The following is a 72,089-nucleotide window of genomic DNA, read 5'->3' as shown; positions in this document are numbered from 1 at the left end:
AGTAATAGGTGACTCTAGGTATAGTTAACCTTTAGTAATGTCAAACTTTAGGGTTTTATATATTATGGTTAGGGAATTTATTTTTGTAAGATTTTAAGCACTTCCTAAGAGGTACTAAATGGTTTTGGATTTAATTAATTGATTTAAGTTAAAAAAATATTCATAAAAAAATACAAGCATGTGATAGAATATTATTTAGAATTAGTTATTTTTTCTTTACTTGATATTTTTTTAAATAAAAACTAAGGTTTATTTAGTTTATCATGTTCAAATCATAATGATAACTTTTTATTAGATTATTAAGGTTGAAATAATATTTCAAGCATTTAGAGATTCTATTTGAGATTTGTAGGTATTACTAATTATTTTTCTAGGACTTTAAAGTAATCTTATATCTTTACATCATATTCAAACAATTATATAAGGTTAGTGAATAATTTTATTTAATGAGTATATATTAAACAGATGCAACTGTGTATATGTATTAAAACTAAACACAAGCATTCAATAGTGTTACACGCATGTACACATATTAGTAGGCTAGTTATAATTTGGCTCGAGCTAATGGGTTAGTTGATCGATAGATTTAATTGGGGGATTAGTACACAGGTGATTTACCAGTAGTACTAGTCTAACGGACTTGGGTCAAACCCAAACGCACTCACGAAGCCAACACACGCAACCAGCACCGCACGCACGCGCACGGCCTCGCGCGATCCCCTTCCTCGCGACGTGCGTGTGCCGTCGTCTGTCGTCGCCCCGGCCGCTGCCGGCCGTCACCGAACCCGTCCTCCGCCGCTGACCGTCGGCTCTGCTCCGCCACGGTATCTCTCCTCCTTCCTCTTCGGAGTAGCCTCCTTTCTCACTCGTGCCCGCGGCCAACCCTAGTCCGCGGGTTGGCATGGTCGCCGTTGTGTCGCTACTCGCCCCGGCCGCCTCCGACGCCGGCGAGGCGTTTTTCGGCTCCCCTCGACGTGATCTACCACCTCCCCTCTTCGATTTGATTCCCCAACTCCACTTGTGCGCTCCGCGCCTGCGCGTAGCCGACGCACGCGCTGCTGTACGGCTCGCCGGTCACATCCACTGCCGCCGTCGGACGGCCCAGTACTTCCATGAACTCCTCCGCCGCCACCCGCCGCCACGACGTCGTCCTGCGCTCACACACGGCCCTGTGGCTAACCCTAGCTTGCTTCGGCTAGGTCGCCGACACGGCGCTCGCGCTCCCGCGCCTCCGGCTATCTCTCCTTGGCGAGCCGGACCTCCTCTTTGAGCGCCCCGATCGAGCCCCAGCTCGGCTCGCCATGCCCGACCGCTGTGGTTCCTCAAGTGGTGGTGTCCTGGTGGTGTGTCGTTGGGGATGGTGTTGTGGTGAAGGTGGTTGGTGGCGTTTTGGTGATGGGGTGCTTGTGGTGGTGCTGTGAAATGTTGTGCTCGACACCGATGGACGGCGCTGCAAATGCAACCTCGGCGTCGACTACCACTTCTCTGCTACAGCACTGTGAGCTACTCCACTCTCTCTCTCTCTCTCTAGACCATAAATTTGGTGGTCATGAATCTGCGGGTGTTTGAACTGGTTCTATAATTCTAATGGTCATAGGCTGCTGATCTTACACTAATTAATTTATAGTGAAGTGGTTCTTGGTTCCTACGAGTGAGCATAAGCAAATGCTCAAAATTGACTTTCTGATGCTAGTGTTTTTTAATTCATCTAGTAGATAAAGATTGATCTACATGTTTTGGTAACTTCTGGGATGAAGAAATAAATAGGACAAATGTTGTTGCGGGTAAAATGACTATATGCATCTTATAATGCATATAATCCACATATATTTATATAGGTTAAACAAGTTGTAATTGTTGTGTTGTTTGTGCTGGTAAAGCCTTGATCAAATTGGTCAATGCCTTGTGCTTAAGTTGGTGCCTCAATTTGGATGAGTGGATCATCCCAGCATGTGTAGTGCTATCTTGTAATTGTTGAAATTGAGTCTAAACTAAATATTTTTATAGTGTAGTTAATTGGAGAAATTCAGTTATATTTTGGTGTACCTTATTGGTGAGTTCCAATATACAGGATGCAACCACGATTGCCTGCAGATTGGTGAATTGCTGGAGGGCTTACTTTTAAGCTTATATTCATGCTTATGGTGCTTTTGCTACTGGGTTCAGATGTCTTTATTAGGTGTTGGGCAAAGTGAATATGTTGTCAAATTGCTGGCTTTCTCTCATGGATCTTGCTACCCTCACTGGTGGTTCTGGTCTTTCTAGCTATAAACTGATGAGAATAGATCTTATGCTTGACTTCTTGGCCCTGCCTGTGATGCAAAGGCTGAGGCTCAATATTGGATAAGAACAGATACTAAGAGATGGCTTCCAAATTCTCTATGATGATTCAACATAGCACTTCTATGCAATTTGAGAGAAATAATTCCTCCTGATCCTCCTAGACCAGATCTAGTAGCAGGGTAGTTGGAATTATTTACTTTGCTTCTTACCCTTCTATTTCTCCCTCGTGTGATCATGTGAAAGCTAAGAACAGATACTATATGATCTATTTATCCTATCATTGGGTTTCTACCTGATGCACTTTGTAGCTTGATAGCTAGTTCTTCTTGCTGCTGGGGTGCTCATCTTCTTGTGGCATCCCTTCTCCTCCCCGCTGCTTCTGCTGGTTTCCTGACTATATGGGTGGTGTTCTTGTTGTACCTAATGGATGGAGGATATGCTAGATGATCTGGTGGTTTAGCTAGTGCAAATGATTGTGGATGAAGATTTCGTGCACATGGGCTTCAGTGCTCCCGCCATATGTAGCTCTGTGATTGGTTGTTTTTTGTGTTGATACTGTGCCAGCACCAGTTTCCACTGAATACGAAATGCTAGAATACAATAATACTCCAGCAACATACGTTCGAACTGTGCATACAGCATACTGCAGCAGGTAGCTGGGCAGTGTGGACCTAAAAATTCAGCCGTGCGATAAGGTAGACCTGCTTCTCATTAATTTTTACTGCTGCTCATCGGGTTTCGAGCCTCGAAGCACCCACAACTGGTTTTGCCTAGCCTATTTTCACATGCACTCACCATTGCTCCACGCGCTGAAGCTTCTCCACCTCATCTTTGTTGGTGCAGCCTCGGGCTGCACCTTCCTCTTCCTCTCTCGCACGGACGAGAACGGAGGGAGACGATGGAGTGGAGACATAGAGTTTCCCGGCCGGCGCACGAACGCCGCCGTGGGCGCACATACACCCTACTCTTATTTCTCTTCAGCTCACATTACACACGAACATTACATCAGGTTTTATAGCTAGGCTAACGTTAGAAGCACGAACTCCACGTTGCCCCTCACTGGTGGAAAAAGGGCCTTTGGTCGCGGTTCGCAACTGCCATTAGTCGCGGTTGCGCAACCGCGACCAAATAGGCGCGACTAAAGCCCCCACCCTTTAGTCGCGGTTGCTTACGAACCGCGACTAAAGGCCCGTCCACGTGGGCGCCGGGCGACCGTCGGGGCGGAGGCCCTTTAGTCGCGGTTCTTCCGGCCGACCGCGACTAAAGGCCGCCGCTGGTTTAGGGTTTTAGGCCCCCCTAAACCTGCCCCCCCCTAAACATGTTTTCTGTTTAATTTGTATTGTTTTATTTCTTTTGTGCTTTATTGTAATTTTGAAGGAGTTTCACATATTCTACGGTACTACATACATGCATATGAATATACAATTTCAAACAAATTTGAAATTATAACCAAAAAGAATTCAAGAGGAATATACAATATATATTCAATATCATCGGATGACCATATACAAGTTTGAACAAGTTTCCATACATAATTTAATGCATGTATAGTTCTACGTCCTCGTAATGGTGTTCTCCTTTAGGATCGAGGACTTCCTCCTGAACCATCCGACTAGTTCCTCTTGAAGTGGTCGGAAGCGAGCTTCGGACTAAGCATCATCCGGAGGTTATTCCTCTGAGCATTGGTATCACTCGGAACGCGCTCAGAGGTGTATCTCCGGATCATCTCACAGACATAGTATCCACATAGATTGATCCCCGGTGGCTGAATATCGCCACCATTCTTAGCCTTTGACCGCGTGAAATGTAGCTCTTTTTTGAATTCACCGACCTTTGTATCCGAGAACCGTCTCCAAACCCTACGAGGCAAAGAAAATTAAATGAACAAGAGAGTTATTAGTTAATTACTTGAAGCTAATTAATTAGGAAATGAACGAAATAGGCCGATCGATATAGAGCGCAAATGAATGAAAACAATTACTTTTGAATCATTTTTCTCATGTCGGCCCAACGCGCCGGATCCATATTCAGAGAGTCGTGGATGAGACATTCTGATTTGTCAACTTTAATTACTAGCAGAATCCGGTGGAACCTCGCGGACACGATACATGCACGATACGTCATGCATAACTCATCGATTAGCCGGCCACATACCATGCATGGAGTAAATAAAAGAGAATGTGCTCAAGACATAAACACTCACCCAAAATGGTAAGGAAATAGAATATCACTTTTGAGTTCCTGCTTTGTAAGAAACTGCCACGAGTCTTCCTCCACATCGGTGGGGTGATGCTGTAACGTATATCCATTAACGATGTGTGGGTCAATGAACCCAACATCATGGATGTTCCTTACTCGCATTCCTTAATCTTCAATCTGCATGTATAATAGCGGACACAACAATATAGTTAGGACATATATATTGTGCAGGCAATATGAACGAGATGGGGTAGAAATAAATCACTTACGAACGTAGCAACCGATGATAGATTTGTCGAGCTCGCGCAGATTGAAAAGCTGGAACAATTCACTCGGATGAATTTGTACGAGTACTCGTTTGAAGTGATGCTCATATCCAACTTCCGCATAAATATATTCTTTGGCGTTTTTATTTTTTATGTAACCCTTGTACCATTTCAGCGAGACCTTTCATTTGTGGAGGTAGATCCTCTTCCTGCGCGAGCTCGACGAGAGGCCCATTCTTCACATATGTAAGTACTACCTCCTTCACCGGCGCCTCATCAAGGCCTAACCTGTTCACGAAGAGTAATACCTAAGTTGGTCGCTTGTTCTCTGGCACTTGTTACGGTCAATCCCTATGCTGCCGCAGCTTCTATGATATCGGGGGCATCCGAACCAGCGGCTGTCACTATAAGCGGGGCAATCGATTGTTTACTTTGTTCCCCGAGCTGGGCAACTCGTTTCCCGCTTTTTTTACTTTCTAATTCCGCTTTCTCGGCCTCCTCTTTCTTCTCCTTCAACATGCGTGCCTGATTACGAAGTTCACGTGCATAGTCGTCAGGTAGATTCTTCGCGGCTTGGGACGGTGTGCTCAAAAATGACTTAGCCCACTTCTTTTGCTCATCAGAAAATACTGGCTTGGGCTCTCTTTTCTTCTTGCATTCCGCCTTCCATTTCTCATAATCGCGAGTCAAGGCCGCGTCGACTTCCTCGGCAGTACGTTCCCAAGGCCTCGTGGGGAGAGGCTTCAGTGATGGCTCCGGTACCTTTGCGGTCTTAGGTACATAAGGGTCCGGGTTGATAGTTCAGGACTTCTTCTTCTTCTTCGGCGGAGGTGGATTGGGGGGCGGCGTCTGCTTACCCGCCCGGGGCGGACTGGGGGGCGGCGGCTGCTTACCCGCCGGAGGTGAATTGGGGGGCGGCGTCGGCCCTCGTGAAGGAGGTGTAGGTGAAGCACCACCACCACCACCACCACCGCCACCGCCACCACCACCGTAGGGGGGTGGACTTGTTGGCGCCTTGCCTGGAAACTTGATAAACTTCTTTTGCCATAGAATGAACGGGCGCCTGACATCTCCAAGTCTTCTCGCCCCTTCAGGTGTAGCAATGTCAATGTCCAGGTCCTCAAACCCTTGGACTATGTCCTCCACCGTGACACGAGCATAGCCATCTTGAATGGGGTTGTTGTGGTGGAGTGCTCCGGGTAAACATGGTAAAGCACTGCCGATGGCTACCTTCATGAACATGTTCCCGATAGGATAATACGAGATGACATTCTTTCATCTCCTTTATATCGTCCACGGGGTAGCGAGGAGGCTCCGGTGCGGTAATTTCGACCACCGGAGGCTGCGGTGCAGTAATTTCGATCGTCGGTGCACCAGCCGGTGGGGCCTCCGTGGAAGCCACGCTGCTTCTGCGCTACGGCTTCCGAGATCCAATGGATGATCTTCATGCTGCGCCCGAGCTGCATCTCTTTCGGCTACTAGTGCACTCACGGTTTTCTTCATCACATCCATTTCCGATGCCAACCGCGCCACAACATCTGCTTCCCGATCCATCTTTCTCTTACGGCTTCTGTAACCGTACGGGTCATCGTTCGGGGAACCCTATTTTCCACGGAATGTGCCCCATGCCTCGTACACGTCCTCCGTGTTCAGGATTCCCGAGGGCTTTTGTCAGCGCGTCGTTCTCTCTGTTGAACTTGATCTTCCCCTCTTGAGCATCCCTCATTGCCTCAATAAGCTTTTGGGTGGGTTTAATTATTTTGCCCCGGTAAACACACTCCCCTGTCTCCGGGTTCAGCCGATCCCCCATGCCCGTACCACCAGCTTTTGGCCCTTGGGTCCCATCCCTCCGTAATTGGACGGATTCCTCGCGCCCTCAGCTCGTTCTCCATCTTCTCCCACCTAGGCTCCCAAAGGCGATACCCTCCTGGCCCCATAATATGATTGTACTCCTTCTTAGCCGCATTTTCCTTATTTTTTTTCGATATTTCAAGGAACTGCTCCGATTTCTTTTGCTTCACAAATTCTGGCCAATCATGTTTCAGTTTCTCATATTGTCCTTTGAAATCCGGAGTCTTGTTCTCCTTGACAAAGTCATGGGGCTAGATTTTGCTTGTATTTCCGGAATGCGTTGGCCATCTTATGAAGAGCGAACTCTTTGACTAGCCTCCTCCTCTCCTTGTTTTCCTCAATCTTGTTACCCTCCTCATCGAATTTGTTGTATTCGGAGGTAGAACGAAATGTTCCATAAGCTTGTTGAAGCAATCTTTTTTGTTCTCTTATCGACAAAAGTGAAACCAACTCGTGCCTTCTTTGGCTCATTCCACTCTCGGACGGTGATCGAGACGTTGTCTCTAACAATGGCTCTGCATTGGCTGACAAACTTGGTGGCGTTCTTGCGGGGCTCCAGCGGCCTGCCGGTTGCTTCCTCGACAACCTCGATGGTGCATGTTTCTCCTTGTTTCATCGTCTTGGTTGCGCCACGCTTTGACGACGACGTACTCGATTGTTTCGACGATCCGGCCGAGGGCTAAAATAAGAAAGAGAGTCACGCGCGTTAGTACACACATATTTATTCAAATCAGTTAGTTTGTATCACCAGAGGCTCAATGTATATATATATACCTCGGCGCTGGAGGTGGTTGCTACTTCCAATTGAAGATCGTCGTTTATCGACGTTTCTTCGGCATCATCTTGCTGACGGCGCCCTTCATCTTCACCGTCAAGGTTCAGATAAGAATCGATATCATCTTCTTCTTGTCCGGTCGGCACATATAGAACATCGCCTTTTATGATGCCGAAGATATGTTCTTCAGCGTCCGGATCATAGTTGTCCATAATCGGGCCAGCTCTATCGTCCGCCATATGTCAGTCCTGAAAACATGTAGTAAAAACAAATTAATTGTGTATATGCCTTATCACATCTCTTCTACATATAAAGAGAGAGGACGACGAGGGAGGCGAGAGGGGGGACGCAGTGACCGCGTGACCGAGAGACCGGTGGCGGTGGCGAAAGGGGGACGCGGTGACCGCGTGACCGAGAGACCGGTGGCGGTGGCGAAAGGGGGACGCGGTGACCGCGTGACCGAGAGACCGGTGGCGGTGGCGAATTGAAAGGGGGACGCGGTGACCGCGTGACCGAGAGACCGGTGTGGCGGTGACCGAGAGGGCGGTGGCGGTGCCGAGGACACATAACCCTCGCCGCCCCCTCTCGATCCCAAAATAAAGTAATTCTTGTTAATTAAGTTAAAAAAATTGTTAAGTTAAAATTTTGATCATTAAGTCTAAATTTTGTTAAGTAAAATTTTTGTTAAGTTAAAATTTTGATCATTAAGTCTAAATTTTGTTAAGTAAAATTTTGATCATTAAGTCTAAATTTTTTTAAGTAAAATTTTAGTTACATTAAGTCTAAATTTTGTTAAGTAAAATTTTAGTTACATTATACTATTACATGTGTAAATTTTTGTTAACCTAACACATTTTGTTAAGTAAATTTTTGTTATGTCAAAATTTCGAGGGAGTATAAAATTATATACATTATACTATATATTACATATTTGTTAAATTTTGTTAAGTCAAAATTTTGTTAGTATACAAAATTTTAGTTAAGTTAAAAAAACAAAAAAAAAACAAAAAAACGAGAGAGAGCGGGGCGCCGGCCGTGTATCGGCACTCCCCGCGCCCTCTCTCTCTCTCCCGCAGCGCGGTACGGTGGGCGGCGGCGGCGGTCGTCTTCGGCGGGCAAGCGGCGGCGCTGCGAGTGGGGGCGCGCGGTGGCGCCGGCAAGCACAGCGCGCGGCACTGCGCGGGGAACGGCGGCGAGCGGCGCGGGATCGGGCGGCGTCGTTGGCGTCGGGGAACGGCGAGACGTACGGCGGCGGTCGAAGAACGGGCGGCGCGCGGTCGGCGGCTCGGGCGCGGCGACGGCGGCGTGAGGAGCGACGGCGACGGCGGCGTGAGGAACGGGGCGACGACGGCGCGGTCGATCGGCGGGGCGGGCAGGACTTCGCTGCAGAGCTCGTTCGCGCGGAGAAGAAGAGGAACTGGCCGCTCAGGCGCCGCGCGCGTATTTATAGCCCCCCCTTTAGTCGCGGTTGGGGAGGCGACCCGCGACTAAAGAGTACCCTTTAGTCGCGGTTGGCCACACCAACCGCGACTAAAGGTGTTTTCGCCGAATTCCAGCGGTTCGCGCCGAAACACCCATTAGTCGCGGTTGGCCAGGCCAACCGCGACTAAAGGTATTTTTTAAAATTCTTTTAATTTCTTAATCTTCGAAATACAAATAATATATGGAAAAATTCAAAAAAATAAAACTTATTCAATTCAAATTCTTAAAAATACAAATAATATATCAAAAAATTCAGAAAAATAAAACTAATTCAATTCAAATTCTTCAAAATACAAATAATATATGAAAAAATTCAGAAAAATAAAAATAATTCAATTCAAATTCTTAAAAATACAAATAATATATCAAAAAATTCAGAAAAATAAAACTAATTCAATTCAAATTATTCAAAATACAAATAATATATGAAAAAATTCGGAAAAATAAAACTAATTCAATTCAAATTCTTAAAAATACAAATAATATATCAAAAAATTCAGAAAAATAAAACTAATTCAATTCAAAATGTTAAAAATACTAATAATATATCAAAAAATTCAGAAAAATAAAACTAATTCAATTCAAAATGTTAAAAATACAAATAGTATATCAAAAAATTAAAAAAAGTAAAACTAATTCAATTCAAAATGTTAAAAATACTAATAATATATCAAAAAATTCAGAAAAATAAAACTAATTCAATTCAAAATGTTAAAAATACAAATAGTATATCAAAAAAATTAGAAAAGTAAAACTAATTCAATTCAAAATGTTAAAAATACTAATAATATATCATAAAATTCAGCAAAACCCGCTTCCCACCAGTTCTTCCCGGCCACCTCTGTCTTCCCATAAGTTCTCCCCGGCATGTCTTCCCGCCAGTTCTTTCCTCGCTCTTCCCACCAGTTCTTCCCGGCTGATGCGTGTAGTTGACACGTCCGTTGGGAACCCCAAGAGGAAGGTGTGATGCGCACAGCGGCAAGTTTCCCTCAGTAAGAAACCAAGGTTTAATCGAACCAGTAGGAGTCAAGAAGCACGTTGAAGGTTGATGGCGGCGGGATGTAGTGCGGCGCAACACCGGAGATTCGGCGCCAACGTGGAACCTGCACAACACAACCAAAGTACTTTGCCCCAACGAAACAGTGAGGTTGTCAATCTCACCGGCTTGCTGTAACAAAGGGTTAACCGTATTGTGTGGAAGATGATTGTTTGCAGAGAAAACAGTAAAACATTGCAGCAGATTTGTATTTCAGTATTAATAGAATGGACCGGGGTCACAGTTCACTAGAGGTGTCTCTCCCATAAGATAAAAGCATGTTGGGTGAACAAATTACAGTCGGGCAATTGACAAATAGAGAGGGCATAACAATGCACATACATGGCATGATAAGTATAGTGAGATTTAATTGGGCATTACGACAAAATACATAGACCGCCATCCAAGCTGCATCTATGCCTAAAAGTCCACCTTCGGGTTATCGTCGAACCCCTTCCGAGTATTAAGTTGCAAAGCAACAGACAATTGCATTAAGTATTGTGCGTAATGTAATCAACAACTACATCCTCGGACATAGCGCCAATGTTTTATCCCTAGTGGCAACAGCACAACACAACCTTAGAACTTTCGTCACTTGTCCCAGTGTCAATGCGGGCATGAACCCACTATCGAGCATAAATACTCCCTCTTGGAGTTAAAAGCAAAAACTTGGCCGAGCCTCTACTAGTAACGGAGAGCATGCAAGATCATAAACAACACATATGTAATAACTTGATAATTAACATAACATGGTATTCTCTATCCATCGGATCCCGACAAACACAACATAGAGTATTACGGATAGATGATCTTGATCATGTTAGGCAGCTCACAAGATCCAACAATGAAGCACAATGAGGAGAAGACAACCATCTAGCTACCGCTATGGACCCATAGTCCGGGGGTGAACTACTCACTCATCACTCCGGAGCGACCATGGCGGTGTAGAGTCCTCCGGGAGATGAATCCCCTCTCCGGCGAGGGTGCCGGAGGAGATCTCCAGAATCCCCGAGATGGGATCGGCGGCGGCGGCGTCTCGGTAGGTTTTCCGTATCGTGGTTTTTCGCATCGGGGGTTTCGCGACGGAGGCTTTAAGTAGGCGGAAGGGCGAGTCGGGGGCCGACGAGGGGCCCACACCATAGGGCGGCGCGGCCCCCTTGGCCGCGCCGCCATGTGGTGTCGCCACCTCGTGGCCCCACTTCGTATGCTCTTCGGTCTTCGGAAGGTTCGTGGCAAAATAGGCCCACGGGTCTTCGTTTCGTCCAATTCCGAGAATATTTCGTTACTAGGATTTCCGAAACCAAAAACAGCAGAAAACAGGAGCCGGCACTTCGGCATCTTGTTAATAGGTTAGTTCCGAGAAAATGCACGAATATGACATAAAGTGTGCATAAAACATGTAGGTATCATCAATAATATGGCATAGAACATAAGAAATTATCGATACGTCGGAGACGTATCAAGCATCCCCAAGCTTAGTTCTGCTCGTCCCGGCGAGTAAAACGATAACAAAGATAATTTCGAAGTGATATGCCATCATAACCTTGATCATACTATTTGTAAACATATGTAGTGAATGCAGCGATCAAAACAATGGTAATGACATGAGTAAACAAGTGAATCATAAAGCAAAGACTTTTCATGAATAGTACTTCAAGACAAGTATTAATAAGTCTTGCATAAGAGTTAACTCATAAAGCAATAAATCAAAGTAAAGGTATTGAAACAACACAAAGGAAGATTAAGTTTCAGCGGTTGCTTTCAACTTGTAACATGTATATCTCATGGATAATTTTCAACATAGAGTAATATAACAAGTACAATATGCAAGTATGTAGGAATCAATGCACGAGTTCACACAAGTGTTTGCTTCTTGAGGTGGAGAGAGATAGGTGAACTGACTCAACATAAAAGTAAAGAGAATGGTCCTTCAAAGAGGAAAGCATCGATTGCTATATTTGTGCTAGAGCTTTTATTTTGAAAACATGAAACAATTTTGTCAACGGTAGTAATAAAGCATATGAGTTATGTAAGTTATATCTTACAAGTTGCAAGTCTCATGCATAGTATACTAATAGTGCCCGCACCTTGTCCTAATTAACTTGGACTACCGGATCTTTGCAATGCACATGTTTTAACCAAGTGTCACAATGGGGTACCTCCATGCCACCTGTACAAAGGTCTAAGGAGAAAGCTCGCATTTTGGATTTCTCTCTTTTGATTATTCTCAACTTAGACATCCATACCGGGACAACATGGACAACGAGATAATGGACTCCTCTTTAATGCATAAGCATATGGCAACAATTATTATTCTCATATGAGATTGAGGATATATGTCCAAGATCGAAACTTCCACCATGAATCATGGCTTTAGTTAGCGGCCCAATGCTCTTCTCTAACAATATGCATGCTCCAACCATAAAGGTGGTAGATCTCTCTTACTTCAGACAAGACGGACATGCATAGCAACTCACATGATATTCAACAAAGAATAGTTGATGGCGTCCCCAGAAGCATGGTTATCACACAACAAGCAACTTAATAAGAGAAAAAGTGCATAAGTACATATTCAATACCACAATAGTTTTTAAGCTATTTGTCCCATGAGCTATATATTGCAAAGGTGAATGATGGAATTTTAAAGGTAGCACTCAAGCAATTTACTTTGGAATGGCGGATAAATACCATGTAGTAGGTAGGTATGGTGGACACAAATGGCATAGTGGTTGGCTCAAGGATTTTGGATGCATGAGAAGTATTCCCTCTCGATACAAGGTTTAGGCTAGCAAGGTTATTTGAAACAAACACAAGGATGAACGGTACAGCAAAACTCACATAAAAGACATATTGTAAACATTATAAGACTCCATACCGTCTTCCTTGTTGTTCAAAACTCAATACTAGATGTTATCTAGACTCTAGAGAAACCAAATATGCAAACCAAATTAGCAAGCTCTAAGTATTTCTTCATTAATGGGTGCAAAGTATATGATGCAAGAGCTTAAACATGAGCACAACAATTGCCAAGTATCAAATTATCCAAGACATTTTAGAGTTACTACATGTAGCATTTTCCAATTCCAACCATATAACAATTTAACGAAGAAGAAACTTCGCCATGAATACTATGAGTAGAGCCTAAGGACATACTTGTCCATATGCTACAACGGAGCGTGTCTCTCTCCCATAAAGTGAATGCTAGGATCCATTTTATTCAAACAAAACAAAAACAAAAACAAACTGACGCTCCAAGCAAAGTACATAAGATGTGACGGAATAAAAATATAGTTTCGGGGAGGAACTCGATAATGTTGTCGATGAAGAAGGGGATGCCTTGGGCATCCCCAAGCTTAGACGCTTGAGTCTTCTTAGAATATGAAGGGGTGAACCACCGGGGCATCCCCAAGCTTAGAGCTTTCACTCTCCTTGATCATATTGCATCATACTCCTCTCTTGATCCTTGAAAACTTCCTCCACACCAAACTCGAAACAACTCATTAGAGGGTTAGTGCATAATAAAAATTCACATGTTCAGAGGTGACACAATCATTCTTAACACTTCTGGACATTGCATAAAGCTACTGGACATTAATGGATCAAAGAAATTCATCCAACATAGCAAAAGAGGCAATGCAAAATAAAAGGCAGAATCTGTCAAAACAGAACAGTCCGTAAAGATGGATTTTATTAGGCCACCAGACTTGCTCAAATGAAAATGCTCAAATTGAATGAAAGTTGTGTACATATCTGAGGATCATGCACGTAAATTGGCTTAATTTTCTGAGCTACCTACAGGGAGGTAGACCCAGATTCGTGACAACAAAGAAATCTGGAACTGCGCAGTAATCCAAATCTAGTACTTACTTTACTATCAAAGACTTTACTTGGCACAACAAAACTCAAAACTAAGACAAGGAGAGGTTGCTACAGTAGTAAACAACTTCCAAGACACAAATATAAAACAAAAATACTGGAGTAAAAACATGGGTTGTCTCCCATAAGCGCTTTTCTTTAACGCCTTTCAGCTAGGCGCATAAAGTGTATCTCAAGTAACATCGAAGGGTGGTGCACCTACAGCGGGGTTTGGAGTTTTCTCAACCATGCATAGTATATTAGATACATAAGTTTCAGCGTCTCCCTTTTCATTAGTCTTAGGCTTGCTATTCTCATCAAACAAATTTTCAGGAACAAGCCAAGCATAATTATTTTCTAGAGCTTCATGTATTGCTAGGAGCTTACATGGTATTGGTGCTTTAATCTCCCCATCATCATTAGCATTATTAGTGTACCTTATCCTATCCATGTCCATTTTTTCAAGGAGACCAACAAAATTAGTATGAGAACCAAGCATATTAAATTTAGCAAAGACCTTTCTAGCCTCTCTTGCTAGACCACCAAATTCTCTAAGAAGGGTTTCTAACACAAAATCTTTCTTTTCCCCTCTTCCATATCACCAAGTGTAAGAAACATGTGTTGGATTATAGGATTGAGATTAACAAATTTAGTTTCCAACAGAGCGAACTAAAGCAACTTGCAGCAATTTCATAAGTAGGAGCAAGTTCTACCAAGTGCCTATCTTCAAAATCTTCAACAGTACTAACATGGGTGAAAAATTCTTCTATATTGTTCCTCCCAATTATAGACCCTTGTCCTACCGGTATGTCTTTTGTGGTAAAATTAAAAGGAAACATGATGAGTAAAGTAAATGCAAGTAAACTAATTTTTTTGTGTTTTTGATATAGCAAACAAAACAATAAATAAAGTAAAACTAGCAACTAATTTTTTTGTGTTTTAATATAATGCAGCAAACAAAGTAGTAAATAAAATAAAGCAAGACAAAAACAAAGTAAAGAGATTGAGAAGTGGAGACTCCCCTTGCAGCGTGTCTTGATCTCCCGGCAACGGCGCCAGAAATTTGCTTGATGCGTGTAGTTGACACGTCCGTTGGGAACCCCAAGAGGAATGTGCGGCAAGTTTCCCTCAGTAAGAAACCAAGGTTTAATCGAACCAGTAGGAGTCAAGAAGCACGTTGAAGGTTGATGGCGGCGGGATGTAGTGCGGCGCAACACCGGAGATTCCGGCGCCAACGTGGAACCCGCACAACACAACCAAAGTACTTTGCCCCAACGAAACAGTGAGGTTGTCAATCTCACCGGCTTGCTGTAACAAAGGGTTAACCGTATTGTGTGGAAGATGATTGTTTGCAGAGAAAACAGTAAAACAAGTATTGCAGCAGATTTGTATTTCAGTATTAAAAGAATGAACCGGGGTCCACAGTTCACTAGAGGTGTCTCTCCCATAAGATAAAAGCATGTTGGGTGAACAAATTACAGTCGGGCAATTGACAAATAGAGAGGGCATAACAATGCACATACATGGCATGATAAGTATAGTGAGATTTAATTGGGCATTACGACAAAGTACATAGACCGCCATCCAACCGCATCTATGCCTAAAAAGTCCACCTTCGGAGTTATCGTCCGAACCCCTTCCGGTATTAAGTTGCAAAGCAACGGACAATTGCATTAAGTATGGTGCGTAATGTAATCAACAACTACATCCTCGGACATAGCGCCAATGTTTTATCCCTAGTGGCAACGACACAACACAACCTTAGAACTTTCTCATCATCGTCCCGTGTGTCAATGCGGGCATGAACCCACTATCGAGCATAAATACTCCCTCTTGGAGTTAAAAGCAAAAACTTGGCCAGAGCCTCTACTAGTAACGGAGAGCATGCAAGATCATAAACAACACATATGTAATAACTTGATAATTAACATAACATGGTATTCTCTATCCATCGGATCCCGACAAACACAACATATAGTATTACAGATAGATGATCTTGATCATGTTAGGCAGCTCACAAGATTCAACAATGAAGCACAATGAGGCGAAGACAACCATCTAGCTACTGCTATGGACCCATAGTCCGGGGGTGAACTACTCACTCATCACTCCGGAGGCGACCATGGCGGTGTAGAGTCCTCCGGGAGATGAATCCCCTCTCCAGCGAGGTGCCGGAGGAGATCACCGGAATCCCCCGAGATGGGATCGGCGGCGGCGGCGTCTCAGTAAGGTTTTCCGTATCGTGGTTTTTCGCATCGGGGGTTTCGCGACGGAGGCTTTAAGTAGGCGGAAGGGCGAGTCGGGGGCCCGACGAGGGGCCCACACCATAGGGCGGCGCGGGCCCCCTTGGCCGCGCCGCCATGTGGTGTCGCCACCTCGTGGCCCCACTTCGTATGCTCTTCGGTCTTCTGGAAGGTTCGTGGCAAAATAGGCCCCCGGGTCTTCGTTTCGTCCAATTCCGAGAATATTTCGTTACTAGAATTTCGAAACCAAAAACAGCAGAAAACGAGAACCGGCACTTCGGCATCTTGTTAATAGGTTAGTTCCGGAAAATGCACGAATATGACATAAAGTGTGCATAAAACATGTAGGTATCATCAATAATATGGCATAGAACATAAGAAATTATCGATACGTCGGAGACGTATCACCGGCCGCCTCTGTCTTCCGAAGATGTCGCGTAGGGCGTGTGCACCGACGACATCTTCGAGAAGTTGCGCCACGGGAGAATTTCCAACCCTTTACCCAACACTGTTAGAGAAGATGAAGTCTTTCACGGGCTTGCAGGAAAAATTTTCCGAGGAGCAACTTCCGAAGATGTCGTAGGGCGTGTGCACCGACGACATCTTCGAGAAGTTGCGCCACGGGAGATTTTCCAACCCTTTACCCAACACTGTTAGAGGAGATGAAGTCTTTCACGGGCTTGCAGGAAAATTTTCCAGAGGAGAAACTTCCGAAGATGTCGTACGACGTGTGCACCGACGACATCTTCGAGAAGCTGCGCCACGGGAGATTTTCCAACCCTCTACTTCATCCATGGGGATGAAACTCTCCCTACCTGCTAGGTTGGCTTGTTGGTCTGCTTGCCAAGGCGTATCGATGCTCCTTTTATAGGCACTGCGCCGCTGATGCTTTGTCTTGTTCCTCCGACAGGGCGTCGTGCACTACATGCTTTACCTCATCGAGCAGTGCGTCCACCCACGCGTTCTTATCCTGCCGACAGCTTTAGTCGCGGTTGCACCCTCCAGCCGGGACTAAAGCTTACCCAAACATCCTTATCCCACCGACAGTTTTCATAGATGACACAAAAACCACCTTTAGTCCCGGTTGCACCCTCCAGCCGGGACTAAAGCTTACCCAGACGTCCTTATCCCACCGACAGTTTTATTAGATGATAGAAAACCACCTTTAGTCCCGGTTGCACCCACCAGCCGGGACTAAAGATTAGGTGACCAGCTCTGGATTCCTCTTCTTCCCGCCATTTATTCCCTGTCTTCCCGCCTCTTTCTTCCCGCCTCTTTCTTCCCGCCACTTTATTCCCGCCTCCTGTCTTCCCGCTCCCATTTTTCCCGCCATTTCTCACTACATATATGTAGCCCGGCTTGGCCAGCATTATTACATCTCTACAATCTCTCATCACTCTCTTATGGCTTCCACCGCACCCACTCTAACCTACCAGCAGGTGGAGGAGCTTTGCGCCTCGAACTACCCTTGCCCACCGGGCTACCGCGTCCCCGCCGGCTGGAGCCTAAGCGCCGGCGGCGTGCCGGTCCCTCCCGTCCCTCGTAGTGCGCGCGGCGGGCGGCCATCACGAACCACTACTACCTCGACCTCACGCCGGAGCAGCGGATGAATCCCCGCTGTCATCCCGATAACCAGCATACTTGGGACGCCTTCTTCATCAACCGGCGTGAGAGGGCGCTCGCCAGGTATGATTCTTACAGTTAACACATGGACAGATAACAAAACCCCCCTGCTTGTTCGCATTAGCCACTACGAGGAAATCTTTCAAACCCGTAGTGAACTCGCCGGAGAGTCGGTTACCGTACGTCCATTGCCGATTCATCTGCATTATTATAATAAAATATATAATTAACCATCATGCATTTGTTAAACTAACTAGCTACAAACAATATAAATTAAACAATGAACTACACACATGCATATTTTATCAATGACACATGAAAAGGTTCAAGTTGCTAACCGCGATCGAGGAGGAAAAAATAAATAAGGAAGCTCAAGTGTGGCTCCAACACTTCATATCATGTTTGTTTCATGCTCTTGGGGCATTTTTATCAAACACCTTGTGTGCATAAGAGGAACCAAAAGCAAACCTACACCCCCTGTGTGAAGCTTGTGAAGAGAAGTGGCACCAAATGGCTAAGTGTTGTGGGCTGAACGGTATATATAGGGGTGGGGCTTTAGTCGCGGTTGGCCTGGCCAACCGCGACTGAAGGCATTCGGGCACCTTTAGTCGCGTTTGGCCTGGCCAACCGCGACTAAAGCCCCTCCCGTCCACCAGCTGGCCAGCGAGCGCGCTGGGCCCAGCTCTTTAGTCGCGGTTCGCCACCCGAACCGCGACTAAATACCCCATTAGTCACGGTTCCTATATTTTAGCGACTAATGGGGCTTCCCGGAAGGCCATTTTTCTACCAGTGCCTCCACTATGCCGCTCCATCCGCATGCTCCGGCCGGCGCGCACGACGCGGCTGCCTCCAACGGATCGCAACGGCCCCAGCACCTGCACGCTACATACGCGGTGAGATGTAGACTGACTCAAACCTGAACTCGAACACGGCCAAACCTGTGTTCTGACGCGACCTAAGCACCCAAACAACAACGCAGCACTAACATGTCCAGCAACAGACGCAGCACAGACATGATGCTAAGGTGGTTTATTCTAACAATCTTTACTAGCTCACCAAGATAGCCATTAGGGTGAAGGATCTCGTTTCGTGCCATGTGAATGTTGCATGCTCCTGCATCGAAGCTGCTCATCTAAGGAAGAACTTCCGGGTCAAATCTAGTACTGCCTGCTCATTTTGTTGCCCCTTTCTTCTTAATCGTTAGCTTGATCTAGAAAAATAAGGTTTATAATTTAGTTAAAAATTAACTGTATAACCAATCTTAAAAAAATGAAAGATTAGAATACCTAATAAATGTCGATAAATTCAACATAAAATTCATAGTCATAATGCATTTATTTTAATCGTGATGCTGATATTTTTCTACACCTCCATCCTAAAAAGGATGTTAAAGATTTGTCTAAATTTGTATGTATTCATATTATTATATGTGAAAGTTGAAGCATTTTCTTGCTACCTTGTTCATTTGGTCACTGTTCACGCGTGCGTGGATCAATGCATCATTTTTCTTTATATATATTTTAAAAAAATTGGATAGCAATTTTTAAAAAGATTTTGATGGCAATTTTTAGGAGTAGATCGTCGGTAGAAATACTTAGATTCCTCAATAATTTGTGGCGTTAGCTATTTAACGTGAACAATGCACCATGTTCTTTATATCCTGTTTGGATTTTTTTTTTCCGCACCAGATCGTGAAGCTTTTGTGCTCCCTTGTTGATTTGATCACTGTTCATGAGTGAGCATGGACAGCGTGATGTTTTTATTTTTATTTTTCTGGTATTTTCTAAAACAAACCTGGTAGTAACTTTTACAAAGATTTTGATGGTAATTTTTCGCTGTAGGTCATCGACAGAAATATTTAACTTCCTCAATAATTTGTTAACTTAACTATTTGGCATGAATAGTGCATTGTTTTCTTTATATCCTTTTTGGATATTTTTTCCACGTGAGAGTGTATTTGTACTTACACGCATGTGTGTTGATGTTTCCATCACCATCGGTTGTGCATTGAGATTCAGATAAAAGGAATCAGAGAATGGAATCTTTCTCTCTACTATGGTGAGCACGAATCTCGAGAAATAAATGAATGGTGATGGAAACACCCACATCCATGCGTGTAAGTATAAAAACATTTCCCTTTTTCACGGTAGATGGTCGGCACAGAAATATTTAGCTTCTGCAATAATTTGTAGCGTTAAATTTGTAAAGTCAAGAGTGCATAGTTTCTTTTATCTTTTCTACATTTAAGAAAAATTCCTAATAGTAATTTTTTTAAAGATTATGATGATACTTTTTCGTAGTAGATCGTCCGTAGAAATATTCAACTTCCCCAATAATTTGTCACGTCAACTATTTAGTAGTAATTTTCCACGAGGCGCTAAAATCGCATATATTTTCCAAAAAACTATTTCTAGACGGTACTCTCTCAACAGCGTATATGTGTGGTAATTTCAACGTCAACCGTAGTTCCGACATGAGGAGTTGTTTGTACCAGGGTCAGTCTGAACTGATTTTTTCATTCGAACCAACTGTTTGTACACATGAATAGTACTTTATGCTGCACCCCTGTCATCTTACATATATTGGACAACGCTGAAACATATTACAGGTAATTAAATTTTCTTTTGCCAGCTTGCCCAATTTTAGTTTTGAACTTGCAATTCTGATTTTTTTTTGGAGGGGGTAGCTGTATGACCACACCTCCAAAATCTAATCACCATGGAACATGTGCATATACGTTCAAGAGGAGATGCTCTAGGAAGGGTGTGCCCCTCGAGCTGGAGATGGAGACACCCGATGCGGTCATACTACATCACACGGGTGTGCACTGTGTAACGGCACACGTATGAGCTGTGCTGCTACAGGTCTAGGATTGACAGCAGCACGACAGCATAACTGCAGCCTACGTTGTACCTCATTAAATGCACCTCTGAGGAAAAATATAAGAGGCTAGTTATATACATGAAAATATATATACAGTAGTGAAACTGTCTCTATACTGTAAGAATACAGATAGATGGATGGCAAGATTTGGAAAACTAACGGCTCACACGGACTCCAGCTGGCAGGAGCACTGGTGCTCATGTGCCAAAAGCACTTTTCGCAACTTGTTGCTGGTTGGTTTGGCCAATGTGAGAAAGATGTGTGTGCTAGGAATGCTGATTAGTGAGGCAAAAGAATGTTGGTACGGCTGGCTCCTTCTTTTATATGCTTGGCTGTTGCTTGTGCTGCTGACAGCACATAGTTGCATGCAGTGACTATGCTGCATGTGTGTCCCTGGTACAATGCATGTGGTCAAGTAGATATTTGGCTTACCTCATGTGCAAGGCACGGCTGGTGCTTGTAGTTATCTTGTATTGACCTTTATTTTTTTGTACTACCAAGTGGTTAATCTTGATTGGTTGAGAGTCTTATGTGAGCTAGATAAGATCAAGTCTGACTATTATGTTAATTAAGCTTCTGCTTAATTAACATATGCTTTTAAATGTTACGATCATTTTGACTTTTCAATGTCAATCGTGATCTAGATAAATACTTTTGTGGGTTTTATGGTTTCTAGCTAGATTAGAGGGAGATTAAGATAATATAGCATGATTGCCTAGAATTGAATGGAATCAATCAATTGTTGTCTACTTGTCCCTTGTTGCCTGAGAGATGATTAGTGATTGTCAATGAATATGCCTCGTTGTTGTCTCTAATGGAATAGTGATCAGCCTTCTCGGATTGTCTCTTGTTGCCTATTAAAGATTTACTCCCTCTAATCACCGTTTGGGTATTAAGACAAGTTCTTAATTCCTAATAGCTAGTTTCCAATATTAAAATGTCTCCCAAAATGCGGAGACAAACATTTTAACCTTAACACAACATTTCTTTGTCTTTATTGTTTATTTTGCGTGATAAAGGATAAGAAAATTGGGAAGATTTGGAATATGAATATTAGTTAGAAATTTCTTGTATTCTTTTATAATTTTCTATTTCTTTTCTACTTGTAATTTATTGAATAATGTTATTTGTAATAAAGTTTGAATTATTTATTCATTTGGAATTATCAAATGTGTTTACTATTACATATTATGTTTATATACTTGTTTAATTTCAAATTCCAATTCAATTTATGATTTGAATTATGTCTTTCATAATTGAATTTGAATTCAAACTATTTCCCTCGAAAACATAATAAATCAATAAAGGTCATGTCGAAATTTATCGCACTTGTGTCGATGACACACATCAATTCCATCGACACAAGAGAAACCTCGATCACTTTGTGTTTTAGATGAATGCGCGAAAATTCCCTGGATTTTCTATGCATGAATGCAATGCACACATTTGTTTCCTCTATTTTGTAACCCCAATACCTGGGATATTACACGAGCTCAGCCACGCGACCCCGCAGTGAAGATCCCTCGGTGGCGCGCGATCCCCTTTCACTCTGATGCGAATGAAACGCGGCGCCGTCACCCTCAGACCTCTTCCCAAGCTGCTGCCCGCCGGCATGACACAACACCGTGTCGGCCTCCTCCGCCCCGATGTCGCCTTGGTCGCCGGCGCGCCGTCCTCAGCCTCCTCGCGTGGCTCTCTGATGCCATGGTGGTGGGCTGCTGAAGAGAAGCGTTGTGGCGAGGAGGGCCACGAGAAGCTGGAGATAGTCGCCCATGGTGGCTTCGGCGACCGAACTCTGGTGGTTGGAAGAAGCAAGAAAAAACACGATTTTGGGAGATTTTCCGGATAGTCAAATAGAATTGGAACGGTCAAAGCGGTGGGTATTTGATAGACTAACACGTGTGAGGATCTGGTAGAAACAACAAGAACAAGTGGTAGACGACACCACCGCTCGACAACCCATTCAGTTCCCCATCTCAGATGTCCCACAACCATTTCAACCAAATCTAGCTACGATCACACATTCAATACACCAAATTAGCCTACACTTAATAAAGAATAAGGAAGAAACAAACAGAGGTGTAAACATGGCAACACCAGAATGCTGGTAAAATGTTGCGCAGCCCGCATGCAAACACAGAGAAACATTCAGCAAAAGCAAACCGGCTAAAACACACAAGTTACCACGAGAATCACCTCAAAAAGAAGTAAAAAAACTGAGAAAAATCGAAACTGTTAAGGTTTAATATAGTAGTTATTCGAGTAATTGATCAGCCAAAAGAAACCAACGCGAATGATTGCAAAGTTGCCAGTCTAGTAGATCTGGTAGCCCCAGCTTGGACCTTAAATAGTACAAGGACAGACCGGCCCACCTTGCTCTAGAAAAAAAGTAAAGAAAGAAGAAAGTCCACTTTTGGTCCTTGAATTCTAGTGAAAGTTCAAGTTTAGTCCTAGAACTTCTGTCTGGTTTAAAATGAACCTTGAACTCTCAGAATCATTCATTTTTAGTCCTTACCCCGATTGAGCTAGGCAAATGTCCGCCATAGGTGCCCAAAAACTCAAGGTAACGGTGCAAGGGTAGAGAGATGGAACGATGTTGATAAGCAAACAAGGAGACCTTTGTGGCGCAACTCTTCACGTGAATTAGAGGGAGAGAAATCAAGCGAGAGGGACCCAAAGGTTTCGTTGTTTTTTTGCATTGTGACGTTTGGTTTAACATCTCAGCTAGTTTTGGTTTGATCTGGTTCTAAACCAATTTGGTTGGTTCCCTTTTTTTTCCAAAGGGATGAAAAATGAACTATTATGAGAGTTTAAGGTTCATTGTAGACTAAAAATAAATTGTGGGACTGAAAGTGAACTTTCCCAAGAGTTCAAGGATGAGAATTGGACTTTCTTCACACAGAAATTAGTCGAGGGGTTTCGTGATTACAATGCTGGCTGAGTCGGTCGACTGAGATTTTTTAAATCTCTCGGTCACCTGATCTCTACGCGTCCCCATTTTTAATAGATAATTTATATTATGTTGTTGCCTTGTGGAATGTTGATGTTTGCCTTCTAAAAAATCGGAGTACTTTTTTGTATGTGGTTATGTATGTATGGTTTAGTCACTTTTAACTATATGTCCATCATTTTTTCTGAAATCTTTTGTTTTTAGGCTATATCTCAGGTTGTTTTTTAAAATGCTATTTGAAATATAGCATGTTATTAGCACGGTATAACGTCCATAACGTTTGAAAGAGGCCGCCGCTATTTCATTTAGCACGCTATTTTAAACCTTGAGTTCAACTCATCGCTGCCGACGATAAACATGTCCGAGGGGCTGTTGTCTAATCTACGTCTGATTTAGTGAGCATTTGAGCTGGTGGGAATAGTGCCTATTGCCTTACTGTGAACTTTTGCGAAGCAAGTTTTGTCCATATTGCATTTACTGTAAAGTTGTAAACATTTCTGGAAGTTCGAACTAGAGAAGAAGAGCCTCCAGCTGGTACATCACAGCGAGTTTTGTGGGTGTGAAATTTTAGCTGGCCAACTGAAGATGAGGACTCGGCGATATGTCTGTCTTCAATCCAAGAAGCCATGCTGCATGTAATCCATCTGGCTTAAATCCTTCCAGTGCAACATCATTTCGACCAGATTATAAAAGGCAGCAAAAGCCTTGAAAAACGACTACATAGCAAGAGAACAAACTAAACATGTAAAGCTGTATGATATTTGAACAAATTCAGCCGTTAACGAGACCACTCCAGTCATAACTGTTATAATCAAGATGCACAATAAATGAAGAACGAAAAATAAAACACTGCAGGGGACACGAGATTTTAACGTGGAAAACCCTTGCAACACACAAGAGAAAAACCACGGGCGCCAGCCAGCAAAACTTCACTATTTCGGTGGTGTTTACAAACGCCGTGGGTGTACAATGATGCGACAAAACCCTAGCGGCGGCTTACAGGGAATATATATAGACGGTGGCAACGATCCCCCAAAGCCTACCGGCGACGGGCCTCGCTCCGCTCGTCAGAAGTTAGCCTCACCAACAAGACCACTCCACTATTTCGCGAATACATCTCGAGTAGCCTTTGTATATAAATGGAGCTCATGTAAATGTACAGACAGGGGATGCGCAAGGTACTGAAATCAACACTCAAATACTATATAGATAAGCTGCTTCTGAAGAGTACAGATAACGATCGACGTTGGTCGCTAAACTCAGCCATACTTTTGAGATCTAAAGTGATGACCATGTCTACAAGTTATACCATATTACAAAGTTTAGGCATATGAAAACCATTACTTCCCTACCTATAAGTACTTGTGCATAAGGAAGTCACTGTGCTTTCCGCTTTCAGTTACAGGAGGCTCTTGGGTCACTCCACGCTTCAAAGAATGTGCTGCCTACTGGCTGACGATGAAAGTAGTTCTAGACTTCTGATGGTGGATGGTTTCAGCGAGGTGTCCGGACCTCCAACGGTAGCATTGGAGATGTCGCGCTGGTGCTGGTCCCGCTTCTCAGTAGCTCAGACGCCGCTGACTTCAGCTCGAGCTGCTGTAGCTGATGGACGACATGAGACATCCTTGGACGCACCGAGGGGACATGCTGGGTGCAGGCGTAGACAAGGTCCACAACCTTCTGGATCACCCCTATCTCTGGCAAGTCGTTGATGAGCGGATCTAGTAGCTCTAGATGCCGGTGTGATTGGACTAGAGGCGTCGCCCATTCGAATATGGTTTGCCATCCAACAGATTCAACAGACTGTGCTGGCCGGCGGCCACTGATGATTTCTAGGAGCAGCACGCCAAAGCTGTAGACATCACTTTTTGTTGTCAGCTCATTCCTGTAAATGAACTCGGGAGCAAGGTATCCATATGTTGCAGCCTTGACAGTCCTCTCGTGCATTACTTCCCATGGCACAAACTTGGACAGGCCAACACCCATCAGATGGGAACCAAATTCCTCATCAAGAAGAACATTGCTTGCACGGATATCTCGGTGGACTACCTGGGGCTTCACCTTGTCATGCAAAAATCTGGATTGGAAATAGCACCAGTAAATATATGATCATTAATAATGGCACTATGGTAGTGATTAAAAATATAAGGCTCGGAAGGCAATGGCAACACAATCAAACCTCTCGAATTGGAAATAATGCAGCAATCTTATCTCAGAGTGCTTCAGTACAACATGAATAACATGTGATAATCAATATTGCTTGCAAGTTATTAAAGGCCGCAGGAAGCATTCTACTAGTCTGGAATTAATAAATACTTATGTCAGAAAAGCTGCAAGAACAAAACAGTGAAACCAGCCCTGACTTCTGCAATTATCGTAATTTATGACCTAACAAAAGCATAAGCTTGCCCAGTAGTTTCCATGCATAATAGCTCTTAAACATTTGTAGACGACTAGTGCCACTTAACGAGCAACCACAATTAGATTGGCACACCAAACAGACAATAGTATTATGAAAGAAGGAACTGGATTTTTAAAAATAGTTGCAGCTTAGACCATATGAGCTTGATACTTTTATCAATTATTACTTAAAAAATAATTGAGTCAAAATAACGTTTCCCGGAGAGGAGCAGATTATAAACTAAATATGTGTACATAAGCTAAGACAACTTACGCAATTCCCTGTGCAAGAGTTGTGGCAACTCTCATCCTCGTTACCCAATCAAGGCTCCGTCCTCCTCTCGGAATATGATGTAGCCACACATCCAATGGCCCATTCGCGACAAACTCATAGACAATAAAGCGATCGCCATGGTCATAGCAGCATCCTTTTACAGCCACTAGATTAGGGTGATAAAGCTTTGCGACTCTACTAATCTCAGAGTAGAAATCCTTTTTCCTTTGTAGGCTGGACCTCTTCAATCTCTTGATTGCCACTTTGGATCCATCAGGTAGGATCCCGCTGTAGGTTCCACCAGTCTTTGCATTTCCAGGAAGCCGGTTACCCTCACTGAAGTTCTTTGTGATCGATCGAAGCTCTTCACTTGTGAACACTTTCCAAAGCGGTGGCACCAATGCGGTACCTGAAGTAGCGGAAGCTTCACGCGATCTTTTCCTTTTCTTGCTCCGTCTAAAGACAAGTAGCCAGACCACAACAGCTAGAGTGGTCGAGAGAATCAAGCCACTGACAACGATGAGGACTATGAAATACTCCTTGTGGCAGTGATCGTGGTAGCACCTATCCTCTGATACAAAATAGCAGGTGTCAGACAGTTAGCGCAACCATATTAATTGAAAAACAAAGCACTCCAATACAGCCAAAAGAAGACTTGCCGTGATTGATCATGCAGATCAGCCCATGGGACTCGCCACACTTCTTCCCAGTAAGCGCCGCGTGCTTACTGGTCACCAAGGTGCACATATCGTCACCGGTGGCCAGACCGCACCGAGCACCGCTGCAGTTGGCATGGGACGGTACACCAGGAAATACGGTGTCGTTCCAAGAAGACGAGCCGTCGGACCATTTCCAGTCCGCGCCACCGCTGGTGTTGTGGTGACGCCCTCCAACCCAGCATCCCGAGGAGGAAGCTCCGCAGAGTGACTTCGCGAAATTCAGGTCCTGAGGTGACGACAGTGCGGCCAGGTGGGCACTGAAGTTGCGGCAGAGGGCTTCGGACCCGTCCCAGGAGAGGGAGGTTGAGATGTGCGTGAAGCATTTGGTATGGTCCGGAGCAATTCGCCAGCCGTCGGGGCATGGCGCTGCAGGAAATGGAAACAATCGATGTTAGTAACCTACCGGGCAACATGATTGGATAACATTTACATGTTAGTGTAACCTACTGGGAAACATGTTAGTAACCCAGCGTTGATGCGACTCAGCCCAATAGAGCACAGATGGCACCTTTGGCCACGCATTGGATCCGTGTGTGCAACCGTTTGGAAACGGTTAGTATTGCGGCTAGTAGCTTAAGACTAGGATATCATGTTGATGCAAAGGTGCTTAATGTTAGTATCTTTTTTTTAGATGGTTGATTCATGTATCGACCTTATGTGACCCGTGGGTTGTACTATTTTGTAATCAAATTTTAATAAAGAAATAAAATGGCCGTATGCATCAATCGATGCCGCAGATGCCGGGGCTTTCCCCATTTCGGTCTGATATCCTAATAACAAATATCTCTCTTTTTCTTATCAAGGTGTTTATTTACCTACTCATCTGCTCCAAAATGTGAGTGCATACAGGTTGTGGCTGGTTTGACACGCCTAGAATCTTGAGTGCAGGTTTTGTGCCAGATGCAGCACTAACATAAAAACATTAGGAAATTATACTAGTACTATCTCTGGGTGTTGCAGGCAGAAAGAGAGCACAGCGACACTAGATAGTTGGTCGACCGCTAGCTACGGCAAGACGAGCATAGCAAAGAGGGCCGGGAACAGAGCGTCACAGTTTTGTTGTATTCGTGCCGGTCGTGGCGAATCAAGCAAAACCGGAGCACCATGGCCGGTCGTGGTGAATCAAGCAAAGCAAAGCAGGACCACTGGCTACACCACGGCCAGAGCGCATCCATATCTATCTATCTAGAGCGAGCGCGGAGAGGGGAGAGAAGGCAGGCAGTAGGGATTGATACTCACAGGTTCGGGCCAGCGCCGGTGCGGAGAGTAGCAAGGAGGCGAGGGGGAAGATGACGAGAGCGAGGGCGAGGGCCATGGCCGCCGCCGTCCCTTGCTTTGCTCGGGTCCGGTCTGGAGGTCGTTTCTCACTACTGGCGTTTCTTTCTGTTCTCACTGGGATGGGATAGATGGGGAAAGAGTTGGGAAGAAGAAGGTCGGGCCCACCTCATTGACTACTCGCCATTACTTTTCTGCCTACCGCCCTCTGCCTCCTTCCAGTTTCTCGTGCTCTAGAATTTCCAAATATTTTTACTATGTGCAGTCATTCCTGTCTTTGCAAGCGCCAGCTATAATTTCGAATGACAAGGGTAATTGGCCTTGTCATTTAATTACATTAAAAAAATGATATAGTGCTATAAAAAAAACATGGCCCCTCTTCTTGTTGTACACCCCTAATTGCATAACCTGTTCTTGGATGAAATTTTGGACTTCTTGTTTAGGTAGAATTAGTCTAACTAATGTTCTACAGCTATTGGCCCGTCCATGGCAAATGCACATCATTTCGGCGAGATCGTTGAACAAAACTCAAGCCGAGAAAAGTTTTTGAAAAATACTACTCGAGCCAAGAAAAGTTTTTGAGAAATACTACTCCCTCTGTTTTACTACAGTGATGTGCAACCTGAAAAAATTACAGTGCTGTGCTTTACAATTCCCAAATATTTACTATGCAGCAATTCGTGTCTTCGCAAGAGCCAGCTATAATCAAATGACAAGGCCAATTCACGAAAGAAAGAAAAAAAACAAGTTAATCTTTTCACCTTAACTCATTTCGGCACAAGCCAGCTGCAGCCACGAACTAACAGTGTGTTCATGAGCTCATGACCGGAAGGGAAATCCGGTCCTGGGAAAGTAGGATCAGTCTATCATTTCCATGTTTGGGATCACATTGTCGAAAGCGCAAACGATGCAAAAAAAAAAAAAAAAAAAAAAAACCATGTGAAAAAGCAGTATGCACGCAAACGATGCAAAACACCAGGTGACTTCGGTGTGATAACCAAAGTACTGTAACAAAGAAATCCGTCACATGGCAGCAATTACCCTAAAAAGAGGTAGTGCTGAAGAACAACATGGCCCTTGTTCTTGCTGTACACCCCTAGTTGCATAACCTGTTCTTGGATGAAATTTTAGACTTCTTGTATAGGTAGAATTAGTGTAATGTTCTACAACTATTGGCCTGTCCATGGCAAATGAACATCATTTCGGCCTCCGTTCCATAATATAGGACGTTTTGGCAAACTAATTTAGTTTTCCAAAACGTTTAATACGAAGGAACAGAGGTAATACTACATGGCAAGAGGACTACGAAATGAATTAAAGCTGTATAATGTTGGAACAAAATCAATGATGAACAAAACCACTACAGTCATACTTGTGGGTAATTTTTAACAACTGTGTCCCGGGTGGAAACCAGTAAACGGTGCAAATTTGCCTCGATCAGTTCCATCTGTATACCTGACCACAAATATGGCGGTTACCTTCTGATTATGGGTGTTGTTTTGCAGCCACCATGTTGTTTGTACACTGTAAATGGTCAGACACGATGACCAGGAGTAATAGCCTACACATGGCTAGTGAAACAATCTAGCCATAATTCTTGTTTCTGAAAGAGGAGTGCTCCGTTCCCACACACCCTCCTCGCGGAGCGCAAGAAAATGAAGATCTATGGCGAAGTTCTAAGGCTTCAGAGGATACTGCGAAAAAGCTGATATGGTTCAGGTGCGCAGTCATGCTACAGGCTGATTTCCTTCGGTAGGCTGATTTCCAGGAAATACAAGCTGCCAATGCGGAACCACAAGTTAGGTATGTAGAGTAATGAATAGCCTGTGCTGCTTTCGAAATTAGTATGTGCTGTGAAGGCATATGACAGGTTCTGCATTTGAGTTATGGGACTATTGAATATGGCACTGGTGAATTCGATACTTGAAAATTTATGGTCACACTGATGTATTTTGCTGCTGATCAAATTTACTCAGGTCAATAATTTTGCAAGGGCGAAGGGGTCAATATGTTTAAGCGTATTGTCGTCATACAATATTCCAACTTTCATGCCATAATTTGCCCTATAAATGATAAAACTAACTTACAAATATTCCCTACATGATCTTAACTGACAACAACATATAACATTAATTTGGTATATGATATTATCCTAAATCATATCAACTAGATTATGAGATCTGAATTGCCAAACTGTGTACATTGAAATTAGTTATTTTTTCTAAATTTGTGGCATAAAGGTGCTTCAAAACTATACAGGCAAGTTTTCTACTGGCAAAACAAATCCAAATTAGTCACTATGGAAGCATCAACAAACCTTGCAGACATGACAGCCATGCCAACGAACACTGCTTTGACAGCTTGCTTCTGGCCAGCATAGTCAAATGCTAGAGGTAACAATTCATGCAAAGTGAGGAATGCCATAACACCACCAACTGCGTAAAAGAGAAGCAGAAAGTCAACAAAGTACTAGATATGAATATCTACTTTTAGCTCTACTAACAGACTAACCTGATGCCAGCAGGCCTTCAAGAATTTCAGGGTTTAAGTTGCTCGGAAAAAAGGCAGCTGCAGTAACCACGTTTACATGAGTACTCAATAGATATATATTAAAGAATAAACTTGCAGAAAAATGCTCACGAAGAATAGCATACCTACAAAAAACACTCCAAGTGGCTCAGCCAGACCAGAGAGTGTTGCATATTTAAATGCTTGCCATTTGCTTTGATATGAAAAAAAAAGAAAGGGAGGGGAAAAAAACAGATAGTATTATTGTTCACTGCCAGAAAAACAGTTCCAACAATTACAATAGGAAATGCTGAACTGTAAAGGAAATGTTAATTTGCCATTTTTTTAAGGTACAATCATTTCAAGCATGTTCGTGCTTTGCAATAATCTGGAATCCTAATCATTGTTCTTACACTTTTAAGACCGGACAAACAGGTGGAGGTCACATAGACAAGATAAGAGTGGTTCACCGTCTATTAGAAGTTCTCAAATTGTATGCCAAAATAATATATCTTAACAAGCATGGCTTCTATTTGTTTAACCTAATTATAAATTTTGGCTAGAGAAAATCAGAAAATCCATAGAATTTACATTTTGGACTAATTTTTCTGAAGGCTGACGTGAACAAAACAAACTCCATTCTATATTCATGTACCTTTTGGTAGCAAAGTAGAGTGGCAGAGCTACAGCAACCCCCTGAGACGGTAACAAAGCGGCAACTAGTTAGGATAGTGGATAAAAGAACAAGATAGGATAGTAAACTGCACAGAATCATCAATATTTAAGTCAGATTTTCAGTACTCTCAGATATATGTTTGTAGAACCATAGCTTCCCTAAATCTTTTCTCCTCAAAATGAAATTACTCCCTCCGGTTCATATTAATTGACTCTAATATGGATGTATCTAGACACATTTTAGTTCTAAATACATCTATATTGGAGTCAATTAATATGAATCGGAGGGAGTATTTAATTTTCCAGCAGTAAATGTTATTCAAAATAATAGATCTCACAAGCACAATTTGAAAATTTCTCCCTTGTATGTACTAATATTTTAGATGTCACCTAATTCTATTACACTCATTCAGCATCGAACTGAAATAGATGGATCAAAGGAATATGTTTAACAGAATTATAACGGAGCGGCCCATGAGCGCTCGCAGCGATGTAACTTGGGTGTTGTGGAGAACTAGCAAATATCAAAATTCTTGAAATTTAATGGCATATTAGCACTGGACCGAAGTTAAGAGTCATTGTGGCCGTTTTATCTTGTCATGAAATAGGGGTTTCCGTATTAAACTTGTACTTGGGAGTCCCTGGTGCATTATAACAGCAATAAATTAATGGCAGATGGATCTTATTGCAAAAAAACATGCAAGGGCTATCCAAAGTGGCAAGGATGCAACATACAACTTCAGATAAGAATTTTCAGGTTACTTAACCAGAAAGTTCGATAGGTTGATTTCTGTACCTCAGGTATGTTATGTAAAGCAATAGCAAAAGCCAAGTTAACTCCCACTCGAAGGCCCTGCATATTTTTCATAATATCAATATAATTAGCGCAAGCTAAATAATCAGACATGGTAAACTAGCTCTTGGAAAACTTAACAATCTAGACCCCAGTAATTTATCTATTACAACAAACACAAGGTGCAGTTCTAACCCCTCTTTAGCAAATCAATTATGCCACTATATTAACATGAATACACAAAGGGCATTACCTTCACAGATCCAAGAAATACAGCCATTCCCTCAGGGAAATTGTGCAAGCTGATTCCTGCAACTCACAAGTATAAAGTCAAATAATTGAAGCAGCACTTCACAGGATTATATTAAAAACCTCGAGTGGCATGAAATAGTTTAAATAACCATGTCTCCCAAAAGAAAGTTTAGCGAGTGCAGTCCTGATAAAACAAGGGAGCTTAATGATTCGGACACATTCTTAGTTTCTTACCAACAGCTGTGATGATACCACTGAATAAGACTTGTCGACGATGCTTTTTCATCATATCTTTGCCCGACCCATCATCATCAGTCTGTTTTCCACAAAAATGAACTAAATTATACTCAGCCGTCCTATTTTAGTAAGAACAAATGACGGATATAATTTTGTAACTATCCCTGAAGATTGTTCATTCCAACCTTTTTCTTGCTTGCATCAGTTGTTGGCACAAAGGTTGGCTCTGGAATAAACTTGACGATCAAACCGAAGAATAAAACTCCTGCAAAAAACTACAAAAAAAGAAGGTTGCAATTTGTTATCTGAGAGACATGGAAATTCCATGAGATGGATTCTAGAATTTCAAGCAAAATCTGACTCACCCAAAGGTTGGCCTTCAAGAAGCCTATAGAATTGAGAGCATTGTGTGCCAAGTCTAGAAACGAAATGCTCAACATAAGTCCAGCAGCAAATCCCTGTATACATTATAAGCAGTATATAGAGCACTAACCATTAGCAACTATCACTTACCATAAGACAGCGAAGTTACCCAATATCATAAAAGAAAAAAAAGTTGATTACCTGGAGGAGGCCGAGCCTCTTAAGGTCAGGGCTAGGATTCAAGATCACGAACAGCGCTCCTGAAAATCCAAATTTGGAGATTAGATTAAGTGAGCAGGAATGCACACAGAGGCCTTGCAGTATAGCAAGTATAAACATCAGAGCATTCAGGATCCAGCTTACAAGAAAAAAGAATTTAAACAACATCTTGAATTGTTTCGCAGTTGTGATTTGTTAACCATAACCAATCAAGTACAACGTGGAAGCGCATTAGCTAATTATATTAGGCTGACAAGCAAGACCAATCGTTACCACTTGAGCATCGTAAGAAGGAGAGGAAACCACACACACACAGTCTCCAAACTTGTGGGACCAACTCTGCCGCTCAGGTCAACCTTGAAAATTAGTCTTATAGGTCAATAGACTTGCTTCTCTAGGCATTCTGATAAGATCAATTGTCCTGCTTAGGGACCTCGCGGCACAATTTCCACTACTTAACAAATAGTCGCTAAATCTGTGGAATTAACTTTGCCACTCACGTCAACCTTGAAAAACTAGCCTGCTAGGTGATATGTCACTTAACAAATAGAATTATCCCCAAAAAAACAGCTACAGAAGAGTAAAATTAATTCAGGCGGGCTAAGGACTAAAAATGGAAGCAGTGGACACGCAAGACGGATCCCTAGGCTAGGCTACACACGGCAGGCACGGTGGCAGGCGAAGCCAAGCCAGCGAGCAACCGAGGAAGTGGAGGGCAGAATCTGTGGCGGGAGGGGAGGGCGCGTACCGAGGGAGGTGCTGAGGCCGCCGACGAAGGAGAGGGCGAGCGCCACCAGCACGTGCGACTCCATTTCCGCCGCGGCTCAGCGCTCCTCCTGCTAGGGTTTGCGGGGGAGCGAGGAGGAGAGCAGAGGCGAGGGAGATATGACGAATCGAATCAGGAACGAAAAGGGGAACGGTCAATCGAATTATCGAAAATTCCTCTTGATTTTTGTTTGTTTTTCCTTTAATTATTAATTTAATTCGAACTGGCAGCGTGCTGATGGACAGGCCACGTCCCACAGCACGACTGGCCCTGTGCGGCATGAATCATGATGCACAATGTGCCTTTCGTGATCATATTTTTTTGATTAAAAAAATATATTAATATTGTAAATAGTATATTAATATTGTAAATAGTATATCTAACGTTTGCAACAACCCAATAGCCTAACAAAAGTACGAATACACACAGCTAAAAATAAAAATTATAATTCTTCTATTTGACTACATGGAATTTTAACCCTTCCTAAATGTGTTGCTTTGTTACTTGGTGATCTGGAGGCAATTTACACAAAATAACCCTTTTTAAGAAGAATTTCACGAAATAACTCTCCGGCCAAACTATTTCACGCTTCTAACTCTTTCGCAAGAGCGTCACACCCTTCTGTGTGGCACCCTTCGCAAGGACGACACACATTCTGAGGGTTACATGCACGAAATAGTTTGGACAGCGGGTCATTTTGTACTTTTTTCTCTCAAAGGGTTATTTTGTGTAAATCGCCGACCTGGAGTGCTTGTAGCGTGGTGGGACAACTTCGGAAGGTGTCATAATTGAGGGGCGCCTCTCTTGGCAGTCGCAAGTGCCGGCCGTTTTACATCTCTGCTGGCGTAGGCCTCTATCTGTTGGTCGCCTTCTTAGTTATGTAGGTCGTTTTCCTTTTTATTATTTCTCCTGTTCTCTTTCTGGCTTGATGTCAGATATTGCTTTTCTTGGCTTCTTTCTTGTTATATATTTAACATGCAGTTCTCCTGCATGCTTCTCAAAAAAAAAATTGAGGGGCATCATTGTTTTGTCGGTATGTCGTTGGTCTCCTTTGTATCGTTTCCTTTCTTTTTTCTCGATTCGAACTGTTGTATGATGTGGTTGCTTTATTCATAAAACGGGATGAAAATCTATTTCGAGGAGAATTTTTACTAACTAAAGTCAAGAAATAGAAAGAATTCAAACATCTCAAAAAAAGGGAATTCGAACTGTAAACTTCTTCACAAATATAGAGCGAGAAACAATCCCAAATTCACGAATCAGCACGAACCGGAGAAATTGCAGGCTTGGAGCCAATGCTAGTTTCAAATCAAATAACAATTTATAGTGCCATTACACGGTTACAACTTACAAATGTGAAACGAATATACCAGACGAATCTCATCAGAACGAAAGAAGAAGAAAATGAAAGTTACATTACATATTTACCCATATAGTCATAGAACAATTAATTATTAATAACAATCGATAAATTAACCGACGCATTTCGTATCGCGTCGCGCCCGCGTCGGATATTCATGTCATCATGTGCAACTGCGCCTCCGCGCGGGAACGTGCGTGCTCCGCCCCGTCTCAGTGGAAGTAGTAGGCGACGAGGGAGAGGACGAGCGCGCCGGCGGCGGGCGCGCCGGCGAAGGCGCCGCTGGTGGCCGGGCCGGGCGCGCCGGCGGGGCCCTCGGAGGCCGCGACCAGGGATGCGGAGGCCGCCACGGCGACGAGCGCGGCGCAGGCGATCTTCTTCATCTCCATCTCTTCTTTCTTCTTCTTAGCTTCTTTCTCCTCCGACCGCTCTTCTTCTTCGACGACGACGACGAGCCTGCACACTGCACAGCTAATCGACGGTGATGATGATCGCTCGCGGAGGAGGGGGGGCGGGGAGGAGGAGACCGGCGATGCGCGGTTTATTCTGGTGGATCGGAGCAGGGAGGGGGGCTGGGAGGTCTCTCGATCGCTTGTGGTGAGGGCTCAGGGAGGGTGGCCAGATTTGTAGTGCGTGCGAACGGCCATGAGAGGAGCTCGGGTGGCCGTCGGTTGGGCTGGCGCTTGCCGAGATTAGCTGGTTTGGCCGGTTGGTCAGCAGCGCAGGGCCATGATTGGGCTTCGCTGGAACTGATGGCCGGCCATCATTGTGGCTGCCTGCTCATGATTCTTCAGCTCGGGCCAAGTTGAACACGAACCACTCCCTCCAATTCATATAGTGATTTTAGTTTAAGTTAGTTCAAATTTGAACTAAAACCATGACAGTGCTCCGTTTTATGGTTCTGAGGGGACTTATAATATTAATGAGTTGGCTAGATCAGATTGAGTGATAAATTGGGTTGTCCAAGGATTGTCTTGCATTTTCATTGCATAAAAAATACAATGAACTTCATCTTTTTCGTTTTGAAGAACTATTTTGCTGTCAGATTTCATAATCTCTAGAAAATAACTTTCATGAAAATTATGTTCAGATGCATTTGGTTATAGAGAACCTGATGGTACAGGCTCGGGCCTCATCACCTCACCACCTCCTTCATTTCTTGCCTCGCCCGTCAGACCCTTCCACGGTAATAACCGTAGCATGGAATGGGACATGAGTCATGGGCTCATGGCAACCCAAGCACTGATGCACTCCACCCAGACTCTGCCGAGGAAACTGCATCAATAGCAATTCATACACATCAAGTCTACAGGCTTCGTCCAAACAACCCAACACATGATCTTCAATGGCTCATATGCCAACAACCACAGGATAAACAACTACCAGGCCATACCCAGCCTGCCGGTAGACAGAGGGCTTCATTGATAGCAACAAGACACTGATATAGATCACATTCGAAAACACCAACACCCATTCAGTACTTATACACAAGACCAGTTTCTTCAAACAAAGCTACCAGAGTTGCAACACAAGCCCCTCGAATACACTCCCAGTTTTCCTCACAGTGTGGAATCCCAAAAGTAACCACCACATCAACCAGATGGCATCAACGGCTTGAAAGCATGTCAAGAGCAGCATCATTTGCGCCCTTTCGAGCGTTTCTTCTCCAGCCTCTGCCTAGCACGTTCAAACTCTTCCTCCGTGGGCTCTGAGCTGCTCGCCTTGGACGCCTTGGATCCCTTGGAATCGCACTTAGACATTATGGATGAGAGCAACGAGTCAAACCCCGCCTTCCTCTGCTCCCTGCGCTGTGTGATCGCCAGCATGAGATCGCTCTCCTGGCTTTTCTTTTTCCTGTGAAAGTTCAGGAGATAAATCATTAGTGACTACTAGTATGCATGTGATGGTGAATAATATCTTCAGATGATCGAACTGGAGTTCAGTGTTTTAGGAAGCCAAGGTGGGAGCTTACTTCACTCTCCTCTCTAATGGGTTTGTGGGTGGCTCAATCTCAGAGATCTTTTTAGCCCATTTCTCATACGCTTTGGTGGACTTGAGCTCACCTGCAAAAAGGAAGGAGATGGTAAGGTTATTATTGCGCACATAGAAGTTTCGAGGAGCAGGTTGACTCAAACAAGCATAAACTAAGCACTTTGCCAGCACCTCATTGTAGGAGGAAAATGGAAAAGGCAATCAATTATGGTAAGATTGTGGTGGCAACAGCATATGGTTATTTACCTTCAGCAATGGCCTGGTCAATTATATCTTTAAAGCGGTGGGAATCAAGCTTGGGCTCTGAGCAAATCATTGAACAGAAAAGTCTGCACAAAAGGAAAGCAGGTTAAAATAGAAAATCCTTTGAACAGAAAACCCAGTTGTTCAAGTACAATCTATCAAGTTTTGGAAGCATAAAAGCAAGATAAATTTACAACAATCACCTGTTCATTTTGCCCTTAAATTTCGTATAGAGGTCTTTCAAATCTTTTTTCTCGGAATCTGACCCTCTGTACTTTGCTTCAAAATCTTCAATATCAGCCTCCGTAACCTGTGAATAATTTAGGCAAAGCAAAACCAACATCACACATTGTACAACCAAATGGACAACCATACTTTCTCATTGACATGTAGTGAACACATACTTTTTTGAACACGGTTCTGAAGTACGCTTGGAGATTGTCTGCAGCTTCTCCAACCAGTGCCTAAGAGGAAAGATAAGATTTCAGAATCTTTCATAGAAACTGGAGGAAAGCAAAAGACAAAGATTAGGTGCTCACATCATCATCAGTAATGCCAGTCTCATCATACAATGCCCTTTTTTCCTCATCTCCAAGAATGGATATCACCTTCTGCAGCTGCTGAAATTTTTCGTTGGCTTCCTGACACCACGGAACACTCCAATTGTGAGTACTGGCACTTATTTACTCAACAACAAAGGTTTAAGAAGTTGAGGTCATTACCTCATCTCCAGGATTCTTATCAGGGTGAAGCCGCAAAGCCAACTTGTGGTATGCCTTCTTTATTTCCTGCTGCGTAGCTGTCCTCTCAACCCCTAAGATCTGCACAATGAAGAAAAAAAAGACATATCCAATGAAAAGAGGGAAGAGGAAAATGGAGCATAACAATTGTTTCTGCATGTCCTCTATAAAAATTCAGACTTAAGTCCCATTTTGATGTTGTTGCCATGGGCTGGCTTGAACACTTTCAGCTCATGTGCACATAGCACAATCAACTGACTACAGCTTTGCAGCAACAATGACGACATAAGAAAGCCTAGCATAGGTGGTTTAAGAGCTACAAAGAAATATAAAAACAACGGATGCAAGCATGTCGCAGCTATTTATCTTGTAACAGAGAGATTCAGAGATAGATGTTGATCTAACTAGACATGAACCACCAATCACAAACTTAGTGTACCTTAGAGGACAAAGGGCGCCTTAAATTGATCTATCGTATGCTCCTGAATCAACTACATATAGCCCAGCAGATCCTAACTAAGTACTCCCAAGCAAACATCTTCTCTTTGACAATCTGCCACAAAATTATTTGACTGTTCGACTCTAGAAACAGGGCAAAACAAAAGGCAGGCATCAAATGAATTTGCATATCTGACATGATAGTGCTGCTGAGAATGCCCAAACAGGATACAAATCAAATCAAGGGATGGCACCGAAGAGAGCCTGATAGCAGGAAACAAAAGATAACTCATTTGGCACTAGCATCATAAGTTCATAACGCGACGTGACCCTTAAATCACCTTATATGTATATTTCGGAGCTCAGATGTGCAATTATCTGTTTTGATGTTCAGGTAATTTGGGTCCACTAACTGTATAGTCTTGCAATTCTACTGTTTCACATGCAAAATTGTATAACAACGCAGCAGAGTGTGTGCAGGTTATACACACAAGCAACCAGATCAACAGATTCTATGATTTAGGGGGCTAGTCTTACTAATTCACTTGAGCTAAATCCCAGTTCGCGCAAGTTTAATCACAATCCCCAGATACTACACCTAGGTGATTGGCATGGAGATCCGGAAATAAAATCCTAACAAGAGAGCGCCTGACGAAACAACGGACAGCCTAAGAGGAAACTGCCACATCAAACACGGACGGCGCCCTTGCTCCTCATCCCCGAATCCGAGACCTTCGTACGCGATTCGATCAGACGCTACCAGCCGGATCCGTAGCACTAGGGTTTGGAGTGATGCTTTACCTCGTAGAGACTCTTGCTCTCCTCGGCGGCGGGACTGGCGGCGGCATCTTCCCCGCTCTCATCGTCGGAAACCCTAGACCTCCTCTTGCGGCCCATTTGGTGGAAGACGGTGGAAGTGGGGAAGTGGGGGAAGGAGCCTGACGATGGGATTCTTATAGAGGGCGTGGCGCGAGTGCGGGAAATTTTCCCGCGCGCCGGAAATTGGCGGACCAGCAGCAAGGTATCCTCCCTTTTCGAACAAAATTAAGCCAGCCCCATGGTGGAAAGAAACGGCCCAAATGTTGGGTTGTGGGGTTGAGCAAAGGGATGGAATCTGTCGCCAGGAATGAAAACAGTGCGGAATCTTTCCGTCAGTTACGCGGAAAAATAGAAATGGAAACATATAAACTGAAATGAAATCTTATCGTGAAAACTAAGAAGGGATGAAACATCCATTTTCACGTTTAATGTTTTAATTTAATTGATATATGCATAGAGCGATCCTACTTTTGTGCATTTTGCCTTTGAATTAAAGATCCTAAATAATATTCTCAAAAAAAATAAAGATCCTAAATAATGCACAAATATTGTGGGAGCTCTCCTATACGGAGTATAATCTAGAACACTGTTTTTTAGGGATCATCTTACCGTAACATCTTTTGATGCACACGCAGAAAAACCATGATCTTTTCCCCTCCTCCAAGGCGCTTGCGCGGGCATCTCCGGAGGCCCTAAAACCCTAGGAAAAGCTCCCCTTGATCTCCTCCCCTCGCCTATTGTCGGTGTCGGCAGTGGCGGTCCCGTCCGACCATCGAAGGCACCGGGTTGGGTGGCTGCGTCTAGATGGGCCATCCTCGCGCGAGGGAGGGACGTCACCCGGCCGGTGTGTGGTGGTCTCGGAGTGACACTGCACGAAGGGGCGGAGCGGCACAGCGAAGTGGCGAAGATCGGTAAGGACTGCAGCGGAGGTGTCGGTTCAGCGGTTGGTCGATTATCCACTCATGTGCGAGTAAATCCCCTTGGCGTGGGAGATTAGGAGATTTCTGAGGTGTGATGTGCCTATTACTATTTCATTCATTTCTGAAAGTTCTTGTTATTGTTACTTATGATTAACACGTGTTGTCTAGCAACTTCGCGGCCTCCTAGTGACAGTGGAGATATCAAAGAGAAGTGAACACAACTCGAGGAGAACAAGAAACCATTAATCGTAATGTGTTGGTCTGGTCTCTCGGCCTTAATAGTTATGTCGGCTATTGTTGATAGCATTAGATAATTGGACAATAGTGTCTATTGATCCCGGCATAGAGGAGATAGATGACTGAAGGGGTGCTCGACTATTTGTATCCTAATATGTAAGGAATGCTTTGATAACCCATGGTAAGTCTACTGATGAAATAAATAAATAAATAAATAAAGCACAAGCATTAACCTTGTTTAACAATATGAAGAAGAAGAAGATGGAATTCGCCTAGCTTTGCAACATTTCAAGTTCCAACAAAAAAATGGCAAGGAGGTCTACATGAATATTTAGAATGACACGATAGAGCTCCACCACGGCCACCTCCGCGACCATTGTAGCGATTGTTGTCGCGCCTCCTCTGGCCGTTGCGCTAGTCGCGGATATTCTTGAGTTTGAAGCAGTCCTCGGTGTTGTGATAGACGCAGTAGGGACGGCTGTCCTTGCTCACGTCGTCGTCGTCGTCCGCATGATGGTGCTTCTGCTCGGGCTCCGCCGCGAGGACAACCTTCGTCTTGCGCTTGGAGTCATTGTTCTTGCTCTTGGAGGGCAGGACGGCGGGGCTCGCGTCGGGGTCATTGTGGATGAACAGGTGATTGGAAATCCAAGTGCAGAGTGTTGTAGCAAGCGTCTTTTCCCCATAAGGGTGACTCAAGGGTTTATATCGAACTCTTGGGAAATTGGCTTAGAAGCTGAATTCTTCCTCTCCTCTTCCATCAACCTGCAAAATAAAGTTATTTCCTTGTGTCCCCAACTCCACCATGTGATGGGATACATGATATGCATATATCAATAAATCTTACACATAATAGGTTCCAATCTCATATATCAATATCATAGAATAAGGATCCACCACATAAGAATTACATATATGGCCATAATCATGTTGGCAACTCATATGGTACTAGATCTATGAAGAATAAGAGAGAAATAGATCAAGCTACTGCCACAAACCCATAGTCCAGAGGTGGACTACTCCCTCTTCGTCATGGTGACGATGGTGGAGACGTTGGAGAAGGTGGAGATTTCTCTGGCGGCGGCTCCGGCGGAGTTTTCCCCTCTAATCTTTGATGGTTCTGGCTCTGTTTTGGTGTTTACGTGTTTCTGCAACGCTTTCCTCGAGGAATCCTCGGGAAGTCTTTTATATAGGGTTTTTTAGGTCAAACGAAGTCTGTGGGCGAAATAATCAAGCGAATCAGATGATCGAGGAGCGATTGGGGATACAATGCAAGAACTTTATTTTGCAGATTGCTAGAGGAGGAGAGGAAGAATTTGGTTTCTAAACCAAATCCCTGAGATTTCGATATAAACCCTCAAGTCCCTTGTGGGGAAAAGACGTGCGGTGACCTAGCATACCACTGTATGTTGTAGTATACAAGTCGTTGATATGATACTTATGAAGGGACTTCTTCACAAATATCACATCCCTCATAGCGGTACAATAGAAACATTGCAGGTGACGTGGGCATTACCCTTCGGGTAACTGACATTGCCCTATCCTGTGCGGTCCAACTGGAGGCCCATGAAGATACCTTATGGCAAGGTGGGCCACTAGGACGGTGCAGGAGAAGATCTCTTGAAGAACAAGGCAAGAGGGAAGTCGAACAAGGAAAGTTTAGAGCTAAGCCTTTTGTAAACCTAGTCGTACCCGGACATATCTCTTGAGACCTGGCCTCCTATCTAAAGGCCAAGAGAGGGGCTGTCGAGGGATAGAATCAAACATAGCAACTTTAGCCACCGGAAGTCTAGAGCTAGGACGTCGTAGCACTTAGCCTCTCGACGAGAACATAGCCGAAACCTTCGGCACCCCATTGTAACCCAATATTCTCATAATTAAGATCAGACCCTAAGCCCCAATCGGAGGGCATTGCCGAGGAGTACCCTCGACAATTGGCGCCATCTGTGGGAAGCCTGTCGGCACAAGGCATGTCATCGGCAGTCCCAGTCATGTCTGCAGCGTTTGTGCTCAAGTCGCCAACACCGTTAGATCCAAAAGATTCAGTCCGTTGCGGGTCCTTCAAGTTCGTACCACACACCGAGCTGTCGCGCTTGATCTCTGCAGAATCGTGCGGCAACATGGATACTACCTTCGGTGGTGTCCACTTCATCATTGACTCCGGAGGGTTTCTTCGCCTCCCTAGGTCAAACGCATCAAGCCCAAGGACTTCGGTTCCAGAAGGTATCACTCCAGCAGCAACCTCGGCAGTCCCATCCAGGAGCATGCAAGAGGGCAGCCGAGGCAGCTTCGACATCATGGGGGAGCAAAGGAAGAGACGAAGGGACTCGCGTCATGAAGAAGAAGAGCGAATCACAGCTCATCCCCAACAGTACGAGCGAGGATGCCACAACATACAATCGAACAAGGGCCGCTCTCGCGCACCTTATTTATCGGCCACGGAGCAACTCGAGGCACCGTGTTATCTGCACTCCTATATTGCTCCAAAGGATGGTCGTGAAAAATCTAGCCATTTGCTAAGGAATTGTCGGCAGTTCCTCGAAATTCGGCAGTTCTGCGACGACCTCAGGGCCGAAGCCATGGCAAGAGTTCATACGATGGAAAGAAGAGCAGGATCCTACAGTTATCCGCCAGAACCATACGTACCAGAGCCGTACATGCCAGCAGGAAGAGAAAAGTACGTACCAACCGAGGTGTTTCCAGAACCGCGCGGGCAGGTCAGCATGATCCATAAAACCAGTTTTTCAAAGAGAGAAATCAAGAAGTTTTCACGAGAAGTGAAATATGCGGAAGTTGCCATGGTCGATACGCCCGAATTCATCGACTGGTCAGATCAGAGCATCTCCTTCAGTAAGGCGGATCACCCGAAGGCCGTCCCAAGGCCTGGTCACGCAGCACTTGTCCTTGAAGCACAGATCGGAGGATACAATATGAGCAAAGTGTTCATGGATGGAGGAAGTGGTTTGAATTTGTTATTTGCCAGCACTATGAGAGCAATGGGACTAACAGTCGTCTTGCTAAGAGAGTCCGACACAGGATTCCACGATATCATATCGACTCGACCCGCTTATTCCCTTGGCAAAATATCATTGGATGTAGTTTTCGGCACGCCTAGCAACTTCAGAAAGGAGAAAATCGAGTTCGAAGTAGTTGACTGGGAATCTCAGTATCACGCCATCCTCGGCAGGCCTGCGTTTGCCAAATTTATGGTTGTACCCCATTACGCGTACTTGAAACTGAAGATGCCAGGAAATAATGGGACAGCGATAACTGATACGTCTCCAACGTATCGATAATTTCTTGTGTTCCATGCCACATTATTGATGTTATCTACATGTTTTATGCACACTTTATGTCATATTCGTGCATTTTCTGGAACTAACCTATTAACAAGATGCCGAAGTGCCGCTTGTTGTTTTCTCGCTGTTTTTGGTTTCAGAAATCCTAGTAAAGAAATATTCTCGGAATTGGACGAAATAAAAGCCCGGAGGCCTATTTTCTCACGAAGCTTCCGGAAGACCGAAGACGAGACGAAGAGGGGCCACGAGGGGCCACACCCTAGGCGGCGCGGCCCCCCCCCTTGGCCGCGCGGCCCTATGGTGTGGGGCCCTCGTGCCGCCTCTTGACCTACCCTTCCGCCTACTTAAAGCCTCCGTGACGAAACCCCCGCACCGAGAGCCACGATACGGAAAACCTTACCGAGACGCCGTCGCCGCCGATCCCATCTCGGGGATCCCGGAGATCGCCTCCGGCACCCTGCCGGAGAGGGGAATCATCTCCCGGAGGACTCTACACCGCCATGGTCGCCTCCGGAGTGATGAGTGAGTAGTCTACCCCCGGACTATGGGTCCATAGCAGTAGCTAGATGGTTGTCTTCTCCCCATTGTGCTATCATTGTCGGATCTTGTGAGCTGCCTATCATGATCAAGATCATCTATATGTAATTCTATATGTTGCGTTTGTTGGGATCCGATGAATAGAGAATACTTGTTATGTTGATTATCAAAGTTATGCTTAAGTGTTGTTTATGATCTTGCATGCTCTCCGTTATTAGTAGATGCTCCGGCCAAGTAGATGCTTTTAACTCCAAGAGGGAGTACTTATGCTCGATAGTGGGTTCATGCCCGCATTGACACCGGGACGATGTGACGAAAGTTCTAAGGTTGTGTTGTGCTTGTTGCCACTAGGGATAAAACATTGATGCTATGTCTAAGGATGTAGTTGTTGATTACATTACGCACCATACTTAATGCAATTGTCCGTTGCTTTGCAACTTAATACCGGAGGGGTTCGGATGATAACCTGAAGGTGGACTTTTTAGGCATAGATGCGGTTGGATGGCGGTCTATGTACTTTGTCGTAATGCCCAATTAAATCTCACTATACTCATCATAATATGTATGTGCATTGTCATGCTCTCTTTATTTGTCAATTGCCCAATCGTAATTTGTTCACCCAACATGCTCGTTCGTCTTATGGGAGAGACACCTCTAGTGAACTGTGGACCCCGGTCCAATTCTCTTTCTTGAAATACAATCTCATCGCAATACTTGTTTCTACTTGTTTTCTCTGCAAACAATCATCTTCCACACAATACGGTTAATCCTTTGTTACAGCAAGCCGGTGAGATTGACAACCTCACTCGTTTCGTTGGGGCAAAGTACTTTGGTTGTGTTTTGCGGGTTCCACGTTGGCGCCGGAATCCCCGGTGTTGCGCCGCACTACATCTCGCCGCCATCAACCTTCAACGTGCTTCTTGGCTCCTCCCGGTTCGATAAACCTTGGTTTCTTTCTGAGGGAAAACTTGCTGCTGTGCGCATCATACCTTCCTCTTGGGGTTGCCCAACGAACGTGTGAAATACACGCCATCAAGCTCTTTTTCTGGCGCCGTTGCCGGGGAACTGAAGAAAAGTTACACCACAAGAGATCTCTAACTCCCACGTCAACTTTGCGCCAGCAACTCTTTTTCTGGCGCCGTTGCCGGGGAGATCAAGACACGCTGCAAGGGGAGTCTCCACTTCTCAATCTCTTTACTTTGTTTTTGTCTTGCTTTATTTTATTTACTACTTTGTTTGCTGCACTAAATCAAAATACAAAAAAAAATTAGTTGCTAGTTTTACTTTATTTGCTATCTTGTTTGCTATATCAAAAACACAAAAAAAATTAGTTACTAGCATTTACTTTACTTATTTCATCATGTTTCCTTTTAATTTTACCACAAAGAACATACCGGTAGGACGTGGGTCTATAGTTGGGAGAAATAATATAGAAGAATTCTTCAACCATGTTAGTACCATTGAGAATTTTGAAGATAGACACTTGATAGACCTTGCGCCTACTTATGAAATTGTTCGCTGCGCATTTAGTTCGTTTGTTGGAAACCAAATTTGTTAATCTTAATCCTATAATCCAACACATGTTTTTCACACTTGGTGATATGGAAGAAGGGGAAAAGAAAGATTTTGTTTTAGAAACCCTTCTTAGAGAATTTGGTGGTCTAGCAAGAGAAGCTAGAAAGGTCTTTGCTAAATTTAATATGCTTGGTTCTCCTACTAACTTTGTTAGTCTCCTTGAAAAGATGGATATGGATAGAATAAGATACACTAATAATATTGATGATTGTGGGGAAATCAAAGCACCAATACCATGCAAGCTCCTAGCTATGAATGATGCACTAGAAAATAATTATGCTTGGCTTGTTCCTGAAAATTTGTTTGATGAGAGTAGCACGCCTAAGACTAATGAAAAGGGAGATGCTAAAACTTATGTATCTAATATAATATGCCTGGTTGAGAAGAGCCCACACCCCGCTGTAGAAGTACCACCCTTCGATAATACTTGATACACACTTTCCGCGCCTAGGCTGAAAGGCGTTAAAGAAAAGCGCTTATGGGAGACAACCCATGTTTTTTACCTACAGTACTTTGTTTTTATTTTGTGTCTTGGAAGTTGTTTACTACTGTAGCAACCTCTCCTTATCTTAGTTTTGAGTTTTGTTGTGCCAAGTTAAGCCGTTGATAGAAAAGTAAGTACTAGATTTGGATTACTGCGCAATTCCAGATTTCTTTGCTGTCACGAATCTGGGTCTATCTCCCTGTAGGTAGCTCAGAAAATTACGCCAATTTACGAGCATGATCCTCAGATATGTACGCAACTTTCATTCAATTTGAGCATTTTCGTTTGAGCAAGTCTGGTGCCATTTTAAAATTCGTCAATACGAACTGTTCTGTTTTGACAGATTCTGCCTTTTATTTCGCATTGCCTCTTTCGCTATGTTGGATGAATTTCTTTGATCCACTAATGTCCAGTAGCATTATGCAATGTCCAGAAGTGTTAAGAATGATTGTGTCACCTCTGAATATGTCAATTTATATTGTGCACTAACCCTCTAATGAGTTGTTTCGAGTTTGGTGTGGAGGAAGTTTTCAAGGGTCAAGAGAGGAGTATGATGCAACATGATCAAGGAGAGTGAAAGCTCTAAGCTTGGGGATGCAACCCGTGGTTCACCCCTGCATATATCAAGAAGACTCAAGCGTCTAAGCTTGGGGATGCCCAAGGCATCCCCTTCTTCATCAACAAATTATCGAGTTCCTCCCCTGAAACTACATTTTTATTCGGCCACATCTTATGTGCTTTTTCTTGGAGCGTCGGTTTGTTTTTGTTTTTGTTTTGTTTGAATAAAATGGATCCTAGCATTCACTTTATGGGAGAGATACACACTCCGCTGTAGCATTTGGACAAATATGTCCTTGGTTTCTACTCATAGTATTCATGGCGAAGTTTCTCCTTCGTTAAATTGTTATATGGTTGGAATTGGAAAATGATACATGTAGTAATTGCTAAAAATGTCTTGGGTAATGTGATACTTGGCAATTGTTGTGCTCGTGTTTAAGCTCTTGCATCATATGCTTTGCACCCATTAATGAAGAAATACATAGAGCATGCTAAAATTTGGTTTGCATATTTGGTTTCTCTAAGGTCTAGATAATTTCTAGTATTGAGTTTGAACAACAAGGAAGACGGTGTAGAGTCTTATAATGTTTTCAATATGTCTTTTATGTGAGTTTTGCTGCACCGGTTCATCCTTGTGTTTGTTTCAAATAAGCCTTGCTAGCCTAAACCTTGTATCGAGAGGGAATACTTCTCATGCATCCAAAATACTTGAGCCAACCACTATGCCATTTGTGTCCACCATACCTACCTATACTACATGGTATTTTCCCGCCATTCCAAAGTAAATTGCTTGAGTGCTACCTTTAAAATTCCATCATTCACCTTTGCAATATATAGCTCATGGGACAAATAGCTTAAAAACTATTGTGGTATTGAATATGTAATTATGCACTTTATCTCTTATTAAGTTGCTTGTTGTGCGATAACCATGTTTATCGGGGAACGCCATCAACTCATTGTTGAATTTCATGTGAGTTGCTATGCATGTTCGTCTTGTCCGAAGTAAGGGCGATCTACACTCGAGTTGAATGGTTTGAGCATGCATATTGTGAGAGAAGAGCATTGGGCCGCTAACTAAAGCCATGATCCATGGTGGAAGTTTCAGTTTTGGACAAACATCCTCAAATCTCTAATGAGAAAAGAATTAATTGTTGTCAAATGCTTAAAGCATTAAAAGAGGAGTCCATTATCCGTTGTCTATGTTGTCCCGGTATGGATGTCTAAGTTGAGAATAATCAAAAGCGAGAAATCCAAATGCGAGCTTTCTCCTTAGACCTTTGTACGAGGCGGCATAGAGGTACCCCTTTGTGAAACTTGGTTAAAGCATATGTATTGCGGTGATAATCCAGGTAGTCCAAGCTAATTAGGACAAGGTGCGAGCACTATTAGTACACTATGCATGAGGCTTGCAACTTATAAGATATAATTTACATGATGCATATGCTTTATTACTACCGTTGACAAAATTGTTTCATGTTTTCAAAATCAAAGCTCTAGCACAAATATAGCAATCGATGCTTTTCCTCTATGAGGACCATTCTTTTACTTTCAATGTTGAGTCAGTTCACCTATTTCTATCCACCTCAAGAAGCAAACACTTGTGTGAACTGTGCATTGATTCCTACATACTTGCTTATTGCACTTATTATATTACTCTATGTTGACAATATCCATGAGATATACATGTTACAAGTTGAAAGCAACCGCTGAAACTTAATCTTCTTTTGTGTTGCTTCAATACCTTTACTTTGAATTATTGCTTTACGAGTTAACTCTTATGCAAGACTTATTGATGCTTGTCTTGAAGTGCTATTCATGAAAAGTCTTTGCTTTATGATTCACTTGTTTACTCATGTCATACACATTGTTTTGATCGCTGCATTCTTTACATATGCTTTACAAATAGTATGATCAAGATTATGATGGCATGTCACTCCGGAAATTATCTTTATTATCGTTTTACCTCGCTCGGGACGAGCGGAACTAAGCTTGGGGATGCCGATACGTCTCCAACGTATCGATAATTTCTTGTGTTCCATGCCACATTATTGATGTTATCTACATGTTTTATGCACACTTTATGTCATATTCGTGCATTTTCCGGAACTAACCTATTAACAAGATGCCGAAGTGCCGATTCTGTCGTTTTCTACTGTTTTTGGTTTCGTAAATCCTAGTAAAGAAATATTCTCGGAATTGGACGAAATAAAAGCCCGGAGGCCTATTTTCTCACGAAGCTTCCGGAAGACCGAAGACGAGACGAAGAGGGGCCACGAGGGGCCACACCCTAGGGCGGCGCGGCCCCCCTTGGCCGCGCGGCCCCGTGGTGTGGGGCCCTCGTGCCGCCTCTTGACCTACCCTTCCGCCTACTTAAAGCCTCCGTGACGAAACCCCCGGTACCGAGAGCCACGATACGGAAAACCTTACCGAGACGCCGTCGCCGCCGATCCCATCTCGGGGGATCCCGGAGATCGCCTCCGGCACCCTGCCGGAGAGGGGAATCATCTCCCGGAGGACTCTACACCGCCATGGTCGCCTCCGGAGTGATGAGTGAGTAGTCTACCCCTGGACTATGGGTCCATAGCGGTAGCTAGATGGTTGTCTTCTCCCCATTGTGCTATCATTGTCGGATCTTGTGAGCTGCCTATCATGATCAAGATCATCTATATGTAATTCTATATGTTGCGTTTGTTGGGATCCGATGAATAGAGAATACTTGTTATGTTGATTATCAAAGTTATGCTTAAGTGTTGTTTATGATCTTGCATGCTCTCCGTTATTAGTAGATGCTCCGGCCAAGTAGATGCTTTTAACTCCAAGAGGGAGTACTTATGCTCGATAGTGGGTTCATGCCCGCATTGACACCGGGACGATGACGGAAAGTTCTAAGGTTGTGTTGTGCTTGTTGCCACTAGGGATAAAACATTGATGCTATGTCTAAGGATGTAGTTGTTGATTACATTACGCACCATACTTAATGCAATTGTCTCGTTGCTTTGCAACTTAATACTGGAGGGGTTCGGATGATAACTCGAAGGTGGACTTTTTAGGCATAGATGCGGTTGGATGGCGGTCTATGTACTTTGTCGTAATGCCCAATTAAATCTCACTATACTCATCATAATATGTATGTGCATTGTCATGCTCTCTTTATTTGTCAATTGCCCAACTGTAATTTGTTCACCCAACATGCTGTTCGTCTTATGGGAGAGACACCTCTAGTGAACTGTGGACCCCGGTCCAATTCTCTTTACTTGAAATACAATCTATCGCAATACTTGTTTTTACTTGTTTTCTCTCGCAAACAATCATCTTCCACACAATACGGTTAATCCTTTGTTACAGCAAGCCGGTGAGATTGACAACCTCACTGTTTCGTTGGGGCAAAGTACTTTGGTTGTGTTGTGCGGGTTCCACGTTGGCGCCGGAATCCCTGGTGTTGCGCCGCACTACATCTCGCCGCCATCAACCTTCAACGTGCTTCTTGGCTCCTCCTGGTTCGATAAACCTTGGTTTCTTTCTGAGGGAAAACTTGCTGCTGTGCGCATCATACCTTCCTCTTGGGGTTGCCCAACGAACGTGTGAAATACACGCCATCAATAACCATCCATGGAAGCTTCTCCCGTTCAGATAACTGCGACAGAGATTTCCAAAAGATCGCCTCGAAATTCAGAGCTAGGGAAGAACTTAACGCAGTCGATGCCATCACGGACCACACGAAGCTACCAGCCGACAATCGAAACGTAAGATCCGATGAGTTTGACGTTGCAAAGGAAGCAAAAAAGCAGCAGGTGCACCCCTCTAACCCGAAGAAAACGGTCAATACGTTGGCAGACCTTACTGTCGCATAGGAAGGCGCGCTCATCGAGTTCCTCCGTGAGCGCTGGGAAATATTTGCATGGGAACCATCCGACATGCCAGGTATTCCCAGGGAACTCGCTGAGCACGCCCTCAATGTTGACCCAAAGGCCAAACCAGTACAACAGTCGATGCGCCGATTTTCTGAGCCGGAGAGAAAAGCAATCGGCGAAGAAGTTAGCCGGCTCCGCAAGGCAGGATTCATTCGGGAGCTCAAGGAAGCCGACTGGGTGGCCAATCCCGCCATGTTGCCAAAGAAAGACACAACCGCTCTTCGCATGTGTATCAATTACACTAGTCTTAACAAGCATTGCCCAGAGGATCACTTCCCACTGCCTCGCATCGATCAAGATAGTCGACTCCATAGTTGGATGTGACCGTCTCTCCTTTCTCGATGCATACTCCGGGTACAACCAGATCAAGCTCAAGAAGGAAGACCAGGAGTTAACCGCATTCATCACCCCGCACGATGTTTTCTGCTACAACGTCATGACTTTCGGGTTGAAAAATGCAGGGGCAACCTATCAACGGTGCATGCAAGCCTGTCTCGGAGAACAAATTGGAAGGAATATTGAAGTTTACATCGATGATATCGTGGTAAAGATGAAGCACGCCACCACTCTCATCTATGATTTGAGGGAAACCTTTGACAACCTCGACAAATACAAAATCAAGTTGAACCCGAAGAAACGTTTCTTCGGGGTGCCAGGAGGACAAGTACTCGGGTACTTCATCTCAGCCAGAGGAATAGAAGCCAATCCCCTGAAGATCAAAGCTATTCTCGACATGGAGCCGCCCAAGAATTTGCACCAAGTGCAACAATTGGCAGGACGATTGGCAGCACTCAGCAGATTCATCGCCAAGCTAGGAGAGAAAGCTTTGCCCTTCTATAGCCTAATGAAGAAGTCCGAAAAATTCGAGTGGAAAAATGAAGCGTAGGAGTCTTTTGATAACTTGAAGAAAATCTTATCGACGTCCCCAGTGCTTGTAACCCCACGCGAGAAAGAAACACTGCTTATGTACATAGCAGCAACGGTGCAAGTCTTCAGCAACGTCCTGGTTGTCGAGCGAGAAGAAGCAGGGAGCAAAGACCCGTTTACTACCTCAGTGAAGTACTCACACCTGCGAAACAGAGATACCCTCATCACCAGAAACTGGCGTATGCAGTATGGAGAATAGCTCGCAAGCTACGGCATTATTTCACGGAGCACCCGATCATCGTCGTAAGCGAGGCACCGCTGAAGAATATACTCACTAACCCAGAGGCCACGGGTCGAGTGTCCCAATGGGCTATCGAGATAGCGCCACACGACATAACCTACGTCAACCGAACGGCGATAAAATCCCAAATCCTCCCAGATTTTGTGGCAGACTGGATCCAGTCACAAACACCGGCAGCACCCGACATGTCGGGTTCATGGACAATGTACTTCGACGGGTCCAAGCGGAGCACAGGTGCAGGAGCAGGGGTGGTACTGGTATCGCCACAAGGAGACAAGATGAAGTACATACTACATATGAATTTCTCCCTGCCGACAAACAATGAAGCAGAATACAAAGCATTGTTGCACGGAATGAAGATGGCAAAGGCATGTGGAGCAACTCGCCTGGAAATTTATGGAGACTCGAACCTGGTGGTACAGCAGTCGATGAATTTATGCGACGCGGTCAGTGACAACATGATCGCCTACCGATAGTTGTACCAAAATATGGTTACCAAATTTGAAGGGTGCGAACTTAAGCATATCGGTAGAGCTAGCAATGAGGAAGCTGATACTCTAGCGAATATTGGATCCATGTGCTCCCCCATTCCAGACAGAGTGTTTTATGAAGTTATCACTCAGCGATCGATAAAGGAGAAAGCATCGGCACCTCCGAAATCGTCGGCTGACGAATCGAAGGCAAACCCGCGGCGAGCCGCCGAAGAATCTCCACCTCGATCTGCGGAATAGGTCCTCCTCCTCGAACCACTGTGGACCAAACCATTTCTAGCATACCTGACAAAGCAGGAGTTACCAGAGGACCTGGTAGAAGCAAGACGAATCGTCAGACAGTCAACGGCCTTTACTGTGGTAAATGGAGAACTCTACAAGCGCAGCATCTCCGGTATCTTTCAAAGGTGTATTGCCATTGACGATGGAAAAGCACTGCTGCGCGAGATACACGAGGGAACTTGCGGACACCACGCAGGCAGCAGGGCCCTTATGGCAAAAGCGTTGATGTCTACGGGAGCTTCTATTCTTGTAGACAGTGTTGGGCCTCCAAGAGCAGAGGTTTGTAGAACAGCAGCAAGTTTCCCTTAAGTGGATACCCAAGGTTTATCGAACTCAGGGAGGAAGAGGTCAAAGATATCCCTCTCATGCAACCCCGCAACCACAAAGCAAGAAGTCTCTTGTGTCCCCAACACACCTAATAGGTGCACTAGTTCGGCGAAGAGATAGTGAAATACAGGTGGTATAAATATATATGAGTAGTAGCAACGAGCACCGGAAAAGTGCTTTGCCCGGGACGATAAACAAGCGATGAGTAATGCGAGCAGTAGTAACGCAATAAAACGATAAACAAGCAGCGATAGCGATATTTAGGAACAAGGCCTAGGGATTACACTTTCACTAGTGGACACTCTCAACATTGATCACATAACGAACGAGATAAATGCATACTCTACACTCTTGTTGGATGATGAACACATTGCGTAGGATTACACGAACCCTCAATGCCGGAGTTAACAAGCTCCACAATAATGCTCATATTTTAGTAACCTTTAGTGTAAGATAGATCAAAAGACTAAACCAAGTACTAACATAGCATGCACACTCGTCACCTTCATGCATATGTAGGAGGAATAGATCACATCAATATTATCATAGCAATAGTTAACTTCGCAATCTACAAGAGATCATGATCATAGCATAAACCAAGTACTAACACGGTGCACACACTTGTCACCTTTGCACACGTGCGGGAGGAATAAAACTACTTTAATAACATTGCTAGAGTAGCACATAGATAAATTGTGATACAAACACATTGCAATCATAAAGAGATATAAATAAGCACCTCACTATGCCATTCAACGAGTGAATAAGTATTCTGTGAAATATAGCCTAAGAGACCCACACGGTGCACACACTGTCACCTTTACACACGTGGGACAAGGAGTCTCCGGAGATCACATAAGTAAAACTCACTTGACTAGCATAATGACATCTAGATTACAAGCATCATCATATGAATCTCAATCATGTAAGGCAGCTCATGAGATTATTGTATTGAAGCACATAGGAGAGAGATGAACCACATAGCTACCGGTACAGCCCCGAGCCTCGATGGAGAACTACTCCCTCCTCATGGGAGCAGCAGCGGTGATGAAGATGGCGGTGGAGATGGCAGCGGTGTCGATGGAGAAGCCTTCCGGGGGCACTTCCCCGCTCCGGCAGGGTGCCAGAACAGAGACTCCTGTCCCCCAGATCTTGGCTTCGCGATGGCGACGGCTCTGGAAGGTTTCTGTGGGTTTCGTTCTTCTTATCAGGGTTTTCGCGACAGAGGCTTTATATAGGCGAAGAGGCGGCGCAGGAGGGTCGAAGGGGTGGCCACACCATAGGGCGGCGTGGCCAGGGCCTGGGCCGCGCCGGCCTATGGTGTGGGTGGCTCGTGGCCCCCTCTCGGTCCTTCTCGGGTGTTCTGGATGCTTCCGGTGAAAATAGGAACCCGGGTCTTGATTTCGTCCGATTCCGAGAATATTTTGTTACTAGGATTTCGAAACCAAAAACAGCAGAAAACAACGAATCGGCACTTCGGCATCTTGTTAATAGGTTAGTTCCAGAAAATGCACGAATATGACATAAAGTGTGCATAAAACATGTAGGTATCATCAATAATATGGCATAGAACATAAGAAATTATCGATACGTCGGAGACGTATCAAGCGTTCAGGGCAGGATTTTATTGGCCAACGGCGGCATCGGATGCTCGAGATCTGGTTATGAAGTGCGACCCCTGCCAGCGTTTTTCACCAAAACCACACGCTCCTGCGACATATCTGATGACAATACCCCTGGCATGGCCCTTCGCTCAATGGGGACTCGACCAAGTTGGACCACTGCCAAGATCGTCGCCTGGAGGACACACGTATCTACTGGTCGCAGTCGACAAGTTCACCAAGTGGATCGATGCAGTACCTGTTCGAAATCAGAAAGCCAAAACCGTCGTTCAGTTCTTCAGGGGAATAACTTGTCGATTTGGTATGCCCCACAGCATCGTCACAGACAACGGAACTAACTTTGACTCCAAAAAGTTTCGGAAGTTTTGTGACGACAGCGGCATTAAGCTAAAATTTTCATCGGTGGCCCACCCACAGACCAACGGCCAGGTGGAAAGGATCAATGGTCTAATAGGGGACGGCCTCAAGAAACGCCTTACGGGTGCGGCTGGAGCATGGGTCGAGGAATTACCATATGTGCTTTGGAGTTTGCGTACTACACCCAATAGGTCGATCCAGTACACCCCGTTCTTCCTGGTACACGGAGCCGAAGCAGTTTTGCCAGTCGACATTCGGTTCGAAGCTCCTCGGGTGACAGCGTACACAGAATCCACCTCCAACATCGCGCTGCAGGATGCCGTGGACCTCCTTGACGAAGCTCGGGACATTGCTTTGGCAAGAACAACGGTGTACCAGCAGGCGTTAAGAGATTATCACAGCCGACGAATACGCAATCGAAGCTTCACTATTGGAGATATGGTACTGCGACTGAAGCAAGAGAGACCCTCGAAGCTCGAATCTGCATGGGAAGGGCCATTCATCATCACTAAAGTGATACCAGGAGGAGCTTATCGGCTCAAAAACCCAACTTCGGGAAAAGACGTTGAAAATCCATGGAACATCGCACATTTGCGACGGTTCTACGCATAGGATAGAATTATTTCCTTCCTGTTATTCGGCAGCTCTTAAGTTTTCTTTTATATTATGAATTAAATTATGATCAGGTTTCCTACCTTTTTATTGATCTAGGCCTCATCATCCGAACAAATCGTTCGGGGCCCCTGTCACTGGCTCTTACTCCCATCGGGAGCGCTGGCCAAAAACACGCTCGCACGGTGTCATTAATTAAATACTCCTATCGGGAGCTAAGGTTAATGACACACAAAACAACCCATCCAAGCCTCGAGAAAATACACGAGTGCTGCAGTCGATGGACGTACTATCACAAAATAAGGCTCAAACCGGTGCACCACGTGACGAAGCCAAGCGTCTAAATCCTTCGATTATTCGACGGGTATCGCTCCTACAAAACTTACACATCGACTCCGCAATAAACTTGCAATTACAACGGAGTAGTTGGGTCAGCAGGCTGAATTGATCACTCGGCCGCCCCCGACAATAAATTACTAGTCGAATTAACAAATTCACCAGAACTACATGATGTGCAAAACACATGTCGAATTTACATAAGACTATCCCTTGCAGGTACAAGGTCATTACATACATTCATGGCAAGGTTCCCTCAGATCCCTCTCAATACCTGTCTCCATCCGTGAGATGATGGTATACGCACGACTTCTAGCAATATCATAGTATTGGTTTAAACTCCTTTTTGTATTTACTATGGCCTCCAAATGTAAGATCGGATGACATGCTAACACTGAAGCAAAGGCAAGTTCAGCACCGGCGAGGAGCTCTTTTCGCACCAACAGTCGAATCCTCTCAGGGGTCTTGAATCGGGTAAACAGAGCAGATAGAGTTGCGGGCGCTTGATCCAGAGTAAACAATGTTTTGCAGACCATCGTGAGATGAGCGTGGAACTTGTCAAAATAGTAGTGCACCTTCTCCGCTCGATGTTCAAATTTCGCCACGATAACAGCTTTCGGTCGATGGGACCACAAATCATGCTTCGGGTGAGCGACATCAGTCATCGCTTCAATCTTTTCGTGGATCCGCTTGTTTTCCTCTGATTCATCGGAAGCTACAACTGTCAAGAGACAAAGGTCAGTTAAAGAATATTCAAGCTTCGTCAGAAATCAATAGATGGGCGGGCCCTTACAGCTCAAACTTTCGGTAGCAACATGGAGACGATCGAGAGCATGTTGTTCAACGGCAGTCGCTATCCCACTTTTTCTTTTCACCAACGCCGCCATTGCGTGAAGGGTGGTAATATCTTTGTTCAATCGGGATATTTGATCACGCAAACGACGAACAAGATCAGACTCATCGCTAGCCGAATGATTTAAAAAAGGATCGGCACGGGAAGAAGATGAAGGAATCTGCAGCACAATTCTCAGTTCAGAACAGCATTAATATAAGCTCCCATCGGGAGCGCAGGGGTGTATATATTACATTCAGGAGATTGATGGTGCTGGCAACAGAGCCAAAATAAAACAAGGTTGAATTAAACTGTATCAGGCCAGAATTACAACTGACAGAGCAAGCATTCATTCAAGGAAGAGCTGATGATGAGCCAGGGGCAGCTTCAGACGCAGCTTTGGTCTTCGCCTCATCAACCAGCTTGAGGAGCTGATTAGCACACGTTACTGCGATTATTTGAAGGGCTCAAGATTGATTAGGCGATTATTGTCATCTACAGGCAATGCTTTAGACAACTTCTCTAGTTCAGAGCCCATCCCATGACCCATCAGCAGCTGGAAAGTAAGTACCGCTCCAAACAAACGGGAATGACGCTTTAGTACCTCTACAGGCTCAGAAGGGTCGACGAGGAAAGCATCTGCCATCTCGCCAAGAGTCTTGTCCTGCTTCATCTTTGGAAAAATCATCGAGAATAGCCTCGATAACGCTCCTTTGGTCTTTTGCAAAAGTCCAAGAACTTGGACGTTGGACTCAGCGGCGAGTGAGAAGTGTCAGACATGGAGTCCTCCCGAAGCTTGCGAGCCCGATTGATGGTTATGTCGGCAGCACCTGGAGGAAGATAAATAAGCAACTTGGAGGAAAGTACTGAATAAAAGTTATGCGTTAAGAAACTTACCAACAAATTCGCGATGGATTCATGGAGGATGCCTTCTTTTTTATCGGCTGTGGCTGCGGCCTCGCGTCTTGCGTCTTGCTCATCCTTCATTTGTTGCTTCGGCCTTTTCAGTTCATCCTTCAGCGAGATGTTTTCATTTTTAGCATCGGTTGCGAGCCTGTTGGCCTCCAGCACCTGGTCAGCCGAAGTTTTGATGGTCTTCCGAAGATGAGCATTCTTAGACTCCAGACGGGTGAATTGCTCGGCAAAATCTACCACAGCATCAATTGTGGCATAAATTGGCTGCAAGGGAAAAAGCCAAGAAAACTCAGTTGAATATGGAAGTTCAGCAAAAAGGAAAGAAACCAAGTCAAATAAATCACTTACATGGTCACGAGCAGCCGACGAGGCGGGGGCGTTGCCAGAAGGAATAACCTTCGACACCGGAACCTTTTCCACGGTCGTCCTTGAGGGCGGCGTTGGTTTGGCAGGCGAAGGGTTCGATTCTTTGGCTGACTCAGACTTCCCAGAGAATAACTTAGCCCTCTTTGCAAGAGGAACGTCCTCGTCATCATCAGAACTGCTTAAAAAGAGAGGATGATTAACATGAAGAATGAAGAAGGATAAGCTACGAAGGGAAAAGTAGATACTCACAGGTCTAGGTCGTCTTCGATAGCAAAAAAGCCTGTCGAGCCTCTCACAGCAGGGGGAGGCGATGCGGTTTCATCGGCATCATTATCTTGTCCGCTAGGACTTCATTCAGTCGTTGTAATAAGGTCCTCATTTATCCTCTTGCACCGCTGATGTCTACGGGTGCTTCTATTCTTGTAGACAGTGTTGGGCCTCCAAGAGCAGAGGTTTGTAGAACAGCAGCAAGTTTCCCTTAAGTGGATCACCCAAGGTTTATCGAACTCAGGGAGGAAGAGGTCAAAGATATCCCTCTCATGCAACCCCGCAACCACAAAGCAAGAAGTCTCTTGTGTCCCCAACACACCTAATAGGTGCACTAGTTCGGCGAAGAGATAGTGAAATACGGGTGGTATGAATAAGTATGAGCAAGTAGCAACGGTGCCGTGAAAATAGCTTGCTGGCGTGTAGTTGATGGTGGTAGTATTGCAGCAGTAGTAACACAAGTAAAACAAGAAACAAGCAGCGATAGCGATATTTAGGAACAAGGCCTAGGGATTACACTTTCACTAGTGGACACTCTCAACATTGATCACATAACGAGAATAGATAAATGCATACTCTACACTCTTGTTGGATGATGAACACATTGCGTAGGATTACACGAACCCTCAATGCCGGAGTTAACAAGCTCCGCAATTCAATGTTCATATTTAAATAACCTTAGAGTGCAAGAAAGATCAACACGACTAAACCAAGTACTAACACAACATGCACACTGTCACCTTCACACTATGTAGGAGGAATAGATCACATCAATACTATCATAGCAATAGTTAACTTCACAATCTACAAGAGATCATGATCATAGCATACGCCAAGTACTAACACGGATGCACACACCGTCACCATTACACCGTGCGGGAGGAATAAAACTACTTTAATAACATTGCTAGAGTAGCACATAGATAAATTGTGATACAAAACACATTGCAATCATAAAGAGATATAAATAAGCACTTCACTACGCCATTCATAATAGTGAGTAAGTATTCCGTGAAATATAGCCTAAGAGACCCACACGGTGCACACACTGTCACCTTTACACACGTGGGACAAGGAGTCTCCGGAGATCACATAAGTAAAACTCACTTGACTAGCACAATGACATCTAGATTACAAGCATCATCATATGAATCTCAATCATGTAAGGCAGCTCGTGAGATTATTGTATTGAAGTACATAGGAGAGAGATGAACCACATAGCTACCGGTACGGCCCCGAGCCTCGATGGAGAACTACCCCCTCCTCATGGGAGCAGCAGCGGTGATGAAGATGGCGGTGGAGATGGTAGCGGTGTCGATGGAGAAGCCTTCCGGGGGCACTTCCCCGCTCCGGCAGGGTGCCGGAACAGAGACTCCTGTCCCCCAGATCTTGGCTTCGCGATGGCCGCGGCTCTGGAAGGTTTCTGTGGGTTTCGTCCTTCGTAATAGGGTTTTCGCGACGGAGGCTTTAAATAGGCGGAAGGGCAGCCTCGGAGGGGGCTCGGGGCCACCACACCATAGGGCGGCGCGGCCCCCTCCGGCCGCGCCGGGGTGTGGTGTGGGGCCCCCGGGGCTTCCCTCCGGCGGCTCTCGGGTGTTCTGGATGGTTCCGGGAAAAATAGGAACCTCGGGTCTTGATTTCGTCCGATTCCGAGAATATTTCGTTAGTAGGATTTCCGAAACCAAAAACAGCAGAAAACGAGAACCGGCACTTCGGCATCTTGTCAATAGGTTAGTTCCGGAAAACGCATAAATATGACATATAATGTGCATAAAACATGTAGATATCATCAATAATGTGGCATGGAACATAAGAAATTATCGATACGTCGGAGACGTATCAACCGCCTGCTCCTGGTGAGGGCATCATCTTCAGGAGTATCATCCTCCTGGACGTCACTGTCCTCAAGGATATGCTGGGTGTCCTCAATTTCCTCGGAGTTATCATCATCCTCTAGTTCCACACCACTTTCGGGTGTAGGAAGGATAACATTGAGCCACAGTGGAAGCCTGTTGACAGGAGTAAAATCAGCAAAAAGTCAAAGAACAACACAAAGATAATAGTAAGAGCAAGAAACAGTGAGAATTACCTCAGCCGGAAGATGGTGGAAATCGTATGGGGGACGAGCCGAGGTCAGAACAATATTGTCCTTCGTACTGAGGCACGTCAGACGACGCACTTCGTCGCGAAGTTCGTCAGCCGACAGGTCGGCAGAGCTGACCCTCGACTTGTCATCCTTGCCAATATACAACCACAACTGGTGGGGCCGGGACATCAGCGGTTGCACCCGACGTTGTAAGAACACTGAGACTACCTCGGTGCCACACATTGTTAGGCCTCCCGTGTTTTTCAGATCTACGACCTGGTCAAACAGCCTGTCGGCTATTACCCTTTCTTCAGGAGAAAGGGCGTTTCGCCAGGACTTCTTCGGTTGAGCTACTGCTGGCGTGTAGTTGACACACGTCTGTTGGGAACCCCAAGAGGAAGGTGTGATGCGTACAGCAGTAAGTTTTCCCTCAGTAAGAAACCAAGGTTATCGAACCAGTAGGAGTCAAGGAACACGTGAAGGTTGTTGGTGGCGGAGTTTAGTGCGGCGCAACACGAGGGATTTCGGCGCCAACGTGGAACCTGCACAACACAATCACAATACTTTGCCCCAACTTAACAGTGAGGTTGTCAATCTCACCGGCTTGCTGTAAACAAAGGATTAAATGTATAGTGTGGAAGATGATGTTTCTTTGCGAAGAACAAGTAAAGAACGCAGTTTGCGATAGATTGTATTTCAGATGTAAAGAATGGACCGGGGTCCACAGTTCACTAGTGGTGTCTCTCCCATAAGATAAATAGCATGCTGGGTGAACAAATTACAGTTGGGCAATTGACAAATAAAGAAGGCATAACAATGCACATACATATATCACGATGACTACTATGAGATTTAATTAGGACATTACGACAAAGTACATAGACCGCTATCCAGCATGCATCTATGCCTAAAAAGTCCACCTTCAGGTTATCATCCGAACCCCTTCCAGTATTAAGTTGCAAACAACAGACAATTGCATTAAGTATGGTGCGTAATGTAATCAACACAAATATCCTTAGACAAAGCATTGGCGTTTTATCCCTAGTGGCAACAAGACATCCACAACCTTAGAACTTTTCGTCACTCGTCCCGCATTTAATGGAGGCATGAACCCACTATCGAGCATAAATACTCCCTCTTGGAGTTACAAGTATCAACTTGGCCAGAGCCTCTACTAGCAACGGAGAGCATGCAGGAACATAAACAACACATATATGATAGATTGATAATCAACTTGACATAGTATTCCATATTCATCGGATCCCAACAAACACAACATGTAGCATTACAAATAGATGATCTTGATCATGATAGGCAGCTCACAAGATCTAACATGATAGCACAATGAGGAGAAGAAAACCATCTAGCTACTGCTATGGACCCATAGTCCAGGGGTAAACTACTCACACATCAATCCGGAGGCGATCATGGTGATGAAGAGTCCTCCGGGAGATGATTCCCCTCTCCGGCAGGGTGACGGAGGCGATCTCCTGAATCCCCCGAGATGGGATTGGCGGCGGCGGCGTCTCTGGAAGGTTTTCAGTATCGTGGCTCTCGGTACTGGGGTTTTCGCGACGAAGGCTTTAAGTAGGCGGAAGTGCAGGGTTGGAGGCGGCGCGAGGGTCCCACACCATAGGGCGGCGCGGCCCCACCCTTGGTCGCGCGGCCCTGTGGTCTGGGCGCCTCATCGCCCCACTTCGTAATCCCTCCGGTCTTCTGGAAGCTTCGTGGAAAAATAAGACCCTGGGCGTTGATTTCGTCCAATTCCGAGAATATTTCCTTTGTAGCATTTCTGAAACCAAAAATAGCAGAAAACAAAGAATCGGCTCTTCGGCATCTCGTCAATAGGTTAGTGCCGGAAAATGCATAATAATGACATAAAGTGTGTATAAAACATGTGAGTATCATCATAAAAGTAGCATGGAACATAAGAAATTATGGATACGTTTGAGACGTATGAGCTACCAGGACCATCCTCGAACGGAGGGAGATTGGAGCACCGCCCAGACACCGAGGTATCTCGCAGATAGAACCATTTGTTGCGCCAGCCCTGGACGATCTCCTTCATCGGGTCGTCAAAGTAGTCAACCTCTTTCCTGACAACAAAGCCAATGCCACCAACGACGGGGGGGGGGGGGGCATTGCTGTCATTGTGACGCTTGACGTACAATATTTTCCACCAAAGACCTCAGTGGGGATCAATGCCGAGGAAGGCTTCACAGACGGTGATAAAGATGGAAAGATGAAGGATGGAATTTGGGGTCAGCTGCCAAAGCTGGATCCCATAGAAGAAAAGAAGGGAACGAAGAAACTCGTGGGCGGGAAGAGAGAGCCCGCGAAACAAAAAGGCGACGAACATAACAGTAAAGCCCTTCGGGGGCTTTGCGCGAGAAACTGGACCTGGGAGACGAATGTCATCGTCAGATGAGGAGATGAGACCAAGAGCTCGCAGCTTGTTCACATCGCGGTTGGAAATGGCGGAGGCGCTCCAATCGCGGCTGACTTTGGCCGCGTCTGAGGCGCCGGCGCTTGATGTCTACGCACGCTTCTATTCCTGTAGATAGTGTTGGTCCTCCAAGAGCATAGGTTTGTAGAACAGCAACAAGTTTCCCTTAAGTGAATCACCCAAGGTTTATCGAACTCAGGGAGGTATAGGTCAAAGATATCTATCTCAAGCAACCCTGCAATTAAGATACAAGAAGTCTTTTGTGTCCCCAACACACCTAATAGACTTGTCAAATGTATAGGTGCACTAGTTCGGCGAAGAGATAGTGAAATACAAGTAATATGGATGATTATAAGTAGTAATTGCAATCTGAAATAAAAATGGCAGCAAACGAACATGTAGCAGAACTTGTTGGAAACGGTGTTTCAATACTTAGAAACAAGGCCCGGGGATCATACTTTCACTAGTGGACACTCTCAACAATGATCACATAATTGAATAAATAAATGCTACTCTCAAACACTCTCTTGTTGGATAACAAACACCATTCATTGTGTAGGGCTGCAAAAGCACACCTCAAGCCGGAGTAAACAAGCTCCACAACGTCATAAAGGAATCACACACGATGCGCACACTCGTCACCATCACACCGTGGAGAGTGACTCCGGAGTTCATATTAAAGTAACCTCTAGAGTGCATAATAGACAAGAGTAACATCTACATATTCAACTAGATTACAAAGCTCATGATCACATAAAGATCACACCATGGGAGAGAGAGAGATGAACCACATAGCTACCGGTAGAGCCCTCAGCCTCGGGGGAGAACTACTCCCTCCTCATCATGGGAGACAACAACGGCGATGAAGATGGCGGTGGTGTCGATGGAGATGACTCCGGGGGCAATTCCCCGTCCCGGCGGCGTGCCGGAATAGAGATTCTGTAATATCCCAGGTAATGGGGTTACAAAATTAGAGGAAACAGATGTGTGCATTGCATTCATGCATAGAAAATCTGGGGAATTTTCGCGCTTTAAAGTAAAACAGTCACAAGAATCGAAGTTTCACTTGACCTTGGTGGAATTGAAGTAGCTCATCAAGTCAAGCGTTATAAACCTCAATGTGACTTTGTTAAAACCTTGTTTTGGGTAGAGATAATTTGATCTAAAGGGTTAGATCAAATGGAAGTAGAATAAACACAAGAAATTATTAATCAAGGATCAACTACTTGATCTTATTAAAGATCACAACATGATATTGTTTGCCATAACATATGAACATTCATTCAATTGGAAATCAAGTAACAATAAATGGAGAAACCATTCTTCACTTATCCTTTCCACATCTTAAACAAATCCTTGATCCTACCATGAACCTCATGGTATACATTCTACTTTAATCTTGGAAACAAGACAAAGAGATCTAACTAAGAAATATATATTCTTCTCTATTCCATGTTAATATACATCAAACCTAGAGAGGTGAGAGTTCTATTCTAATTATTAGATAAGCATTAACAAACCTTGAGTTAAATCTTGGATATACATCCAAGTACTTAAATCATCATCTTTAAGAGGAACCCTAGGAACTTATTCAAGATATTTCCTAGAGAGAGGATCCACCTATGTTAACCATAGATAGTGGTGACCACATCATTCTCTATGGAGCCTAACCATAGGTTAGTATTAAAGACCTTTCCAAATGAGAGGGACCAATCATACAAATCATAGCTTTACCTATTTAAGAATCAATGTTAAACTTTGAACTAAAGTATTAGGTAAACCATTTCACCTTGAAGTGGTGAGATCACCAAATACCAAGTGGAATAAGACTATATCCATGACTTAGTGAAATAAGGAGTGGATTAAACCAACTAAGATAGACAATTGAATCTTTGGCTCAAGTAATCTAAATAAATATTAGGAGTACACCATAAACCCTAGAATAACCATTCTTAAATGAGAAAGTTCAACCCATGGTGTTATACTCAAGATAATTGAGACAACCATAACCATGTCTACCCAAGAAACTATAAGAGAGATATTATGTTTAGTTAATCTAGACAATGCTTGATCATGGAAGTGAGAACCCCATTTAATGAGAGATCCTTAGGAAGCCAAACCTTGATCATTATGAATTAAGTGATGATCATAAACCCTAAGAACTTGAGGTATGGAGAATAAACCCTAACAGGATAAGTAGATCTCATTCACCACATGAAATTATAGGGAGGTAACTAGTAAGCAAACATAGGCTTATATCCCAACCTTTACTTGTGAACCACTTGGTGATCATAAGTAGAATCCTACCAGATCCATACTTCAGAAATTAAACAACCTAAGAAAACCTTAGAGATAAACTCTATACTTTATATGGTGAGAAACCATATATCCATATGACCAAAGTTAACTATAAAAAGAACCATAACCAATGTAGTTACTTATATGATAAATTGAGGTTATAAATAGAAGCCAATTGGTAGAAGATAAAACTAATTCTCAATAACTTAACAACAAGGGGAGGACATAAAATGTTAAGTAAGCAACCACCTTATCATGGTTAGGGGAGATTAAACCCTAGCTCATGCAATATGGTGTCATCTCATCTCTACCACCCAGAATTAAATCTCAACCTCAACTATTGTATCACTATGGAGATTACAATATAACCTAGACCATAATTGAGAATCAAACCCATGGCCACTAGGTAAATATCATTAGAACCCTAATGGTTTATTAATTAAATCCAATGTTTCAATTATAAAACATAAGAAACATCTAATACTAAGCTCCATAATTAAAAGCCCATGTGAGGGGAATAACCATTCATGTCAACCATTTGACTTAATAACCAAGAACCAACTATGAGGAGGGTAATACCTACTCTAAGTACTTCATGGTGCTATTTAAATATAATCCTAGTGCTACCTTTGAAACATGGTTATAATAAAAACTACAAAACCTTACCAAGCAAGTGCTCACATAAAATTATGTGCAAGTGACAACATTCCCCAAATAAGAGGTCAAGACCTTAGACATATTTTAGCACATGAAATCATTCCATTAGACCAACTCCTTAAATTACAAAATTTAGGACACATAAGATAACACCCTTGAAACCCTATTTAAAAAAAATAGGAAATTAAGAATTAAGACCACAATGCATTAATTAATTCTTGCTAGATAAAACAAAGCAACATATAACCTGCTAATAAAGATATTGCAAGTATTATAAATACTTGGAATACCAATACAAAGAAAAGAGAATTAGCATCTGCTAAAACACATAATTAGAGTATTATGTATGTTGAAACTATCAAATAGTTAATAAGCAAAATAGTATATCTTAAACTGTATTTATTATTTAGGAGGTATTTGCCAAGTTAAAATGATTACAAAAACCTGCAAAATATAAATGAATTCAAATTTAAATTCAAAACAGAATTATAAAACAGAAAAAGAAAACAGATAAAAGAAAAAGAGAAGAAGAAGAAAAACCTTACCTGGACTTACCTGGCCGCAGAAGCCCAGCAAGGCAGCCCAGCAGCAGCCCAGAACCGACCCACCTAGCAGCCCACGTACCCCTTCATCGAAATAAGACGAGGAGTTCATCCTCATCCTCTCCAACGCGCATGGAGGACAGCACGACGGCGTGTCCGTCTTCTCCTCGGCGCTGGCAGCCTCTCCTTGCTCCGAATTCGTGACGAGGCGCATTCCCGAACCCTATAAGTACCCTGGACGACGAAATTGCTCCGTTTCTTCCTCTTTCCTCTCCAATTCCATCCATGCCGAAACCTGGCCCCGCCAGTCTTACTCACCGCCGGCAAACGAGGCCTCCACTAGCCAATCTAAGAACACCAGCGTGACGGTCACCCTCGACAAGCTCAGCTCACGGAAGGAATCCAGCTGAGATGCCCGAAATCGACGCCGACGCCACCGTCTTCTCCGACACCGGCAGCTACGAATTTCGGCGAACCCGACTACCCCTGCCTTCGTCGAGCAGACTATCAGCCTCAGGGTGAGTGTGCGCTCCCAGAGACCCCTTATTTGTGCAATTTCATCAACCGTAGCCTACGATTCGAGATCCCGCCGGAGTTGCTCCGCCGCGGGCATGTTTGCCGGCGACGCTCCGGTGACCCATTCGAAAATCCAACACCACTATGTTGTTCGAGCCGTGTCGAGGGGAGTCCATAGGTACGAGTTTCGCTCCGGGGTGCCCTAAATCGGCGGCGCCGTTCCCGATTGCCGCCGGCGGCTAAACGTCGGCGAGATCAACAAGCCCGGTCAAACTTGACCAATCTTCGCCTGCGTGGCAGCTGACGTGGATCCCTGGTCCACCAGTCAGTCACACGGGTAGAACCCAACCGGTACATTAAGTTATTTCCTGTTTAAATTTAAATCCAGAAAATTACTGCAACTTCAAATAAATCTAGAAAATTCAATTTAAGTCAGAAAAATGTAAATAAGATATTAAAATTCTCAGAAAAGAAAACTCTATCCAATAAAAATATAAAATGGAATTTTTATTTTTAATAAAAATTCAATTATTTAATACTTGTTATTTAAGCCTTTAATTTTAATTCCAAATTCAATTAAAATTCAATAATTAAGAAAAACTTCTAAAATTAATAAAAACCAATAAGCAAAGCAGGAAAATATTGAAAATAATTTTCCTTTGCTTATAATTTATTAAATCATTTATAGGAGGATTTAAACCCTAATTAATAATTTACCTTAATTATTAATTGTTTAAAAATAATAAAAGAACAAATCCAATATTATTTTAATTTCAAAGTTATTAATAACTTCAACTTTATTAATGAAGTTATTAATCCAAGAATTATAGGGTAATTAGGAAAACCTAGTTCCATCAGAAATAAAGTGATAACCTCATTATTTCCTGTGTAATCCTAAAACCCTAATGCCATCTAGACCCTAGATCCATTACTTCTTATGAACCCTAAATTGTTCCCAAACCTAGAACTAAGTAACATGTGATCATGTTACTTCACCAGTAAACATAGATTCATATCTAGCAACTAAATACTAGTTCAAATCCACATAAAATATGGGAACCCTATCGCTACTAATTAGCATCCCATGTGTTCATCTTCATCGGACCTAGATAATTAAGTAGGGCTAACCAAGTGTAAACCCTAGATCCTATTACCAAAGCCATCATCCTTATTCATTTTTATTTAGCATCACACCATTGTGATGAACCCTAACATCAACCACACCTACTATTTTACTTTACATAACCCTGTTCCACTAAACCCTACTAGTGTGAGATGCTTAGGAACCATTCTATTTAGGAACCAACCATTCCTTACTTAGTAGATCCAATAGCAAACCTAGACAACCACAACCATGTATAATGAATTGCTTAGGATGCCTAGGCTTATCTTAACCTTACAAGCCCTAGGTGTCGATGAGTCCAACATTGTTGTGATCCCTCTAACACTTACTCCAAAAACTACTTGGAACCATAATAAATTATAGAACTCCACCAACTTAATTATCATACTTGTTCTTCACTAAAGAATATGTTCTTCAATAGTTATTCTTTTAAAGTATATGATAATTAATCCTTAACCATGCCATCTAGTACTAAAACTGACCACTGTTCTTTACTTGATAACATTATGCCAATTATCATTCTTTGTGTGCTAAATTGATTACTATACCTTATTATCTACCTGTTTATAATACCAAGTAATCACACCTGAATAAGAACCTTGTTTGGGAATCACTCTAAAAGTGCAACACACCCTGAACTAATCAATACAACTCACTAATCCTAAATCATCGGGGTTAGGTCACGCTTAGAGCGATTGCATATCATACTTATGCATTAATGCATCCTTGCCAATCTTTTAAACATCGTCCTTACCGGACGATGATGCTATTTCAGAATTTGGAGTTATTGCGTATCGAAGACCTTGCCTGCATAATCTTGTAGTCAAGAAAGGCAAGTTCATCACTTGCTCATGCCATTTGAGTATTTCTATCAAATTACTTGCAAAGTACTATGTTTATCACTATTGCATAAAAACCAAAACCACTATTTTCATAACTATGAATATGACTATGTGGTGGGCAATGGAACCATGGATTGTGTTGATATGGTGGAGGTTCCATTGCAAGGGTTTATATCCATCTAGGATTAAACAACAAATGTCGCCAGTGATTCTTGTGCCGTAATATCCGTGTTAACCATAAGATCCGGAGTGGGACGGAGTAGTCAAAAGTGTTTCCACCTCTCGTTCATCAACGGATGCGCTTACCGTAGCAGGTTGTATCTTGCGGAGCAACTTGAGGGTGGGGAACCCATTCTAAGTCCTCACGGTTATGCTTGTGCATACCGTAGCGGTTGCGGCTTGCGGAACAACTTGAGGGTGGGGATCCCATTCTAATTCCCCACGGTAATGTGGTCTATGATGGGTTGCAGCTACCGGCGAAGGAGTTTGGTTCGATCCCAGACTGTCGTCGTGGTTGGGGTCCACCCTGAAATTACGGGAATAATGGGACCGGCGAGGACCCAGGGTCGGGGCATGCAACAAAGGGTGGGTGTTCGAGGTAGCGGAGGAACATGATTGGCTAGACCTTATACCGGGCCTCACACCAAAGGAAGTGTGGACGGGGAGTACGCCTGGTTGGAACCAAGGTTAAGATCTCTTATGGGTAAAGCAACACACCTCTGCAGAGTGTAAAGAACCGTGACTCGTCACTCCCTGTTCCGGATATGGAAGCTGCGAACGCGGCCGGAAAGGAGCTCCATGAAGTTCTAGTAAACCGGTGAAGGTCTGTCGGACATAGTTCTTCCGAATAAAAGCAACCTTTTGAAGAAATGATTATGAAAACCTGCATTGGTATTAGACTTTCTGGTCTAATGCTGTAGCTAGTGCATTAAACACCTCTTTCCTATAATGAACTTGTTGAGTACGCTCGTACTCACCCCACTCTTAAATCCCCTGCTTAGATATGGAGGCATTGAAGGAGGATCTACAGTGCAACTCGAAGACCGAGGAGTCAACAACTACTTCAAGGGACAGGAACCTCGTCGGAAGAGTCGATACCACATCCAACAAGGAGAAACCTAGATTAGCAATAGAAAGGAACTAGCTTCCTAAACTTAGCTCCTATTTAGCTAGAGTCTATTCATAGCCTCTCGTAGCTAGTTAAATACTCTACAAGTAGAGTTCGTGTTAGGACTAGACCACGAGTCGTTCTTCTGGAGTTTATTTGCAGTTTTACCTCATTGTAAAGTAAGAGGATGTGATGATCTTATGTAAAGAGTCTGTATATAATTCTATAGACATGCCTTGGACCCGCATATGTTTCTGTTGTACCACTCTGAGCGATATAATACTAGTGGAACGGTGTTTCATTGGTGTTATATCAGACTTGCATACTACACCATGCAGTGGTATGTCGGGTCAGCACAGTTGGTATCAGAGCAAATGCTTTGACCTTAGGATTAAAACCCTTTAAAGGAGACCTATAGGTTTGGTAGTGTCTATAGGTAGTTGTCTTAGATAAACCAAATACTTCTTATGACTTGAGATGGATATTCACTTGAGAATAATCCTGACACACTTAAGTCAACATTTCTTACCCATCTTTCCTAAGTGAAGCTAGTTAGCTAGTCCTAAATATGTAGAACACCATTAAGTCCTTAAAATCATAGATGAGTAGACCACAGTTGGTATACAATACATGGTAGTCCAAAGAGAGGATACAACCATAAGGAAGATATCCTATTGGAAGATGTGTACCAACACATGTCATGGTTAAGTGAGAGTTATCCAGATCTGTAATAGGAGTAATATCCAGTGATGAAGATAATTAAGATATCCTAATAGGAGATGTAGACCAAGTTAAGTAATGAGTAAGTAAAACTATCTTGATATGTGAAACAATTGATAGTAAGTGATAACTATGAGTCATATGAGGTAGTATAGACCATGATGAGTCAATCATGGGAGATAAGGAAGAGAGATATAAATAATATATGTCTACTTACATGGTAGAGTAGCTAATCATATATGATTCACCTGAGAATCATTATGTGATGGAATAGAACATCATAAATACTTAGAAGGAGTACAATAAGAAGTCAGGTGTTCACCAATAGTGCAAGAGTTGTGTTCCAAAACCATGGGAAGTGTGCCAAGCACATCATGACCATAGGTTTGTGGTAGAAACACTTGAAAGTATAGGAGCTATATTCCAATAGCTATGTGTTTAGAGTAGCCAGGTTAGAACCAAAATACATTATGTGAGGTAGTCCTCAACAAAATAGAAGTTAAGTAGTACTTCCACAGAAAATTAGGTTAACCTTAGCTATCCTAGACCACTTTGTTTCAAGTTTAACTCATTGCAAATGTGCAATTAAGGTAAAGGTTGAGACAAATAGTAGAATGCCATATATTCGTGCTAAGTATCACGATATAAACCTATATTATGTGGTGTTATATACTACACATCAGAGCCTGATGTTTAGAGATGTCTTACTCAACTATTATAATTCAGGCTTATGATGATGTGTATTATAAGCACAAAGCTGAATCTTCTTGGATTTTTATTGGATTTTAATTGATTGACTAGATCCATACATGAAGTTCGACTTTGATATGCAAATGCATGTTGCAATATCAAGTTCTGACTTGATGCTATAGATCTAGAGGGTAATAGTATTCGTGTGAGGAAGCGACGAATTCTGGAAGATTCCGAAGACAAGATGAAGGTTCATCGGAGAAATGAAGTAAAGTTGTGGGAAGTAACCACAATACTCTGAAAGAAGTACAATCAGAAACTCATGCTTACCTCAACAGAGGAGTACTTTAGTACAGAAGAAGCATGAAGGTGAGAAATATGATGATTATGGTGAAGCTCAAGCAGATCCCTAGTCATCATGGAAGAGGGAATGCATGGGAAATCACTTC

The 72,089-nt window shown here is 43.8% G+C and overlaps 3 protein-coding genes across 3 annotated transcripts; all 3 read right to left on the bottom strand.

Annotated features, from left to right (window-relative positions):
* Positions 1-24,549: 24,549 nt before the first annotated feature.
* Positions 24,550-28,154, bottom strand: LOC124686703 (C-type lectin receptor-like tyrosine-protein kinase At1g52310). The gene is made up of 4 exons (XM_047220605.1): positions 28,079-28,154; positions 26,780-27,205; positions 26,121-26,691; positions 24,550-25,523 (listed from the first exon to the last, which is right to left on the bottom strand). Exons 1-4 carry the CDS (start codon positions 28,152-28,154, stop codon positions 24,941-24,943), a joined length of 1,656 nt encoding a protein of 551 aa, XP_047076561.1. The 3' UTR covers positions 24,550-24,940.
* Positions 28,155-29,417: 1,263 nt separating this feature from the next.
* LOC124691931 (zinc transporter ZTP29-like) lies at positions 29,418-34,032 on the bottom strand. Its single transcript, XM_047225219.1, has 12 exons — positions 33,910-34,032; positions 33,144-33,202; positions 32,945-33,037; positions 32,765-32,854; positions 32,577-32,658; positions 32,344-32,399; positions 32,094-32,150; positions 31,278-31,318; positions 30,769-30,836; positions 30,626-30,682; positions 30,432-30,549; positions 29,418-29,892 (listed from the first exon to the last, which is right to left on the bottom strand). The coding sequence occupies exons 1-12, from the start codon at positions 33,971-33,973 to the stop codon at positions 29,847-29,849; spliced, it is 831 nt and encodes a 276-aa protein (XP_047081175.1). The 5' UTR covers positions 33,974-34,032; the 3' UTR covers positions 29,418-29,846.
* A 2,539-nt stretch (positions 34,033-36,571) lies between these two features.
* On the bottom strand, positions 36,572-39,834 carry LOC124691930 (chaperone protein dnaJ 6-like). Its single transcript, XM_047225218.1, has 8 exons — positions 39,502-39,834; positions 38,245-38,343; positions 38,062-38,163; positions 37,927-37,986; positions 37,726-37,832; positions 37,526-37,608; positions 37,260-37,350; positions 36,572-37,141 (listed from the first exon to the last, which is right to left on the bottom strand). Exons 1-8 carry the CDS (start codon positions 39,595-39,597, stop codon positions 36,925-36,927), a joined length of 855 nt encoding a protein of 284 aa, XP_047081174.1. The 5' UTR covers positions 39,598-39,834; the 3' UTR covers positions 36,572-36,924.
* Positions 39,835-72,089: the final 32,255 nt, after the last annotated feature.

This window comes from Lolium rigidum, chromosome 2, assembly GCF_022539505.1.
Source record: "Lolium rigidum isolate FL_2022 chromosome 2, APGP_CSIRO_Lrig_0.1, whole genome shotgun sequence".
Taxonomy (NCBI): Eukaryota; Viridiplantae; Streptophyta; class Magnoliopsida; order Poales; family Poaceae; genus Lolium; species Lolium rigidum.
Note: the sequence above shows the minus strand (reverse complement) of the source record. Positions and strands in the feature narration are given on the sequence as shown.

What these genes read in the sequence shown, in the direction of transcription:
- LOC124686703 (XM_047220605.1), bottom strand. Translation starts at nt 28,154, where the DNA reads ATGGCCCTCGCCCTCGCTCTCGTCATCTTCCCCCTCGCCTCCTTGCTA. An exon ending in GATCTGCATGATCAATCACG is followed by an intron (nt 26,692 to 26,779) that starts GCAAGTCTTCTT and finishes ATTTTGTATCAG; the next exon opens with AGGATAGGTGCTACCACGAT. An exon ending in ACTCTTGCACAGGGAATTGC is followed by an intron (nt 25,524 to 26,120) that starts GTAAGTTGTCTT and finishes TTTCCAATCCAG; the next exon opens with ATTTTTGCATGACAAGGTGA.
- LOC124691931 (XM_047225219.1), bottom strand. Translation starts at nt 33,973, where the DNA reads ATGGAGTCGCACGTGCTGGTGGCGCTCGCCCTCTCCTTCGTCGGCGGC. An exon ending in TCTTGAAGGCCAACCTTTGG is followed by an intron (nt 32,855 to 32,944) that starts GTGAGTCAGATT and finishes CTTTTTTTGTAG; the next exon opens with TTTTTTGCAGGAGTTTTATT. An exon ending in TGGTATCATCACAGCTGTTG is followed by an intron (nt 32,400 to 32,576) that starts GTAAGAAACTAA and finishes TGTGAGTTGCAG; the next exon opens with GAATCAGCTTGCACAATTTC.
- LOC124691930 (XM_047225218.1), bottom strand. Translation starts at nt 39,597, where the DNA reads ATGGGCCGCAAGAGGAGGTCTAGGGTTTCCGACGATGAGAGCGGGGAA. An exon ending in TTTAAGGGCAAAATGAACAG is followed by an intron (nt 37,609 to 37,725) that starts GTGATTGTTGTA and finishes CCTTTTGTGCAG; the next exon opens with ACTTTTCTGTTCAATGATTT. An exon ending in TGACCAGGCCATTGCTGAAG is followed by an intron (nt 37,351 to 37,525) that starts GTAAATAACCAT and finishes TCCTTTTTGCAG; the next exon opens with GTGAGCTCAAGTCCACCAAA.